This window comes from Peromyscus maniculatus, chromosome 3, assembly GCF_049852395.1.
Source record: "Peromyscus maniculatus bairdii isolate BWxNUB_F1_BW_parent chromosome 3, HU_Pman_BW_mat_3.1, whole genome shotgun sequence".
NCBI lineage: Eukaryota > Metazoa > Chordata > Mammalia > Rodentia > Cricetidae > Peromyscus > Peromyscus maniculatus.
In genome coordinates this window covers 132,581,203-132,653,291 of record NC_134854.1, presented here as the reverse complement: position 1 = coordinate 132,653,291, position 72,089 = coordinate 132,581,203, and the positions used below count along the sequence as shown (strand labels likewise).

General features: G+C 37.8%; 1 long non-coding RNA gene across 1 annotated transcript; it reads left to right on the top strand.

The window, feature by feature from the left end:
• The first annotated feature begins 31,658 nt into the window (after positions 1 to 31,658).
• LOC143272462 (uncharacterized) lies at positions 31,659 to 60,172 on the top strand. Its single transcript, XR_013050058.1, has 3 exons — positions 31,659 to 31,995; positions 58,062 to 58,250; positions 58,814 to 60,172. It is a non-coding gene; the product is annotated as an uncharacterized LOC143272462 (long non-coding RNA).
• The last annotated feature ends 11,917 nt before the right edge of the window (positions 60,173 to 72,089 follow it).

Here is a 72,089-nt window from a genome sequence, read left to right as displayed (position 1 = left end):
GAAAATCCACTTTTTTTGTTCTCTCATGAAATTTGTTTAAACCTCTTTTGCCTAGTTTATCCACATAATGCTTATTGTAAACAATGCATTGAACATACGGAGTACTTAAAAATCACCATGTGAATAACTGATAAGAGAAAGATAGGAGAGGTATTTTAAGATCAGCCTCAAAATCTGTAGTCAAATTATCAACAAATAAAACTGCCCCAAAATATCAGGAAAATGGTAAATAGGCTTTCACTCTTTAAATGTGAGCATGCCAAAACACAACCCAATATGTCAGGCATGGTGGTTCATGTTTGCCATCCCAGTACTCAAGAGTATAAGGCAGGAAGGTTATTGTGGGTTTGCGGCAAGACTGAACTTCAAAACAATTTCCAAGTTGGTCTTGGCTACAGATGAGACCTTGTCTCATTCACACCCCCAAAAAGGAAATAATAATTAGAATCTATTTACATAAAGCACAGTTGTAACAAGTTGTTGAAGATAATACAGGAAAGGAGAAAGTAGCTGTAACGGCAACTCACATAGGAGTTTCTAATACTTTCACATACACTGCAACTAGGCTTAAAAGTTCCACAGCCAGGGTTTTGTAGAAACATAAGTGGGTAATCACAAAGTCTAAAAAAAGTCTATGAAATTATTTAATAAAAGTGTTATCGAACCATTTTAAGGAAATTGTTTATATTAATTATATATTCACAAATGAAAACATCTTAAGGCTGATCTCCAAAATATATAAAGAACTTAAGAACTAGAAATCAAAATAAGGAACAATTCAATATAGATAGATATAGATATAAAACTTATTTTTATAATTGAAAAATTGTTATGCTACTACTCACTATTCAGAGATTAATTTGAATCCAATGAGTTATATATGTGTTTGTTTTTTCCTTATGATATTGATATTGTACATTCATATGTACAAAGGCACCATTAATTCAATGTTTTTGTTTTGTTTTTTGAGACAGGGTTTATTATATAGCTCAGGCTGGGCTTGAACTTGTGGAGATTTTGTTTCTACCTTCTGAGTGCTTGGATTACAGGCATGCACCACAATGCCTGGTTGCTAACTCACTTTTTATTTATAAAAATAAATTCTTTCTGAAAGAATTTAGTAAATACTCAGCTTTTATTTTATCTTTTGCAATTGGGTTGAGTCAAATGTCATTTTGAAAGCTTTTTGACACAGATTCTTTGGAGCAAATGTGCTGTTTAGATGATGCCTTGGCATGGTTCATGTGAAGAAGTACCATTGGGTGTACCAGTTTTGAGTTGATGTTTTTCTTGTAGTGAATTCTAGTAAACTGAAGCATGTTTTCAGAGATATTTTTACTTTTTTCATCCTTTCTTATGACATTGTTATTCATAACTTTATGATTGATAGATAATAAATAAAATACCTGATAATTGTCCTTCTTTAAAAAAAATGGGCCATAGAGCTAAACAGAGAATTCTCAAAGGAAAAATTTCAAATGGCCAAAAGACATTTAAGGAATTGCTCTGCATCCTTAGTCATCAGGGAGGTGCAAATCAAAATAACTCTGAGATACCATCTTACACCTGTTAGAATGACTAAGATCAAAAGCACTGCAGACAGCTTATATTGGAGAGGATGTGGAGCAAGGGGAACATTCCTCCACTGTTGGTGGGAGTGTAAACTGGTACAGTCACTTTGGAAATCAGTATGGCAGTTTCTCAGAAAACTGGGAATCAATCTACCTTGAGATTCAGCTATACCACTCTTGGGCATATACCCAAGAAATTCTCAATCATATCACAAGGACACATGCACAACTTTGTTCATAACAGCATTATTTGTAATAGCCAGAACCTGGAAACAACCTAGATGCCCTTCAACTGAAGAATGGATTAAGAAAATGTGGTACATATACACAATGGAGTACTAGTCAGCAGAGAAAACAATGACATCATGAAATTTGCGGGTAAATGGATGGAACTAGAAAATAGCATCCTGAGTGAGAAAACCCAGACTCAGAAGGACATAGTATGTATCCACTCATAAGTGGATACTAGATGTAAACCAAAGGGTAATCAGACAACAACCCACAGCTCCAGAGAAACTAGCAAACAAGGAAGACCCAAAGAGGGACATATGGATCGCCCTGGGAAGCGGAAATAGATGATCTCCGTGACTAAACTGGGAATGAGGGGTGGACAATGGAAGGTAGGGGATAGGGAGTGAGAACAGAAGGCAATGGGATGGTTGAGCTGGAACAGGGAGGGAGAGGGAATGCAATGAAAAAGATACCATGATAGAGAGAGACATCATGGGGATAGAGAGGAATCCATTGCTAGGGAAGTTGCCAGGAATCCCTAAAGATAACCCCAGTTTGGACTACTAGAAATAGTGGAGAGGGCACCTGAACTGAACTTGCTTATCCCAGTGATCAGACCAGTGAATACCCTGTCATCACAGAGCTTCTCTCCAATAACTGATGGAAGCAGATGCAGAAATCCACAGCCAAATACTAGGCAGAGCTCCAGAAGTCCAGTCAAAGAGAGAGAAGAGGGATTCTATGAGCAAGTGCATATGATGGGGAAACCTGCAGAGATGATCAAACCAAACTAGCGGAAACTCACAAAAATTGGATCAATGGCTGTGGAGCCTGCATGGGACTGGATGAGGCCCTCTGCATGGCAAGACAGTTGTGTAGCTTGAACTGCTTGGGGGGGTGGGGACTAGCAGTAGAATCAGAATCCATCCCTAGTGCAACAGAAGGACCTACCTTAAGTGTTCAGTTCCAAGGGCTGCAGGCTAAAAGGGAACCTCCTAGGGTTGATAATATCAGTAAGAGCCTAAGCAATGCTGAGAAAGTCAGAGTGTAATGCCTAGCTCTGGTTACACTCATATAAAGATGTTACTGTAACCCCCAAATGCCAGCAGAGCTAGGAAGCCTAGGACGGAAGGTGTGCGCAGACATGACCCTAGAGGCCACAGTAAGGGAGAGAGTGAAGAAGGAAGAGTGAGCTTCCCCCATGCTTCTACCCAGACAGAATCTGTAGTAGAACAGGTGCAATACAGTTGTCTTTGAGAGAGGGTTGAGAATTAAATTTGAATAATTAAACATTTTTACAAAGTTCTGGATTAGATACTAGTTTTTGCTTTGGGGGTTAATTTTATTATTATGCAGAAAGAGTTGCGGAATACGAATAGCTACAGACAATATATCAAATTGATTTTTTTTTGTTTATATCTAAGATGATTGAGAATTCTAAGACATTCCACAATCTGCATCTGTCTGATTCCCATAGCAAACAAACCACCACACAGAACAGTTCTGTTTTAGAAACAGCTGGAAAATTTATATTTTACCAATGAGTCTGGGACTTCATATAGCAAGAGGTGTAAGAAAGAAAGAAATGAATGAGGTTATTTTTAAGAAACCTAAAATGACAAAATGACTGAGCTCTCGTCTTCCTGCACATGGTCATAGATCACAAAACTACAGAAGTTTCATGGACATTGGGCAGACATTAAGACAACCAATCAAGATGAAAATGAAGGCCTCAGACAGAAAAGAGACAATCAGACAGGTATTCTAAAGTCCTTATATCCATCCATCAATTTTCTATGTGAAAACTATAGTTCCAAATCAGATGAGTGAGTAACAACTGCAAGATAGTATGCACTCCCCACAGTAAAGTGAGCCAAGTTCTTACCTTGCACACCTCTTCTCACACACATATATTCACCTACACTCATATATCAAGAAGAACATCATGATCAGGAGACAGAAAATACAATGTAAAATTTTTCATGAAAATGCTATTATATAGAGGACGTGTACCAGTTTAGGTATGAAGTAAAATTCAGAAATAATAGAGGAAATACAGGCCAGACAGATGGTGAGTAAGTAAATGTGCTCTTTGCTGAGGCTAACAGTCTGGGTTCAATCACTCAGACCCACATATGGAAGAAGAGAACTGACCCCTGCAAGATAGCCTTTGACTTCCATGTCTGTGCCTTAGCAAGGATAATCCCTATCTCACAATAAGTAAATGAATGTAATTATAACAATTGAAATATAAATGAGAGCAGAAAACATTTAATAAAATTGCAAAAATGTTTTCATATTTATAAAATAATCAATGTAAAGACAAAATAGATAATTCCTTATAAATTATACATCTATGTATAAATCACACACACACACACACACACACACACACACACACACACACATATATATATATAATCTCCAGTAATGTAAGCTTTATTTAGATTGTAAGCTTGATTAATAGTTCCTCTACACTCTTCAATAGTAACTATCTATAGCCATCAAGAATGCAGAAGCTATTCTGGACCTACATATATCAACACTGTTTTGAAATTGAAATAGAGATATTGCGGAGGGATTATTCATAAGAAACTGGGTATTCATATTTGGAGAGGATGGTGGAATTTTCTAAAAGGATTGGGTTATGTTTGGATTCAGACATTTGCCAATAATCATTTAGTACATTTTCAAGGTTTTAGTCTATTGGAATAAAATCTCTATCCACTTCTTCAGATGTACAAAGTCATGAATCAAAATATTGACAGATCAAGAGGAAGAAGAGCACTGGACTCTTTCCGATAAAAATGGAGGCAGATCTCCTTGTCCCAAAGTGGAGAAAGGTTAGAATCAGCATGTATCTACATCAAAGGAAGGTAGCTGCAAAAACATATGGACAATATAAACAAAATTCATGAAAATCAGGACATAAAGATGCATTATATATGTACATATTTATGAATGTTGATGCATTATATATGTACATATTTAAGGATGTTGGCATATGCATGCATGTATATACAATCTAAAATGATCTATGCCAAGTTTTGACAGTACTTATATGGGAAGGGTGAAAGTGGAATCGGGCGAATCACACTTTAATGGTAGCCTGTTCTTTCCTCATATTGTGCTCTCTCTTTCTACAGAGTAATTTCAAATGCACAAGGAATTATTAATTGCTTAAAAGACATTACAAAAGGAGCCATGCTTGTACAACAAAGCAAACAGATCTGTTTGCAGGTTAGAATCTATTAGGAAAATGTAGCATCTACACCAAAGGTTTAGTCTTCAGTTGGGATAGGAGTGCTTTGAGGGAGAATTTACAAGGCAGCTTTAGAAAATCTATTTCATGTGTGCATTCATTAAACCTGGGTTTCACTTTTATTACACAGCAAAATGTCATTTGAATGATGAAGATATGAAACAGCTGGACATTTGTCAAAATCTTAGTACCTATTGCTTTGGCAATAATGAACTGGTAGTCAGGCAGTCTTTAATAAGCAGGAAGGATGCTGCTTGCCTCGGTTCTATCTACTGGAAGACCAAGATTGAGCATGCATGTGTAAGCTATCAGAGACATATATAAGAAAGCAGCTGAGGAAAATGTGGGTGAGAGGAGCCAAGAGGGTAGATTTCAGGTCATTTTTGTCAGAGTTTAACTTCTCTATACCTGCAGGGAATGTGAGAACATAAGATAATTTCAGAGTTCTCCAACTCTTGGCAAGTAACCTGGGCTTTTTATTTGCTCACTGAGCCTCTGTGGAAGAAGGGGCTGGACATCTTAGGATAGTAATCACTTCTGAACTCTATGGTTGTGGGATAAAAAGATTTCAAGTGCCTGAGGAAAGTCAGTCTTCCACAGAGAAATAAGGTCTTGTACAATGTGGCAGCCACAGCCAACAGCAGAAAGAGGAGGGAGGCATCCAGGCACAAAAAGGTGTGGTGAGATCAATGCAAGCCACAGACAACATTTGCTTCAGGCTGTGTTTGACTGGCCATGGTTTACAAACTTCTCCATTTCTTTTAATATTGAGTTGCACAAATAACCTTTTCTTGTTTGGTCATAAGAATAGACACGTTTCAAAAATCACGCATAAACAAAGCTGCAGAAGCAGCAACGTAGGCACAGCAAAGTCTCTAAGAATCTCAAGAAAAGCACCACCAGATGAACAGCTCAAAACTGAGTCAGACCCAAGTTGAAAGTTCTTAATATTTTATAGAGATTGTCTTTGGTAATATCAGAGTAGTTATTCATCTCCTCTTTCTATTTTTCTTCAATATAAACTTCTTTTCTCAAACTTTGCTGTATTTTAGGAGACTCAGTACATGAGAATAAAACTTTTTTTTCTTGTTTAAAAAAAAAACTTTCTGTTTCACGATCTAATCCCAGTTAACTTCTAAATTATTTTAGTGGATGCCTTGATTTTAGATTAATAACACTGCTCTGGTACAGATTGTTTTTTTTTTTAAAGAAAAACACTGAAGCAAATTGAGTGTGTTAGCAAAATATTGACAAAGGCATGGGTGCCAGTAGAGATGAACAAATGGTCTTGAGTCTCTCCTTTTCACTTCACAAGAGCTATAATAATTGACTTTTAATAACAAGCAAAGTTTCCCAGAGTCCCCTACATCTCTCAGAAGACAACAGAACACTGGTCAAGTGATGTGTCAGCAAGAAAAGTCTTGGTTTCTTGTGGCAATGAATGTCTAACTCATACATCAGGTCTCAGAGTGATGAATATGATGCTGATATCACCTGATGAAATAGGACTAACAGTTGACAACCAAGCAAACTTGTTTTCTTAATGCTTAATGAGTGAAAAATATTATAAGACATTTGCTATTTCAGGGGAGCAATTTATCATTTGTGTGAAAAATTTTATTTCTAGAGTTGGATTTTGGTCTTAGTAATATGAGGTTTAGTTAAAACATATCCGTGTTATCATGTAGAGATGTGTTGGTCTCACAGTTATCCTGGGACTCGCAGCCTACAGGCCCAACACTGGACATACCTGAGTCCTGTACACCCTGACATAATTGGAGGGAAACAGTTATTTCCCTCTTCTTTCTTCAGGAGCACAAAGTTTTGGGTACAGTTCTTTAGCCATAAGAAATCAACATACTGATAACTTTATGGATGTGAAAATTATCAAGTCACTTGCTTATTAACCTCACAGCATGAGAGAAGTGATGAATGTCAGGAAGTAAACCAGGAACATTTAGCATTTTGGTGATTCCCAAGCATTTACTTTTGCTGACTAGAGTTTATTTAAGGCTGAGAATGAGCAAGAAGTGAATTATGAGACAAATTAGTGAACCTTGCCCATGGGATGACACCAGAATAGAATAATTGATTTCATACCTCTCTGTGGTTGAAATATATCTAATTCTATCCTCCATTGTGATGCATTGCAGACTACTAAACTTTTTAGTGACAGCAAAATTATCTTCTGAATATACCTTAGAACTTCAAATAAATAATTTTAGACAGTTATGGATGCTCTTGATGATCAGAAAATACACACAGCCAGTCAAAACAATAGCATCTGACTGTGATCTCTAATGTATCTCCGTACATCTAGTAAATTTATTTCATTAAACATACCATGAATAGTATGAGAATATTGTACCATTGTGACACAAAAAGTACATTTTAGATTGATGTTTTCTCTTAATGTAGAGGTTTTAAATGAACTAGCTATAATACATGCTTCTTTTGACTAGACAATTTATACTATAATCAATTTAATTCATTTTTATGTTCAAATATCCAGAACATGGCAATAGCTAGCAATCATTCTCTCCAAGGAACAGATTCACCAAGAAAACGATTGGAACACCAAACAGAAAGAGTCATGGCATCCGTGGATACATCATTCTTGCTGTGGCCTCAAAGATTTTTTAATGGTTTATTCTGCTCCTACATCTCAGCTCAGGGGTGGGGTGATTTTATATTTCAGATGCACTCATTCTTTGTCTCAACTCTATAATTGAAGTGGACAGTTAACAAATGAGCTCTCTACAGGCCAGTGGCTGGGTGGAGGGAGAGGAAGGAATGAACAAGGAGAGGGAGAGAGAAAGAAAGGGAGAGGGAGAGAGAAAGAAAGGGAGAGAGGAAACGGGGGAGATTGACTGATTTGATCATCACTTCAAGAATTTGAACAAAGAAAATACAAGGAATTCAGAATGATTAATAATAAGGAAAGATCAAAAGGGAAGTAGAAAGAAAATATTCCTTATTTTAAAAGGCAAAAAGGAAGGAAGGTAGGTCTGGAACATTTATGTGAGGGACTAGGAGCCTGGCCACATCCCTGACAGGCAGGGGCATATGGACAGAGGACACAGATAAATAGAATGATGGAAAACTTCTGGTTTCTTCCTATCCTCTTGATGTGAGACAAAGGCCCGGCACGTCGGGTTTTCATTGATATCTAAGCTGACCAATCCAAAACGATGGGAGGGTTACCCATCCCAGAGTTCCCAAAACACATAAAGCTCCCACTCTTCCAGAAAGAAAAGATTCTACATCCCCTCTGAGGAGCATCTTTTTCATTGTATATTGCCCCTTTCTGCCTCGCCCTCCACCATGTGTGTTTGTTTCTTCATTTTTAATAAAGATTATTACCTGTTGCTGTCTACTGTGTCTGAAATATTTTCTGCCTTTTAATTCTTTAATTGAAGGAGTAAATAAACTTAATCAGGACATTAGATGGTAACACTTCTGCCTAGATGTAAATTCACTACCAGCACACTCAGTACCCTAGCTGAAATATTCCTCTGCCAACACCTTGGGATGTTTTCACCTGTAACTCAGAGCTGACAGAATTCTGCCAATCAAGCCACACTTTCTTTTGTCTTTGTTCATTAGTATAAAATAAATGTGGGTCATAAGTTTCAAAAGAAGTACTGTGCTTCAAACTCATTGGCTTCAATCCAAGTAATACTTCAATTGTGGAAACAGCCTTGGCTAACCTCTAGATAGTTCCAAGTATGAAGCAGCCTCTTCAATTTGTCCTTGCAACAACTCTGTGTGTTTGCATTACTCTTAGGCCCACTGGATAGATGAAGAAACTGACAGCTCTAATAACTGTTGCAAGCTCATGAAAGAAGTGCATGGTGAGAAGGTTAATTATTGAGATGCTCTTTTAATGATAGTGCTTCACTATGCTATCATTCGATTCAGCCTTCTACAGCTTCAGAGTGTTTTGGCAAATACACATGGAAAATAAATATGGGGAACTTGTATCTTTGATGAACATACAAAGGAAAGACATTCGCAGGCTATACATAAATAATGTGTCATTTGTGTAGGGGTTTGGCATCTGTAGTGGGTGTTCTAAGCAATTACCTGTAATCACAGCACAGGTTGTAGTTGTAGCTTGGTCTTTGAAATATCTGAGAGCAACCCAATAGGAGAGAAGAATTCCAAGAACAGGCAAAAGAGTCAGAGAGACACAACTGCTCCCACTGTTAGGAGTCTGCCCAAAACACCAAACTAACAGCCATAAAACATGCAGAGGACTTGGTGCAGACCCTTGCAGGCCCTCAGTTTGACTCCTCAGTCTCTATGAGCCCATAAGAGCCCTGCCTATCTAGCCTCTGTGTAGAGGCTTTTGTGTTGTCTTACTGTATCTTGTTTTGTCATGTTTGGTTGTTGTTTCTTAGAGGCCAACTCTTTTCTGTGGGAAATTGGAGGGGGAGGGAGTAGATCTTGGGGAGAGGGAAGATGGGAGGAACTAGGAGGAATGGAGGGAGAAGAAACTGTGGCCAGCTTGTATTGCATGAGAGAACAATCTATTTTCAATTAAAGAAAAAATATCTGAGAGCTGAGGGAATTCTGGTCAGCCATCACCCAGGACTTTGAAGGAAGGCTTCTTGCCATTGAAACAGTCTCCTCAGATCAGAAATCAATGTTCACAGCCAAGTGCACAGAAAGTCCACCTCAGTGTCCTTGCTTGTAGGCTGTAGCTTGTTGTTTCTGGAACCTAATGTCAAGACAGGATGTGACAACATGATTTAGCTCCCCTACACAACCTAGACTGAGAGTTCTTAATTCATCTTAGAGCATTTTAAACATGAGTCTGTAAAGTACAGTAAGAAACATGGAACCCAAGGGAATGGCCCTGTCCGGGACAGGGGAAAGGCACTGTCAGGGACAGGGGAAAGGCACTGTCTTCGGGGACAGCCCCATATGCACAAACTGCATTGTTTGGCTCCACCACACTACACTGCATATCTCATTGTGTCATTTATATGGTTTTATGAATTAATGCATAGATTCTCCAAGAGTTAAGATCAACATTTTCAGATGATAAGTGTAGTAAACCACACAATTGTCCAGTATTGAGAACATAAAATTAATTTACTCAGATAAACAGATACTGATGGGCCTATGTGTAATATTATGTTTACAGCTTATTAAGCAGAAGGTCAGGGTTTTATTTTCCATACATTTCACCATTCCACAGTTAATGAACACATTTTTTTTTTTTTTTTTTTTGGTTTTTCGAGACAGGGTTTCTCTGTGTAGCTTTGCGCCTTTCCTGGAGCTCACTCGGTAGCCCAGGCTGGCCTCGAACTCACAGAGATCCGCCTGGCTCTGCCTCCCGAGTGCTGGGATTAAAGGCGTGCGCCACCGACGCCCGGCTTAATGAACACATTTTACTAGACAAGTATCAGACAGATGCCTACAACCTATGCAAAATTCTATTAAGGGATCAGAAAAAAAATGTATTGATCAATGCCAAGCCTAGATAAAATTGACCACATACAACCCATTGTTGTTACCACTCAGACTGACATGACAGTACCATAATTTGAGCTTGTGAATTTATTTATTCTTTGACCATCTAATTGGGGCTCTACACTATAGTGCACGTAACCCTACGTATCAAAGCCTAGAAGGAGACAGAGACAAATTAGTTAAAGCGATTCAAAGTCTAGAATAAAATTTCTGCTTTCCTAGGTTGCAAAAAATATGAGTATGTGCAAATACAGAAGGCTTTAATAGTCATTTTAATTCATTTAAAATTAAATAAAGAAAATTAAAGTCTTTATTATTGTGAGAATTTTGTATCTAAGTACTGTAGTTACATCATTTTCATCTCTCCCTCTTCTCTCTCCAACTCCTTCCTTTCATCCTCCATTCCACCTCACTCAAACTCATGACTTATGCTTCTATAAGTAATATTTATATACATATATTGTATTATATATAATGTATGTGTCATATACATACATATGCATATATATAGTTTGTATGTATAATATAACACATATATCTGTATACACACAGATATTATTTAATGAGTTAATTTGGTGTTGATCACATGTATATTTGATTGGGATTAACCACTTGGGAATGATTAACCTTTTAGGGCTCTTGATCCTAGAGAAAACTGGTTCTCTCAGTAATCATGGACTGCCTGTAGCACTCCAGCTTTTCATGGGGTTTGTGAAATTTCCTCCATCCACACTGGCATGTTGACTGATGATGTCACAATGCAGGTTTCGTTTAAATAGCTATGTTATTATAATTTCCTAGGTATAGCACCATCTAGCAGCAGACATCTTGGGCCTGTGGCTCTTGAAGTACTTCTCGCCCCTCTTTGTTTTATTACTTGAGCTGTACCTATAAGAATTGTACTGTAATGTGGGATGAAAGTTGCACTGATCTGGACTCATCTGGCTGGATGGGTGAGCCAATAGCGACCTTTTTAGAAGTAAGGGGTTTCTGCATTTCATGAAAGTATCTTGACCCACTATTAAAGGTATTTTTACTATGGTGTAGATATTCTAATCTTGTTATCTTTGGAATAAGTGTTCTCCCAATGAGTTAAAATATAAGGTAGTCAGATTTCTGCCACTGTCATAAAATACACAATCAACTTATAAAAGGAAAAAGAGTTCTCTTTATTGATAGTTTTGGAGGTTTTGATGCATATAACTTGGTGTATGATGAGGCAGCACACTATGGCAAGCAGCATGTGACAATGGAGAGAAAGAGGAAGAGACAAGGCCATGTGCTCCATTGACCCTTTAAAAACTTGATAATAAACCATATCTTTGATGTTCCACCTCCTTCCAAGATGTCACCCTGGAGACCAATACAGAACCCAAATATAGCATTATACCAAGGCCCATAAGGATTGGAGATGGTAGTACAAACAATTACTAGCATCTGTCACTGGTCAAGGCTCAAATGCCAATAATGTGGCACGAGTCAGAGGTGACATCACACTGATAATCTGCAATGACTATATTTAGCTTACAGAGTTCATTTGTTCATATCATGTTTGTTCCAAAATATTGTTCTAATTCTTTGTGTGAACATGAGCATTCTCCCTTAGTTTTGTTCATCATTGCAATTTTTACTCTAGTTATATGTACACTGTTCCAATCAAGTATGCCTCCCTCTTATCTCATAAATATTCAGCAATGCTTGAACACAACTTTTGCATACATTTTTTTTCTTCTTGAAAAGATTGTGGTTTTTGACATTTAATTTTCTCTCCATTGTTTTTGCTCAAATTTCACCCACCCATGACATCTCAGGTTATACTAACTTTTGTCAGTCTTATATACTCTGAACTATTACTCCATTCTTGTATAAAGAATTTTGGACTTTATATATCTAAAGCCTCTTGTATCCCCCATTGCCTAATATTTATATCTTTATTCCATAAATAACTAAAGTACAAGTTATGAGAGGCCATGAAATCAATCATATAATATTCTGTACTTTTTTGTACTTAAAATTATGCTCTGAACACTGGAAATGGGGCAAATAGGTCCTTGATGCTAGGGCACAAATTCTTTACTACCTAGAGGACACTGAAAAATTGTTCCATCATTTAATAATTATCCTTTTTGGATCAAAATTTAAAAATCTAAAAAAAATATGCCTAGATATTTGTTGTTCTTTTTTTCTTGACTAAATTTGTTGGCACTATTACTAATTAATAGAAAATAGATCCAGAGTCTTATGAAACTATTTTAAGGGAAAGTCTCTGAGCAATGGAGTATGCTTTCTGAATAGCAATAATAAAAGTGCCTGAGGAAGAATGAGAAGAGACTTTCTCGTGCATAATTTTTGCAAGATTAAATCTATATAATTTTTGCCTGGAGATAAATATTCTTGTCTAGTTTAACTTTAGAAAGAACTCATTAGATTACACAGGTAAAGCAGTAGACAAGGAAAGGGCATAGATATTACAGCCAAGATCGACATTTCCTCTCTACAGGATCTCACTAGAATTGCTCCTCACATTTACAAAGTGACACATATGTGATACATCATTTTTGTGACTCTTTTCTGGAACTTTATGTTGAAATACTTCCAATTGTTATATGCGAAATATCTATATTAAAATATGAGAAAATCATTGAAAGCCAAAAGAGTTCAAATAAATCAGGTTTCTTTACTGTGGTTAGAAAATCTAGTGTGAAATCCACTCCTCTATGTGAATGGTTAAGTGGACACAAAATTATAGGGAAAATGTTCCATGGCAGACTTTTACAGCTTGTTTATGTTCCACAGTCAAGCTCTATATCTACTGATGAATAACTTTCCATCTGCCTCTAGTGCCCAGCAACATAGCACATTATCATTTCTGTAAGTTGTAGTTTAGGTGCTTCATATCGATGGAAGTATGCATTTGACTTTTTGTGCCTGACTTATATCACATAACATAGAGTCTAGCAAATGCATCCATGTAATTAAATGTAGCAGGTTATCTCTACATTTCTTAAGGCCAAATTCTGTTCTGTTCTGTCCTGTTCTGTCCTGTCCTGTCCTGTCCTGTCCTTTCCTGTCCTGTCCTGTCCTGTCCTGTTCTGTCCTGTCCTGTTCTGTCCTGTCCTGTTCTGTTCTATTCTGTTCTGTTCTGTCCTGGTATGCTATGTTCTATTATATGAACTATACTTTTTAATCAATTCATCTATTAATGGACTTTTAGGTTGTTTCTCTATTTTGGTTATTGTGACTAATGTAGTGAATATGGGGAGTTAAGAAATATCTTCCAGATACTTATTTTATCTTTTTAAATGGATAAATAATTAGGATTGAAGGACATCATGGTATGATTATTAATTTGTTTAGTCACCACAGTTTGCACTTTTCCATAGCTGCTGCACCATTTTTGCATCCCTGAGGATGATACACTGTTGTGGGATAATGCTCTTGTACACAGGTTTAATAAAATGCTGATTTGCCAGTAGCCAGGAAGGAAGTATAGGTGGGGCCAGCAGAAGAAGAGAATGCTGGGAAGAGGAAGAGCAGAGCCAGGAGTCACCAGCCAGACACAGAGGAAGCAAGATATGAAGGAAGAACTGAGAAAAGGTAACAAGCCATGTGGCTAAACATAGATAAGAATTATGGGTTAAGCTAAGTGTAAGAGCTAGTCAGTAATAAGCCTCAGCTAATAACTAAGCAGTTATAATTAATATAAGCTTCTGAGCGGTTATTTTATAAGCAGCTGTGGGACTGCAGGTGAGAGAGATTTGTCCTGACCACAGGCCAGGCAGGACATGGAAAAACTTCCAGCTATAGTACACAGACATTAAATTTCTCCACTCTTTATTGGTACATTTTATCTTTTATTTTATAAGAATACCTGATTAATAAAATACATAAATGATATTTATAAACTTGGAGGAAATAATTAATATTATTTGTTGTCTTTTAGATGAAATCCTGTCATTAAAATACAGTTTTTAATGAATGAAAGTTAGTTAATTGACATAGCTATCTCAAATGCTTCTTCCAGTAATAATATTCATAGTTTCTTCTGTATTTTGGAGTCTAGAGCTATGCCTGTAAAACTTATTTGAAATTTTGGAACCAATTTGATAGAAAGGGCCTTATAGAATTGTAGCTTGGCAAGTAGGCAAATACTAATTTGTAATCATAAGAGATGATTAGCAGATTCTTCTTTTAGTGACCAGGATTTACCATCTATATTATTTTTGTTGCTATGACAAGATAATTGATGGAAACAACATTAAGGGGGTGTAATAGTCAGGGATCTTAAAGAAACAGGACTGATAAAGTAAAAATAAATAAGTTGGGTCTGTTCCCACTGAAGGAATGCTTCAGAAGCTATATGGAATAACTGGCCAGTGAGAATGCAGACAAGCAGCTAAAAAGCAAAAGCTTCCTTCTTTCATGTCCTCTTAGGAGCACCAATCCCAGAAGTTGTGAGTTGTGGACCTGACTTAGGGCAGCTTTTTATTTATTTATTCATTTATTCATTTGTTTATTTATTTATTTATTTATTTATTTTAAATCTGAAATGATCCAATAAAGAAAATCTTTCCCAGGTGTTTCCAGAAGTAGTCACATTGACAACCAAAATTAGTATACAAAGAAGGATTTACTCTGGCTCACAGCTTCAGGGAATGCACTCCATCATGTTGTGAACATGAAATTTGACTCGGGTCCTTGGTTGGCAGCACTTGATACTTCTTCTTATTATGTTTTGACCAACCCAGTAGTATAGACAGGACAAGAAGCAAGGCTGAGCTGTGACACTCAAAGCCTTCCCTACAGTGTTTTCTATCTTCATGCTTGGTCATACATTCCAAAAAGATTTCACAACCTTCCCAAGCAGAGCTATCAGCTTCAAGCATTCAAATGCAGAATCTAGAAATAGCTATTTCACAATGGAAATCATGATGCCATCTAACATAAAATGTAAGTATCATACCACCCATGTTTCAGCTAGTGCAATTGTAGTGGTTAGCTGCTGATACACAGTAAACTTCGTTCGCTGTTAGTAGCTAAAGTAAGCATCATTTATCAAGCATGCATTTCTGTAGAATGGCAATTCCTTTCAGTCTTCATGATGCCTACATGTATGTGTGTGAATCAGCTTATAGATAAGGTAAAGTTTGATTATGTGCCTTCATCAATTCCAACTACCATTGTTCCAACTGGTCCTCCATCACTCCAGTAAGATCTTCTGGCATTGTTTACCTGGCATTAGACTTGATTCCAAGAAAACAGGAAAGAGCACACACAGGCTTAGGTATTCTGATATTTCAGTTGAAATAGACCTATGGTCACCCAGTCAAGTGATGAGCCACAGCACGAATCACATGTAATAGGGAACTACATCCCACTTAGCAATGGGAGAAATGAAAGACCCATATGACAGACATCATGGGTCCAGGGAAACAAATACAGCTATGTTTGTATTTTATAATTGGTCTTCCACACAACATTTATTTTATTTCATGCCTAAAATTCCATTTTGATATTGTATCATAGAATCTTTTACCTCAAGTTCCCACAGCTCTATCCAATACAACTTACATTATAAGTTTTTGTTCATGATAATTTTCCATTGTGATCTGTCCTGTATTACATATTTTAATCTGATTCTTAAGTCTGAAAACCTAAGTAAAATTATTCTCTGGTGTTACATAATGTTTTCTGTTGTCCTTATTACCATTGTCTAAGTCTATATATTGTCACTTCTAAAATCATATAGACAATAAATAATTGAAAATTGTACCTTGTGACTAAAGCTGAGATATAGAACATAAAGAACTTAAGAAAAAATTAATGATGCCATAATGAAAAAAAAACAAGAACAAAATAAAATGTAGTAAGAACTGCATTACTAAGTCTCTATGAGGAGCATAAATCAGGAGACAGCTGGGCTGATGTCACTGACAACCAGAATTTCCACAATGAAATGCAAGAGGGAGATGAAGGCTTGTGCTTTGAGTTCATTAGTAACTCTCAAACCAAGGGTGAGATGAGTGAATGATGCATTCTCACTTGGAAGAAATAGTCAATTTAATCTCTGTGAACTTCATCCAAGCAAGAATGAAATTTAATGGAGTCTACTTCTTTTTTTGTCCAAACCCTAAAGAATAAAAGTTATCAGATATTGAGTATTAGGCATGCATATTATACAGCAGCTGTCAATTCTGATACAGAAAGGTGGAGTACAGGGAGCTGTGAGAAGCAGCTATTCTATATTTATGGATGATTTGGGAGTCTGAACAATTCTCGTCTAATTATATTTTCATCATGGACTCACTTCATCAGAAATGTGTGCCCTGAGATACGCCTGCTTAATGGATTTATAGTGGTGAACCAGAAAGCTGTTTTCAGATGGACCAGAGAACTACTGAGGCAAGCTTCAGGAATACAGGTGAATATAAGGACATTTATTACTTGGTTATAATTTATGGCCAATTTAGATATGAGGTTTTCTACATGAGAATATTTCGGTACTTTTAAAAACAGTGATGACTGGAGGACTTGATGCCAAGGTCAGAACAGTGAAAATAGAAGGTGGAGCTTTACTCACGAATCAAAGTGGTTAGAATAATATTGCCAGGCTGGAGTCAGATAAATTGAAGTCAAGAGATTGAAAGGAAGGGAAATCAAGTTAAAGGAGAGACAAAGAAAAGCTGTGAAGTGTATTTCTTAGGTCCACTGTGTGGAACACAGAATTTTCTTAATCCTAAAGATTTCATGAAGGTCACTAAGGGTCAGAACAGTCATCTAGCCTACCAAAACTCTTGAAATTTAGTAAAGACATATACAATGCTTTTCAAATTACAGATCATAATTATGATTCATATTACCCACAACAAATAATACTGTTAAATGTACCATGATATAGTTAAATCAGGAGCAAATAAAATTTATTTGGTAGATAACAGATCATACTTCTAAAATTATTTAGATTATTTTTTTTTACTATTTGGCAAATTTGATATACTCATAGGTAGAAAGTTCTCCTAAGTTATGAATAGTTTTTCAAACAATTCCATTCATTTTTCACTTATAATAACTAGTTACAAAATGCTCAGGATTTGAATAGAAATTCTTCTTTTTTCACCCCTGTTACCACAACTTTGTTTACTCAAGACTAGGACAACAGTACTCACTTTCTATTCCTATTGTATACATGCCTTAGAATTTTCAGTTCAGATCCTATTAGTCTAACACACTTAACATTTCAAGAACTTTGGACACAATAACTTAAGTCAAACCTATTTTCAAATTCAATGAAGACAAGTATTAGCATAAATAAATAAGACATAAATAAAATAATACTATTGAAAGCAAGAGCAAACTACTCACTCAGCAGGCCACAGAAATATACTATTAATACCAGCCTTGACATAATTTAAATTTTCTGCATTCAAATCTCTATGTATAAATGTATTAACAGATTATAATCACTTTTCAGAATTGTAATTTACTGCACTGTTTGGTTAAGCAGTATGTGAAGCTGATAACCTTAAAAGAAAATGATTTTCTGGCCTTTTATGAAATAACAGGTGTCAGTATCTGACTGAAATATGTATAAGGAGGGAGAAAATGTCTGTGAGAGAAGGTTCTGAACAGGCTTTGATCTAAAACCTTTATTATTACCACCTGTAAATTTATACACACTTTTCTTTTCCTTTGGATAAAGCTGACTAATAAAACCTACTGCAAAGGAACACCTTTGTTTCCTTGTTGACTAAGTACTGGGGTTGTGTTCGAGAAAAACCTGTTATTTTCAGTTTCATAAGATCCTGGCTAAAGTTTTTCAGTTCATGGTGAGAAAACACTGTGTTCTCTGCCTTTTGAAATGTGAGTTCTTTGATCAAACTTATGTAATTGTGTGTTCATGTCTATAAATTAAAGGAAGATGCACAAACTAGAAAACACAGTATCCTGGAGGTTGAGGCAGGAGGATCATGATGACTTCAAGGCCAGCATGTGCTATAGAGCAAGATCCTGTCTTAATACAAAACAAAAAATCCAAAAAATACCTTTAAAAAATGTAATCAGTAAAAATTCTTTTATTTTGTCTAATTTTTTAGCTAATTAATTAGATAAGAAAAATACACTGTCATATTACTGAATATATCAAAATAATGATTATTTAGAGTATTGTCTCAAAACAATTAATCATGTAGTCAAATGAAATGAGACATTTGGTTTTATATTTCAAAAAATGTATGATTCATATGTAATAAGAATGAATGTAGGCTTAGGCACTGCATGTATGATTCTGTCCCAGCTAACAGTGAGATGTCTCTAGCAATTCCCCATCTCAGCAATGAACACTGATCCAGAGCCAAAAGATTTCCTTCCCCTAGAGCCCCATTGTAAAGGCAAAGGCTTACATTTCTTGCTTGTCTATTAAATCTCACACTCCATAAAGTGTCTTCTCTAGTTTTCTGATGCATAGTAGATTAGAAGTAGGAAATGAGATGAGGAATGGTGTAAAATGCAAGATATTTAATTGCAGACATTGACAAACAGGTATAAATATGACTAATCTGTATATGAATTCACTATCCTGAAACATCAACAACAATCATTTTTGATATTCATAGAGTTTATTTTAGGCTGGATATCAGCAGCTAAGTGATTTGCATGGAATAGTTTTTCTCTCATTTTCTCAACTAACTTCTAAGATGTATGTGTGTGTGTATCTGTGTGTGTTTGTGTGTGTGTGTGTTAAAATTATTTTCCTTTTATAGATGAGAATGTCAAGGCTCAGAAATATGAAATACTTTACCCAATGTTACAGTCTTTGAAAGCTACAGAGGTAGACTAGGAACCCCAACAGTGGGTCAAGGAAGGCTTTCAGTAACATATGGATGGTTGTTTGCACTAGTGATTATAATCATAGCTATAATTTTCTATGCAGGGGAAGATGCACACATCCCTAGAAAGTTAGTTGTATTAAAAAACAGAAATAGTCCAGAGCCAGAGAGATTCCCATCAGCAGGAAGGGCACATTATGCTCTTTTAGAGGACCAATGTTAAGTTCCCAGCACCCACATGTGGCATCTCTCAACCATGTGTGACTCTATCTCCAGAGGTTCTGAAGCCTTCTTCTGGCCCCACAGAAACTGCATGTGTGTGGTGTGTATATACATGTAAGCAGGCAAAATGCTTATACACAATATAAAATAAAATAAAATAAAGTTGTCCATAAGGTTACAAGATTCAGTTATCTGGAAGTGAGTGTGTGTGTGTGTGTGTGTGTGTGTGTGTGTGTGTGTGTGTGTGTGTGTGTACTAATTTCCTAATTAGTGAAGTGCAACTTTTGCTCTTCAATCTCCTCCTAATTTTTACTTTTTATTCAAATTCTGCTTATGTTGATTAACATCTAGTACATTTTTCAACAAAATGTACTTATAATGCCCAGTGGTTTCTCTTTCCCCCCTAGGAGTTAAAAATTCTTTAAATTTTGTTTTTCAGGAGCATGACTACATCTCTCTGGATTTTTAATAAATTCTGAATTGATGCTCTGGTGTTAGCCTATAAAATGCTGAGTCAATGACTAAGGGTAATTGACACTTGGGAAATTTTAAAAGATTATACAGCTAAGACATCTCTGCTGCATCCTATATGCTAGTTCCAACTTACTGCTGGCTTTTAAAGGAAAATATACAGCACTTTTATCTTCTCTATTATACTCAAGGACTGGTTATATTAAGGCATGGCTATGTTTATGTGTTCATTCCCTCCATCACTAAATCTTTCTGAAGCAAGCCTCACCTAACTGGTAAAAACATGTATGTTGGGATACTTGATCCAAGTGACTGCCGTAGAGACACTTGAATGTAAAGACATGACACATCTTGTCGGAGCTGATGGCCTTCATAATGTTGAACAGGTAATTTTTAACATGAATCTGTTGCAAAATCAGAATAAACCTTCCACACAGAAACAAAACAAAATTTACGACACATAACTTGGACAAGAAAATAGGCATATATTTTTGTTCCAACTGCAACCTGTGAAACATTATACTTTTGGAGATTTTTTAAAAGGCATTCAGGCTCTCATTCTCTAAATATTTCATTATCAGTGGAAATGTGTTTGTAAATAAATTACTTTTTACAGGAAAGAATACAAGTCTCTGTCTAGAAAAAGGAAATATTTAGAAGCTCTGTAAAAGTTAAATCATGTAAAGAAATTGTCTTGTCCAGTAGTCTTCAATCCATGTCAAATATGTCTGAGAATCATCTAAAATCTACTATAAAAACATATGTCTAACCCCAATTTATATCCAAGTTCCCAGAAGCAGATGTTTTCTTTCCTGTACCTGTTTTTGTATGTATTTTCATTTTAAGACACCTGTATCCCCACTGTTCCCTATTATTAGCAAGTCATAATTTGTTACAATGGAGGACTTAACTAATAAACTAGGTAAAGTCTGTTGTTCATTTCGATTGTTTTTTTTTTTCTTCTTTTTCTTTTCTAGTATGCCATCCTATATGTCACGTTCTACTCGGTGGACATGTTTCTATAGACTCTCCTTGGCTAAGATGGCTTCTCCAACATCTATTTTTTTTTTGATGGCTTAGCAAGTTTGGAGAGCACTAGTCAGTTGCTACATAGATTACCCCTTTTATTTGGATTTGTCTGATTTTTTTCTCGTAAATAGATTGAGGTTAGAAATTCAGGATGATTACTACACAGACAAGTATTGTTCTAGTCAGTAACTCCCTGAAACTGACTGGAACCACCAAGCTCCTCCTTTCCAAAGCATGTATAGGCAGTAAGGACTGCTGAAAGATACTGTTAGATGAGCTGAACTGTTTAGAGTGGTTGTTCTCAACATTCCTAATGCTGCAACCCTTTAATATAGTTCTTCATGTTGTGGTGACCCCCAACCATAAAATTATTTTATTGCTACTTCATAACTGTAATTTTGCTAATGTTAGGATTCATAATATAAATATCTAATATGCAGGTTATGTAATAATATGTCCCCAAAGAGCTTGTGACCAATAGGTTAAGAACTGCTGGTTTAGAAGCAGCTCAGACCATCTCAGTTGTCTCGAAGAAGCAGAGATCAGCCCAGCTGCCTGGAAGAGGGTCAAACCAACTGCAGTACCTGGAAAGGACACTCTCCAACCTGTTGAGCCATCTGCAGGCTGTGCCATGCACTCCAGGTTCCCAGAGGTTTTGTACTGTCACCCATGGTGTGATGGGCTTTGGTGATGCAGCAGTCTTGGAGTCATTTCTGCTCCTGTCAGTAACGCTCACCCATATTTCTGTCTATCTTGGTGGACTCTGGCAGTATCTGTACATTGGTCTCTCATTGAGTAGATGTTTGACCACATCTCCCCAGGCATAGAATCTATCACACAACAATGTCCTTGAAGACAATTCAGAATAATTCTAATTTGAAGCCCTGTTCATTCTTCACATTTATTTAATCTTCTATTTATAATTATGCAGATTCCTGCATCTTGCCAAATACTTCTGGGTACTCTCTAACACTATGATGTTTGTTTTACTTCTTAAATAGTTCCAGCTTTGATAATTGAAGATTTTTTAGTTGGATCCTGTATCTCAATTTTATAAACCTATAATATTTTTGATTATCAGGCTCATTGTGTATATTCTCTATTCTGGTCTTAAATTTAAGTATAGCTACTTCTCCAAGCTGCTCTGGTTCTTTTCATTGTAGAGCAGTATTAGAAATAGCACCAAGGCACTATATATGCTATTTTGACACTACCAACTAACAGATTATCAGGTGGCTCATTCTAGCTCTCCTCTGATTGCTTATCTAAAAACTGCCTACTGCAATAGAGAAAAACACTGCTCCCTTCCTTCACTTACCATCTACTTACTCCATCCCAGGATATGTACGCAATGGATTCAGAATGGCTAACCTATTTTCCTATGGAAGAAAATTTGCCTGGTAGAGAACAGCATTCACAAATACTTCCTACTGTTTTTAGCCTCCTCCTGTTCACATCAATTCCTTTGTTGATTTTATGAATACCTTTGAAATGTGGCTAAGTTTCTTGGTTGCAGACTGCATTCTATCCTAAAACACTCCTAAATTGGAGTTAGTGAAAATTTATATATGCTAATAATCATTATTTGAGCAATAAGTTTATGATGTTTTTCTGACAAATACTCGCCATTAAAATAGAAACCGCTTCTTGTATTTGTTTTAAGAACGAGCCTGGGTAATGTTTTTTAAAGGTTGCAATGAGAGTCTCATGTCACACAGGACTAGGAAGCACTAGACATTTCTATCAACGCCATGTTCTGCTTGTCTAACTTCAGGTTTCTGAGATTCAAGTGTAAGAGAGTAAGGGAAACAACTTGTGAAGCTCTTTGTGCAGACTAAGCGTCTTCATATCAGGCAGCAAATATCTGCTCTAGAAATGTTAGATGAGAGCCGGGCGGTGGTGGCACACGCCTTTAATCCCAGCACTCGGGAGGCAGAGCCAGGCGGATCTCTGTGAGTTCGAGGCCAGCCTGGGCTACCAAGTGAATTCCAGGAAAGGCGCCAAGCTACACAAAGAAACCCTGTCTTGAAAAACCAAAAAAAAAAAAAAAAGAAGAAATGTTAGATGAATTAAATGGACTATCAAAGGTAAAGACAATTCAGATATTTTGAGGCAGACAAGCATAGGGAACAGTTCAGTAACCTAGGACTCTACTTGGCTTGGCTTATGTATGCCTTTTTCTAATAATGTCTTTAGCAGTCTAGCTCCTTTAGCCTCACATGTTATGCAATATACCTCTCTACTAACAATCCTTTTTGCCACCCCAGACCCCCCACTCTCCACTGGGATAAACTTATATACCTCTATGAAGAATGGGATAAATTACCATCTCCTTACTGATCACTAAACACAGTCAAACATATTCTAAATATATTCTGGTTCAAGTATAGCAGGGTCAGTCCATTCTAAACTGGTTTGGAAATCATTTAAGGCAAAGATAAGTACCCAAATAAATGTTTAGGGTGAATTCCCTGCTCACCATCTTATGCCTGTGTGTATTTGGATGTATATATGATTAAAGCCAGATGCATTTTGGAAAGAAACTTACACAGTGAGAAAAGGCTTACCTGATTCAATTGCAAAACAAAGAACCATTATAATAATTATGCCCATGAAACCAAACTCCTTTTTCTTGAACCTCACCAAAGGAAGCCCCAAACAATAGTCAGGGCCCTTGACTGCCTTTACTTGTGTGGCCACCTGCTCCTTTGTGTATATTTTGATCTTTTCTATTGCTTTGCTTTAGATAATATTTCCTTAGCATTGGATATGGTTTGGGGGCTAAGAGTACTTGCTGCTCTTATAGGTAATCCAGGTTCACAAGTATGTGTCCCCAGCATACATACTTGCAAGCAAAACACCCATACATACAAGAAATACAAAAGTAAATTTTCTTGCTACCTTGTAATGTGACTCTAATTGCTTGAACAAGAGACCAAGTACCTGGGAACACTGGATCTAGACATAAGGATTGGTAACAATTAGAGTAAATAGGTAGTTAACCAATGCTACCCATTAGCCTAGAATTTGCTACATATTATCCCTTATTAGACAGACTCACAAAGAAACAGAAGAGGAGGAAGGGCAAGAAATCAGAATAAGAGAAAGAAGAGAGAAAGCAAGCAAGCTGCCTCTTTGTTCTGCTTTGTGACTTTTATGATTCCTAGCTTAGCCATGAACTAGGTTGCTTCCCCACAGAATCATTTGCGGTTGTATAACAGTCATGCTGTCGTCTGCACTGAGAGCCATGAAATGAGGACCTCTGATGGTAGTTGTAGGACAGAGGAAATAGCTTTACTAGCATATTAACCATCATCCCAACACCCCCAGCCATCAAGAGATTTCTACATTGTCACAGCAAATTCATGCTGCTCTACCAAATACATCGTGGATTAGTGGCTTAATTAATGCAGGTCTTACTGGCTTGGTCAGCAGTGGAAAGTCAAGAATCTTGGAGCCATCATTCCAGAGTCTATTTGGTACACCATTTCATTCTTTTCATCTCTTGATATCTATTTCTTTATATCTGTCTGTCTATCTGTTTGTCTGTCTATAAATCAATGAAAGAGGGAAGGAGTAAAAGAGAAAAATAGACAGAGACACAGAGAGACAGATATAGAAATAGGGATAGAGAGACATAGAAACAGAGTGACAAACAGAATGACAGATCATGCTTTTTTGATGGGAGTGCTAATCTCAAAGTGTCATCACACTGGGGGCTGGATTTCAACAGATGCATTTTAAGAGAACACAACCATCCAGCTCACAGAAGATCTGCAATCAAGTGTGAGAATCACTAATCAGACCACCCAAACATCTCTACCCTAAACTCCCCCAGATTTCTCTGACTCAGGAGTTTGAGGAAGACTCCGGAATTATGACTAGAGAGAATGGCGTGGCTTAATGTCCGCGTGAGTCACCAATGATACTGCAGCTGTGATGAGTAATTTTCTGGGCATTTCCCAACCCAATTCTCCACACTGTTTCACTTGATTAACTCCACACAGTCAAGGTGAGGGCAAATTTAAGTGCCTGTCTCCCTCAAGGCCCCCAGATAATGTCTGACTCTCTTCCTTGTCAACACTTCCTACTCCAGATGGTGGCTGCCCCTGATCCTTAAGGTATGTGTTTATGACTCACTAATTATTGTTACATAATTGCATTTGATTCTGACTATTTCAACCTCCTGGAGGGAGACATTTTTAAACGTATTTTCCTTCTTTCTTTTTTTTTTCTTCCCTTCAGCATCTTCAAGTAAAGAATTTTTCATTGCTATTGTCATGTGACAAGGTCTTACTATTCAGCATTAGCTGGCCTTGACCTCTATGGATGAGCTGGCCTCTAACTATTAGAGATTTACCTGCCTCTGCCTTTATAGTGCTATGATTAAGGGTGAGAACAACTATGCACAATCGAGTAACATTTTAATATGAGATGGTATAAAAGGTATTTTGGAAGATGACTACAGAGTTTCTAGAAAAGAGCTGACTTTCTCTTCAACATATGTAACATATATACCTGCTAGAGATAATGCAACAACCTTTGAAATTATACATTGATTTAAATTGTCTACATGAATTTTATGAGAAAAATTTTCTGGGTGAGATATGAGATGATTAGATGTATTTTATTAAATGCTCTAGTTTTGTTCCACTGCAGGAAATAAGTCATAATTTAATAAACCCATAGAAAATATATTCTTCTTCCTCCTTAGACAATGCAGTTGAAAGCTACATGAAGCTCATTATACAATTAAGGCCCCATTAAAATCTACTTCATGATGTCTATAATCACTTACAATTTGGCTAACACATATTCAAAACCGCATTCTCTATAACTTTTCCATATATCAGCCATGTCCAACCTGCAGGCTGTGAACTGCATGTATCCCGTGATAGCTATGAATGCAACCAACAGATGACAAAGTCATATTGCAACATCAGAAGTTTGGATAACCTTAATCTACATCATCTATTCCTACATTATTCTTACAATAATTATGAGGAAAACAGTACTCAGACAAATGAAAATATTTGCTTGCATCATAGTTCACTATCCTGAGACTATTGTGGTTTTAGCTCATTTTATTAGTTCTTTGAGTATAATAGTAATGCAATTTTATCTTACTCACCCCTTCCTCCTCCTTCCAGATCTACCCCCTTCCATATTTTATATTTACCCAATTTTTGTCTCCTCTTCCTCCTCCTTCTTCCTAACACTATTAAGCTAAATTTGTGCTATTCATACATTACTAGGTGTGTGTCCCTCTGCTAGAGCGTAGCCTCCCAGCCAAGGACTACAACCTTAAAGAAAACTGACTTCTCATCTCCCAGCTTCTATAAGTTGCCAAAAGCTCCTCAGCTATGGATGGAACTGTGTGTTCATCTGTTCCCTCCATGCTAAGAGTTTGTCTTGGGAACTTGTACAGGTTTTGCTTGCTATAAACACCCCTGTGAGTTCATATGTGCATTTCTTTGCTATGTCTGGAAAACAATTTCCTTGTAATCATTCACAACCTCTGATTCTTACAAATCATTCCATGTCCTCTTCCACAGTGATCCCTAATCCTTTGGAGGAATGGTGAGATATAAGACCAAGACCAAGACACATGTCTTCTCTCATTTGTGGATGTTAGCTTTAAATCTCGGACACCATTAATATTTTATAAAATCAAGGACTCTGTTGTCAGGGTGTTCTATGCACTGGCATTTCCAGCAGCTTCCCTGGCCCTTGTCTACCTCCCAAGACCCTCTCAAGTTAGAAGAACTAAAGTACCTCTATTTGTAGCCATCAGCTAAAACCATTCATCTAAGCCCAGTAAACCAACTCCCAAAGTTTATGTTTGCAGAGTTCGTTCTAGTCCCTGTTTCCAAAGGAAAATAGTCCTATGACTCAAGCAACACTATATCATGTGATTTTGCTAAAGAGCCCTTATCCTTACCATGAGATGTAGATGAATTTCTAAATGGTCTTATTAAATAAAAATTGTGGAGCCAGATATAGGGGTGAAAACCTGAGAAATCTGGGAAATAAGGAAAGCCACAGCTAACCTTTCCTCACCAAGTCCACAGCCTCCGAAAGAGTGAGTTTCTTCCAGTCTACCCATGCCTGTATGCCTTGCTGTTCTGCCATCTGATTTGCTCTCTCTGTCCAGCTACATCACTTTCTCTTCCTGCCCAGATATGTCACTTCCTGTCTGTTTGTACAGACCTCCAGACCTCCATGGTTACCTGGTGTTGTAATTTAAGACGTGTGCCACCACACCTGGCTCTGTTCCTAGTGTGGCCTTGAACTCACAGAGATCCAGACAGATCCCTGTCTCCCAAGTGATAGGATTAAAGGTATGTGCTACCATTGCCTGACTTCTGTGTTTACCAATAATGGTTGACTTTTTCCTCTGATTTCCAGGCAAGCTTTATTTATTAAAACACAAATAAAATATCACCACAATGGATACGTTATTTATTTCTGCTAAGTCTAACTCTAACTGGGCTTGGACCATGGGAACAGAAAGAGTTTGTGTGACACTCATGTAAACTGCAATATCCCAATGAATCCCCACTGCTGCTAAAACCAGATGGAAGACTTGTATGAACATACATCTCCAGGCATATGTTATATTGTTATTGCTGGAGACTGACAGTTGAATAACTTCTCCGTCCATGCACCATTTCCCAAACTGTCCTCTGGTCTCAGTTTCATGGCTAAATTCCTTCTACACAGTGATGATGGTTTGATTTTTCTTTGCTCCTCTGGCATTTGTTACCTTCTAAATGGCAGCCAGGTTTTGGTTTTACAAAGTTTTCTATCAATTGTGAAATTTCTCTCAGTTCTGTCATCTCATGGAAGATCAGTCTTTCTAGAATTTCACTCATTGCAGTATCTATATGTATTTCTTTAATGTCTTGCCTCATGGACTTAAGAGATGGCACAGCGGGTAGAGGTGCTTGCCACCTCTTGATGACCTGAATTTAACACTCCAGACTTACATTGTAGAATTAAGCAACTGACTCCTGAAAGTTTCCCTCTAGCTTCTACATATGTAGAATGTAGAATGTACATTCTAGGCACATGCCTCTCTCCTCAGTGCAAATAAATAAATACAAGTTATCTTAACAACCCTTAAAATATTGCATCTTTTTGTGTCCTTTGGAGTCTGATGCTCAATTCGGGCACATATTCCCATTCTTATCTTTGAACTAAGAATCCTAAGACTCATTTTATTTCAACTTCTAGGTACTTATTCCATCAGAGGGTTATCTCTTCCCCTGCTTCTGAAGAGTCTGAATGGCAGTCCTTTACTTCCCTCACCAATAAATAGCCTATTTCACATCTGTGTGAATAGGAAGATAGAAAGAAATAGGGAGGGAGGAAGGGGGAAGGAAGGTGAAGAAGAAAGGTATGTAGATAGGCAGAGAAGTCTCTTAAACAGAAATGGGGCTGAGGAGAGGGTTCAATTGTTAAAGTGACAGCCACCCAAGCATGGAGACCAGAATGTGCTCCCCAGTATCCACATAAGAGAACAGGGTATGGTGATGCATAATTCCAATCCCAGCACTGGGGAAAGAGAGATAATGGGAATCCTGGGGCTCACTGGCCAGTTAGCCTTGTTGAATTAGTAAGTTTCAGGCTAAGGAAAGACTCTTTCTCAAAAAAGAAAAAAAAATTATGAACAGCTACTGAGCTAGATGTTTATGATTGACTCTGTTCCCCATAACTACATACATGATAGACACACACACACACACACACAGGCACACACACACACACACACACATAGGCACACACACACACACACACACACACACACACACACACACACACACTGGGCTGTTATTTCCTCCCAGGCAGTTTTACTTGATGAACTAAGTTTGAGAGATGGTTCAGTGGGTCAGATTTCTTATGAGCCTGACAACCGTAGTTCAATTCCCAGAACTCAACGAGTGTTGTGCCCTGGGCACGAGACCCCCAAAGAGACCACCAGAGACACGAACTCACCGAAATGCAAAAGCAAAGTTAATTTCAATTTAAGCTGCAGCACAGACCTTGGTCCAGCACCCTGACACAGCAGAGGCTAGAGTAGGTGCCCACCCCTCTGCAAGATCAGTTTTTAAAGGCAAAAACCACAAGGTTACTGTTGTGCCCAGATCGTAACCCCCAGAGAGACCACCAAGGACGAGCATACCAGAATGCAAAAGCAAGGTTTACTTCTGCTGCAAGTCATGACAGGGAACTCATCTCAAGCCATCTCAAGTGAGGCAGGGAAGAGTTACTCTTTCTTGGGGAAGTTAGTTTTTATAGGCAAAACCCATAAAATTTCTTAGAGGGGAGAAGGTTAGTACAAGTCCATCCTTGATTGGTCCAGTTTTTCCCAGGCCAGGACTTTATCTTATTTTAGCTTATCTGTTTGCCCTGTCAGGAGTTTTACAACTCATCTCTGGGGTCTGGTCATGTTATCTCCGGAGAGGGGCATCTCATGGTTAATTGGTTACCATCAGACATCCTGACTTTGTTCTTTTGAGTTCCTGGGGCTGGCGCCATCATTTCTGGGGACTTGAAACTGGCCTGGGTCTATCTATATTGAGATATCTTTGTCTAAGGCGCCCTTTTTGAGACAATAGAGTGAGGGTCTTGTTGTGCCTAGATCACTTCCCCAAAGCCACCACTGGAGACTTTAGGTACAGAATACAAAAGTAAGGTGTATTCTAAGTTTACAAGCCTCCAGGGAGGCTCTTCCAAATCTCTCACTCACAGCAGGGAGGTTGGAATTAGCACTCCCCTTTCTTTGTGAGGCTAGTTCTTAAAGGCACAGACCATATAATTTATTTTAACCCGCCTCCCTTTTTTTAGTCTTTTGGTTGAATATCCTGACTCTGTGTTTTCCAAAGTCCCTGTAGCAGATACAGCCACCTGGGGAAAGGGGTCTAAGTTCTTATCTACACTTATGAATCCTGGTTTAAGCTTCTCTTTGTCTGTAGGGGATAGAGTCGGGGGGATTATTGAGGTATCACAGTTATGTCATTCAGGGGTGCTAGTACAGGTACAATTCTGATTGGTTCAAGTTTTAGGGGCTTTTCAGAGTTTCTGTGTTATCTTACTTTGTAGTTATAACTGGTTGTTTGTCAAACTTTATAGATTACCTCTGGCATTGGGGCATTCTGTGGTTAAACAATTGTTACCAGATAGTCCTTCAAACATCCTGACTTTGTACTTTGACCATCTCTGGCATTGGGGCAGTCTATGGTTAATCATTTGCTACCAGATGGCTCCTCAAACATCCTGATTTTGTTCTGGGACTTATGTCAGAAGCTCTGAGAATTTTGAAACTCAGGCCCGTTTCAAGCTTGCTTGAAATGGGGGTGCTTTGGTTCTTCAGGGGAAGGGAAGAAATGACTTTTCTTTGACCTTTACTCGGACATTGCAGCACAGTGTGTAGGTATTCACACAAATACATCACACTCACATGGAATAATCCTAAATAGAGTCAAGGAAAATAAAATAAGCTTGCGACTGAGAAGGAAACATCTTGCTGAGATTATTTTCACGCTGAATTTTCCAGAAGAAACCACAGTTAAGTGCAAAACCTCTGAGCTGACTATGATGTGTTTGCCCCAAGGCTGAGCTGTGGCAAGGCCAGGAAATGAAAGGCAGAGCCAATTCCTTTCAGTTGTGGTCACAGTAGCTTTCCAGGAGGGCTAGCAGGATTCTGCAGCCCTGGGGCCAAATTGCCTCAGGATGAAAGAGTCCTGCTTGGCCTACAGGGGAGGTCAGCTGTTTTCAACCTCTTTGCAGAATTTCATGGAGACTGTCGATTCTTTTCACTTAATCTAAAGGCAAAAGAAGCTCTGGTAGTTGAAAAGCATTCATATTAGCTCCCCATAAACCCCAGAGTGATATTTTACTAAATCTTTCTTGAGAAGTTTTGAAAATCCACTGTCTTACCTCTCCTGACTCAGTTCCCCTGCTTAAACCTCCTGCTAGCTCCCTGTGCTTCCCTTCTTAAACAGGGATTCTTTGTTTCTAATACCTGCTCACTCTAAAATAAAATCACAGAGAAATGAAATATATCTCACTGGGACCATCTTCACACATGGATTAGTATGTATTTTAGAGTTGTGTTTTCAAAAACTCAATTTTAAAAAATGCAGTACTTTTGGAAAAAAAAAAAGCAAAGGAAAAGAAAGAATTCCCTAAACTGCTCAAATGATAGTTCCCCATTTTCCATGCTACATATCACTGCCATAAGATTAGGAAGACCTGTCTCTCCATTACCATGAGACTCTGTATTGAGAGAAAAAGAGAAAGAAAGAAAGAAAGAAAGAAAGAAAGAAAGAAAGAAAGAAAGAAAGAAAGAAAGAAAGAAAGAAAGAAAGAGAAGGGACAAAGAGAGAGGGAGAAGGGGGAAGGAAGGAAAGAAGAGATCAATCTTTTTTGTTTATTACATAATATTTTTATTGATTATTTGTGAATGTCACTTCATGTCCTCAGATCACACTCACTTCCCAGTCCTCGGAGGCTCGCTGCCTGACCCTTGCACTCCCTGCCCCCCAAATGTGTGTCCATATAATTAATCTTTGGGACATGATCCAACTCCTGGTGGCCAGCACCTTAAAGAAAACCAAGTCCTTCCCCACAAGCTTTTCAGACCTCAAAATGAGAAATGTGGAAGGATGTCTCAGCTTTGTAAGATCCCAGGCCTGGAAACAAAACCTCAGACCGAGGACTGCAGGGCCAGACTGTGGGGCCCAAAGGGACTTGTCAGCAATGCTCGTCACAGCATTTGTCCACTCTGTGCTGGAGTATCCCTGTGCTCCAGCTGACCATCTGTGGACCACAGGAACAGTCAAACTATCAATATGACCACCAGCAGCAGAAGCATGTGTCACCTTCTCAGATTAATAGGGTAAGAGCTTTGAACATTACCTTATTTTATGTCATTTTTTTCACGTTTATTTTTCTCATTTTATAGAGTCATTACACTGGAGCTCAAATAATTTCAATCATCTAACAATAGTTATTGTTGCATCAACATCATGCATGAAATCTATACATTTGCAGAGGAGCAGGGTCACATGTTGCCTAGGATTACTCTGAATTTACAGTTGTTGCAGGTCAACCTTGGACTATCGAGGCTCCTACCTTTACTGTCCCAGTGCTAGGGTTGCAGTCATACAACATTATAGTTCTCCTATTCTCTCTGCTTTAAGTAATTATTTATTGAATGCCTATGTGTCAGAAAGTGTTGTAGGTATTTAGGAAATATAAGAAAACTGAGAAGTCATTGCTCTATTATATAATTTTAAGTTTATATGAAGAGATATAGAATATATGTTTATAAAATATATACTATATGCTGCATGAGGAAAGGAGAAATAAACACTGTAGAATGACAGAGGAGCAGGGAGGAGATGGGAAGTTTGTGAGCAGATACCACCATCACAAATAAACTGTCCAGCACAGTCCTCATGAGACAAACAGTGGGAGGAAGCTGTTCAAGCACTTTCCTAAGCAAGGAATTCTAGTTTGCTTTTTGCTGCAATAAACACTGCCAAAAACAAACTTAGATAGGAAAGGATACATTTGGCTCACAGGTATTATAATCCATCATAAATGGAAGCCAACGTAGGGACTCAAAGCCAGAACCTGGAGTCAGGAACTGAAGCAGAGACCAAGGAGGAATGCTGTTTACTGGCTTGCTTTCTTTGGCTTACTCAGCTGCTTATACCACCAAGGCATACCTGCTCCAGAGTAGCACTGCCCATCATATGATGGACCCTACCAAATTAATCAGTAATCAAGAAAATGACCCATGAACATGCTGCAGACGAATCTGATAGAGGCAATTCTTCATCCAAGGTTCCTGCTTGGATGGAACCTGCTTCTAGACTGTGTCAAGTTGACAAAGGCAGGAATCCAGGTAACCTAGAGTCTTCCACTTCAGGCCTCATTTCATTGTCCTAGAATTATAGTCATACAACTGGACCATATAGTAATCTGAAACCCTACTTTCGCCAGCATCTTAGCTGAGTTTGAAAGCCAGGTCTTTCTTCTCTCCTAAACCCTAGCTGCTTCCACTGTCTTATAGGACTCACTCCACTTGTAAACCATGTACTCACTTCATTTCCATTTATATTTTCTTTCTGTAACATTTGAAAATACCTGGAGTAGGCAGGAGTTGCAGCCCATGTTATTTAAGCATATCTCTAGGACTCACATTTTCTGACATACAGTATACGTTGAATAAGCACTGTTGAGTAAGTAATTCTCAGATAATAGGCTAGCCATATCAAATACTAGCCTTGTACACAGGTGAGCTCTCTGACTCAAAATACATATCATTTCATTAATGCCCCCTTTACAAAAGCCACCTAAAACTACATCAAGGAGTAGCCAAGAAGTGGCATGTACAAGCCAGTAAAAGTACAATCATAATCCTGTCCGCATAAGCCATTGTCTCTTATGTTATTGTATGTATTTTTCAGTCTCCATATGTAGAACAGAAGCCTCAGTCAAGCTTTAGAAAACTAAAAGCTATCAGAATTAAGAACCAAGGAGCATGTTCTAAGAGCCAGCTCTGTGAAGAACATTGTAACACAATGCCGGAGACTCTTAACAAACACTCAAAAAAGTTCAAGATAAGAAGAATCTCACCCCCACACATCCCATCACCAAACTTATTTTTTTAAAAAGAACATTTCTACACACATATACTCAGTTGTTTGTTTGTTTGACCCTGTCTTGAGAGTGGTTTTGTTGTTGTTCTTTTTCTATTATTTGTAATTTTACTTTCTTTCTTTGTATTTCTGTTTTGCACACATGTATGTCTGTGTGAGGGTGTCAGATCTTGGAGTTAGAGACAGTTGTTAGTTGCCATGCAGGTGCTGGGAGTTAAACCCAGGTCCTCTGGAAGAGCAGTCAGCATTCTTAACAGCTGAGCCATCTCTGCAGCCCTTGAGAGTGTTTTAAAGCCTCCTTTTCATATGCAATGCAATGAAGGTAGATCTAGGTGTATCATCTGCTTCTCCTTAGGTATTCATTTCTCCCAGTTCTTTCAACACTGTGGTTTTTCCATTTGTAGGGAGGACCTGTTTTCTGGGGAGCATTGGCTGCATTGCCAAATAAAAGAGTGGGCTCTGATCTGTTAGAGCAAATTTCTTTTTTTTTAATTATTTTATTTTATAATATAGTTTAATTCTACATATCAGCCACAGATTCCCTTGTTCTCCCCCCTCCCGCCCCCCCTCCCCTTCCCTCCAGCCCACCCCCCATTCCCATCTCCTTCAGGGCAAAGCCTCCCCCTAGGACTGAGATCAACCTGGTAGACTCAGTCCAGGCAGGGCCAGTCCCCTCCTCCCAGGCCAAGCCAAGCGACCAGCATAAGCCCCAGGTTTCAAACAGCCAAATCATGCACTGAGCACAGGACCCAGTCCCACTGCCTGGATGCCTCCCAAACAGATCAAGCCAATCAACTGTCTCATCTATTCAGAGGGCCTGATCCAGTTGGGGGGCCCTCAGCCATTGGTTAATAGTTCATGTGTTTCCATTTGTTTGACTATTTGTCCCTGTGCTTTATCCAACCTTGGTCTCAACAATTCTCGCTCATATAAACCCTCCTCTTTCTTGCTAATTGGACTCCCAGAGCTCCACCCAGGGCCTGGCCATGGATCTCTGCATCCAGTTCCCTCAGTCATTGGATGGAGTTTCTAGCAGGACAGTTTAGGGTGTTTGGCCATCCTATCACCATGGCTCAGTTGTTAAAGGCTAGGCTCACAACCAAAAATATTAGAGCAAATTTCTAATCACCATCTCCTTTACAGGAGACTACCAAGAACCTGAGAATGAGCAGACATTAAAAAAAAAAAAAAGTAGAACAGAAAGTGATGCCATCTAAAATGGAGTTTAAAATCACTACATCAAACAGCATCTGCTTTGGAAGATTAATTTACAGAGACCATTCACTTCAGGGAGTTTTATTTTATTTTTTCCCTGATGCCTTCAAGGAGAAAGAATCCTGACAGAGATGATACAACGGGTATGCCCTCTGAGTCCTTTCTATCCTGAAAGCTCTGGGCCTGTATTTACATCTTCTGATTGAGGATTATTCAGAATTAAAACCAAAATAAATTCAGAAGGGCTGGCAAAGACAGGGCCAGAGTTCTACAGAGAGATGCGGCTGAGGTGAGGCAACCTTGGCAGAATGCCTCTCTCAGGGCCTATTCATCTGAGGAGAACTGATTTATGTGAGGCTCATGTCTGCCATATTTTACAACTGTAATGGCCAGTAAATAAAAAGAAATTGTTTCTGTCAGCTTACCTCCTCTCTTATCATGAGTGGAAGAAGTCCAAGAGCCCAATCTTCTAAAAATTCTATAAAGGTCAAAAGGGACTGAGTTCTGCCTTCTCTGCAGAAGAAAGTGATTTTGCATTTTCAGACTAGAAATCCTTATAGACTCAGCACATAGGTTTTAATAAATTTGAAAAACTACTTCAACTGAACTTCACTGTGTAGTTTTCATTTTAAATACAAAGATACTAAAACATTTGATTGAATCACTCCCTGTAACTGGAGGGTAGTAGCAATCAGTTTTCCTATGTGTTTCAGTTTTAATGACACCACAGTATAGCCTTCACAAAGTGTTATCAAAGACAACTTTTATATTAGCAAATATGTGTAGTAGAAATAGCTCTCTTTTTCGTTTTAGATGCAGACACTTTAAGTATTTATAGAATCGATCTCTCTCTGAAGTTGAATGCTAGCTAACTGCTTGCATCCAATTTCTACTTTTTGAACAAAGTATCACTGGACTCGTTACGGAATTATTCCTTTTCACTTACAAAGATAGGCCTGAGAATTAGAAAAGAAGAAGATGAAGATGGTAAATTATATGACTGCTAAAAGCAGTGCTTACTAATAAATAATGTCCAATCCAACTGATAATTTCCATTTTATTACTTACTATGTAACCAAAGAAAATCCATTTCTCTTCTCCTAGTATAATTTCCTTGATTTCTAAAGGAGAGATGTTAATGGTAGTCACACAAAGGGCCATTGCTGTGCAAGTACCCTTACAGGTTGGAGTGTTGAGATCAGTAGTTGCAATAACTCTCTTGGCTCCCATACTGCCATTTCTATTCTATGTAAGTTTTTATGTGTTTTACTTCAGTTATATATAATAAAATTGAGAGAAAAATGTTAAATAGAGACACATACATATACCAAGCTCTATGTTTGTCCAAACGGTAAATAACAGAAAGAGTAAAAGGGTGCAGAGTTTGAAGAGTATGTTTAAAAATAATATGGATCTAATATATGGTATAGATCGTGATTCTGGAAAAGGCAACAGAACCCAAGTATGGTCCCATGTATAAAAAAGAAAAAAGAAAGAAAGAAACAGTCATTCAAACCTTAGAAAATTACAAAGACTCTTTTGAACACCTTAGGGGGGTTGAAACACATTAAAGAAAAAAAAAAGCATAACTCTCCCAAGTGAGAAATACATATGCATCTCAGCCCCCTCACATGGTGACTATAGAGACTAAATCCTGCAACAGCTATTTGATGGGACAAGTCATTTTCTTCAATGAAAATGAAGAAACAGATTAAGAAAACTGTTTTGATCTAAAGCTTTAGTGTTTAGTGGTTCATTATCAGGAAAGACTGAGAAAGAGAAAGTAGGAAGCAATCAGATGTGGTGGAATGTTCCTAAGCCGTGTACAGAAAAGGTTTCTTCTTAGTAAGTTACCAGGGCTGGGGATGCATTTCAGCAAGCTGATTGCTTGGTTAGGATGGAGGAGATCCCAGATCTAATATCCATAATACTAAAGAAGATGAAAAGAAAAAAAAGAAAGGAAGAAGACAGAAAATGGAGAAGAGAAAGAGACTAGAATCTGATAACACTGAATTTTTGCAAGAACACACAATTTGAAGAAATCAGGAGCTCTTCAAGCAGAAGTGTCTCTTTAAGGGATGCTGAAGAATGGTAATGTTTCCTGTAAGAAGGATTATAGAAAAGGTAATGAGATTTTAACATCTGCAGTCCACAAAGCTGCTCAGGAGTTTGACATATCTGTCTTAGTTGAAAAGTACAACCCAGTTACCAAGGGCATATGAGAGTCTGGGTTAAATTTAAGAGCTATGTGGCTGGGAAAATGGCTTAAGAACATTCACTACTTTTGCAGAGGACCAGGATTCAATTCCCAGCCCCCATGTGGCAGCTCTTGGCCATCTGAAACTCCAGTTCCAGGGAATTAGATGTTCCCTTCTGGCTTCTAGGGGCACCAGGACCACACTTGGTGCATATACACACAGGAAAGGCACAGCCCTTATACACATAACAATAACATTAAAAAAAGTTTACAAAGGAGCAAATTGAAATTGAATTAAGCAGAGACATCATAAATGCCAAAACAAGTTTGGTAGTTATCAGCACAGAGTTTACAAGCAGAACTGTGAGATGAATAACCTAACCAAGCAAACAAGCAGAAGAGAAGACTCTAGATGCCAAACACAGAAAAGCCTATCAACACATCATGAATCTGTGCAGAAGGAAGCTACAAGTAAAGAGTTGGAAAATCCAAGGAAGCCTCCAGGAGGAAGAGTAGATGGGCACTCACCTGGTACACTGTAAGAAACAGAAAGGTTGTCCATAGAAATGTCAAATCCAGCCGGGCGGTGGTGGTAGTGCACGCCTTTAATCCCAGCACTCAGGAGGCAGAGGCAGGCGGATCTCTGTGAGTTTGAGGCCAGCCTGGGCTACCAAGTGAGCTTCAGGAAAGGCGCAAAGCTGTCTCGAAAAACCAAAAATAAATAAATAAATAAATAAATAAATAAATAAATAAATAAATAAAGTCAGAAATTAACAAATTTTACTCTTTAGACATGGTAGGTTTTAAGCATTGCTGAATATCTAAAAGACAAAAGGCATACTATTTACCATTTAGGTTCACAAAGATTAGAGAGAAAATTACTGTAGCAAAAATTATAGGACTAAAGAGAAAATAGCACACTTAGCATCTGTTTATTTTGTCAAGAGTATCATACAACAACAGCATTCCAAATAGATGCATTTCTTTCCAAGACAGAACAAGACTCTTTTTTTGAGAGTATTATCTTTCCCAGCAGATCAAAATTTTATGTGTCTATCCTGGTTATAAAATACTGAGCAGTTGTGTCTTAATATCTTTGAGGTGGAAGAAAGTAAAATCAAGTACAAATTTCTTCTTTCTTTCTTTCTTTTTTTTTTTGGTTTTTCGAGACCCGGTTTCTCTGTGTAGCTTTGTGCCTTTCCTGGATCTCGATCTTTAGACCAGACTGGCCTCGAACTCACAAAGATCTGCCTCCCGAGTGCTGGGATTAAAGGTATGTGCCACCACCGCCCTGCTAGGTACAAATTTCTTATGCATCATTTACTAGGTCTAATATTAGTAGACAGTATTTCCTCAATTATAGGAATTATACTTGTAATTTTAAGTCTGTTTTAATTCAATAGACACCTATCTTGGGGATTTTGCATCTAATACTGTGGAATGTTGGGAAAGAACATTCATTGTTTTCTACAAGTAGGACCCTAAGAGAGAAAACAGACAGAAATAAACAGTGCAATCTATAAAGCTTCTCAGACTCTTTAACACTTAATTCTTTTTAAATGCTTACTACATTTAACCATTAACTTATTGTGTGTGTTTTTACATGCATGTGTGTGGAGGTCAGAGAACAACTTGCATGGTTTGATTCTCTCTTTCCTCTGTGGGTGCTCCAGGTATTGAATTCAAGTGCTCAGGTTTGGCAGCAAACACATTTACCCACTGAGTCATCTCTATGCGTCCTACTCATAAACTGTTAAGTACAGATAACTGGGACACTAACACTGAGAAAAGCATTTAAATTCAAAACTAGAGATTTCCTCTGTTGTTGATGTTTTATATAGTAACATAAAACTTCATTGTTCAGCCATTAAACTAACAGACACTTTACTGACTAAAGTTAATTTTAAATATTCCCTAATAAAATAAATAAAATATTATTACAATTACCACAAATCATCAGGTTAAACAAAGAGTCATCTCTTTAATCCTTAAAACTGAGGCTGGAGAGATGGCTCAATGCTTGAGTGTATGTACTGTTCTTGCCAAGGACCCATGTTCAGTTCTCAGCACCCACATTAGCAATAGCCTGTAACTGCAGCTGTTTAAGTTATTTCAGCTCCAGGATATACAACATAGGCACCAGCACCCAGGAACACAACTCCCACATAAACAGATGCCCCGAACTTTAAAATAATCCTTAAAGCACAATGGTTTACTTCTTGTTTATATTAAAGGATTTTTTAATACATTAAAATAGCCACGCAAAATTGTCAGCATTCAAAAGTGTGTAAATGAAGTATAATATAGAGGTTTATTTATTTATTTATTTATTTATTTTTTTGAGGGGAGAGGATACTGACTTCAATATAAATAAAAAGGTGCTTTTTTTCTGTGTTGAATGAGTATAGAAGACTAATAAAATCTCTGTAAGTGGGATATTCACCGAGGTGCTGATGCCGGCAAGAAATTGCAAATTATTGAGGACATGGGCTGGCAATTAGTCTATCAAGTGGAAGAAAAGAGCTATAAGTTGGATGCGAACAAACAGAGCAGTCACTTTTACCTTTGTAAGTAGCTAAGATGACACCAGAGAGAATAGTCTTGGTGTAATTATGAGCTAATTATTTCAATGAGTTCTGCCTTCCTACTCTCCATCACAAAAGTTCATGAGCATATAGTACGTGGATTAAAATATACACATCAGGAAGACATTGGGCATAACTGAATAAAATTGCAATAAGAAGTTTGGAAGTCTAATGCTGAGGATTCATCGACTCATAGAGTGTCTACTTACTTGTGACTTGCTTAGATGTTAATTCTGCTGAATCCTATACACTAGTTCCCAGTAGTGAGTTGAAGTAGGAGAGCAGTACTAAGCACAACATTCAGGATCCTCCATAATGGCCTCAACAGAAAGAACAGGTCACATGACCTTTGGTATAATTAGTGTTGTGGGGATAAACGTTGGTATGTGTGCGAATTTCTTCAGTGATGAGTACTTATCACATGGAAGGCAATATACAAAAAGATCAATTCAAATGTGTATTAATGTAGCAAAGTAAGGTCCCAGATCATTATTATACTATGTGGAAAAGAATTTCATTAGGTAAGACATGTGTGATACTTAATACTGTCAACTTGATAGCATCTAGAATCACCCCAGGGACAATCTCACTCTGGGCAAGTCTGTGAGGGAGTCTCTAGATTGGATTAACTGAGTGTTACAGTTGCTTTTCTCTTACTGTGATGAAACTCCATGACCACAAATGGCTTATGCAAGAAAGAGCTTATTGTGATTCATGGCTCCAAAGGGTGAAACCATAATGGCAGAGAGGCATAACAGAAAGAATAGGAAGCTGAGATTTCACATCTTTAGCCACAAACAAGAAACAGAGAGGACAAACTAAAAGTAGGACAAGACTGTAACAACTCAAAGCCTACGCACAGTGACTTAATTCCTCCAACAAGGCTGCACCACTTCCCCAAACAACAGCATCAGCTGCAGAGCAAGTATCCAAATACTTGAGCCTATGGGAGGCATTTTTCATTTAAATCATTAAATGATGTAGTAATTTAATTAGTGGGGAAGATATGTCACAAATGTGAGTAGCACCATCCTATGGAGTGGGGTCCTGACTGAATGCAAAGAAAAGATGAGAAAAGAATCACCATCCATCCCTCTCTAGTTCCCATCTATGGATGTAATGTGATCAGATGCATCAAGCTCCTCCCAACCTGATTCTATACACCACTGTGAGTATATCCTCAACCTGTGAGCCAAATGAACATTTCCTTCCTGAAGTTGCTTTCCTCAGGTAATTTATTGCAACAATAAGAAATGTATCTAATTTAAGAAAACCAATAGTAAATTTTGTTATTAATCATTAAAATTCACTTGTTCCTGAATCCATAGCCTTGTTCACTATGATTGATCTTGACTTCATCCTTGACTATCAATCTGCTTTATCCAGAGGTTTATGGAGAGGAACAATAGTTTGTGAGTTCTGATAGTATAATTTCATGTTTCTGTTTACCATTAGTGCATGAGGACACAATATTAAACCACTAATCTTAGAGGAAGAGAAGAAGAGCTCTACCAACTGAAATGAGACAAATTGTGTCTAGCCCAACTGAAGCCCAGCTGATCTGTAGACACAAAAGATATAGTATATTGTTTTCAACAGCTGGTTTTAGGGGAGATTAATTACTCAAATTATTTCTACCAAGATCTAAGCAATCAAAAGAGTAAGAAAAGAACCCAAAAACATAAACTGCAGTCATTTCTGTCTATGGAGGTGGTTGTAGATGGCTTTGAAGTTTACTTACTTGCTTGAGAGTGTTTAACATGGGAGTTTTATGTTTGGAAAAGAGTGTAAGAAGTCAATGTACACAGAAAAGAAGATCTTTGTCATTTTTGAACAGGATAAAATCTGGAAGGAACATACATCAGCACAGAGTCTGGACTAAAGATGTTGTGACAACTTACTTGTTCAATTTTAAGAAATGGAGCTAAATGTAGCAGCTAATTGAAAATGATATGGGACACATTATTTCTTTCTCCTCTCATGACTATCAAGGGTGGTGGAGATTTTGTTCACTTTTATTTTGAAGGAACATATACTATACAATATCTCTCCAGAAGGAGAAATGAATACTTTTATTACCAATGTGTGTATCTAAGACTGTATGAAAGAAAGCCTGATATTCATAATGTATTAGTAAGATGCTACTGTATTGATACAGTGGAAAAATACTGTCTAAAGTATTTTGTAGAGCCCATAAAGTTGAATATGATTATTTGGTCAATTTTTCTGAATAGATCAATATATTTTAATTACCTTAAAATACACATTACCAAGAAGACTACACAAGTTTCTCTAAACAAATTCATATATAATGATGAAATAAGGCAAATATGATGAAAATTATAATAATAAACTAGGAAAAAATATTAACAATTCTTGAAAAATCATTTTCAATGAACATATATTGTATCTGGTTTAATTTTCATTAGCTTGATTTTACAGACAAAAATATCTACATAAATTTAAAATGCTTTAATTTTGAGGTGTAATTGTACCATCAATACTCTATTTTTATTTGTGTGATAAAACACCTGTCATGAAAATGTTGATTAAACAAGACTCAAATATTCCTGTGTGGAGAGTAGGCATTGCAGGTAAACCAGACAATTTAGATAATTTTCTTCACCTGTTTATGCTGCTGCCAGGGTTGAAAGTTGGAGGGAATAGTGTTCTGTATGACAAGGAATAAATAAAATTGGTAGACAATTTCAAATATTTTAGCTTCACCTTTCTTCTGGTTGCTCTAGGTAGTCAGTAAATAGTTCATACAATAACATAAACACTTCACTCTCCCAAACACAAACAGCAAATGTGAAGAAGTGGGTTCCACATTATATTCTTCTGGTGCATTTATGAAGTTGTCTTCAAGTGTAATCTGCTTCACCCAGGGGCATATCACCAGAACACAGCAAGCTGGCTCTGAGCCTAAGCCATAAAAGATCTTTATGGAAGTCTTTTAGTACTAAATATACTTAGCAATTGGCTGATTTCTATTTCATGTTTACACCTATTCTCTTGAAAATTTAAAAAAAATTACTAAGAAAAAGCCTATTTTCTGTTAATTGTTCTTTGAGCCACAACACTTGAGGATGTTTTTCTATGGCAAAAGGCCATATACATGCAGGATTTAAATGGTCTGTTGATTTAAGTGTTATCCTGCTCCTGCTATTGCTAATTTCTAAAAACTTAATTAATAATTAGGTGTATAGGTATTTTACCTCCATATATGTTTGTGAGATGCAATCATGCCATGCCTGGAAAGGCAGCTAATCCTCTGGTACTGGGGGTATAGATGGTTGAATGCCACCATGTAGGTGCTGGGGATGGAATCTGGTCCTCTTGAAAGGCAACTCTTAAACTCTTGAGACATCTCTTCTGTGGTGATATTTTATTTGTGCAACCCAATACAGTTTATCTGAAGATCAGAGGAAAAAGCCAGCCACTATATTAAACATAGAAGTCAGGCAATAGTAGCACACACCTTTAATCCTATCATTCTGGAGGCAGGGATCTGTCTTGATCTCTGTGAGTTCAAGGCCACACTGGGAACAGAGCCAAGTGTGGTAGCATATACATTAAATTCCAAAACTAGTTAACCATAAAAGTCTGGAGGTCTGTAAAAATAGACAGGAAGTGACAGAGCTGGATGGGATGAGGAAGTGATGTAGCTGGACCAAGAGAGCAAATGAGATAGCAGAACAGAAAGGCATATAGGTGTGGATATACAGGAAGTATGTCTCTTTGGAAGCTGAGGGTTAGTAAGGTGAGGTTGGCTTGTAGCTTTTCTTATTTCTCTGATCTCTCAGGTAACCCTGATATCTGGCTCCAGGTTTTTTATTTAATAAGACCATTTAGCGATTTGTCTATACTCTTCCTCTTTCTGTTATTAATTTCTAGTATGATTCCACTGTGATAAAATAGTAGACTCAGCTCAGTATTTCCAAATTCAGTGAGGTTTATTTTATTGTCTATGATATGCTGTATATGGTTGACCATTGCATAGGCATTTGAAAAAATACATTCCACTGTGGTTTTAGCTTCAGTTTTTACAGTGTCTGTCCTGGAGAGAAGAGAGGAATCTCAGGAACTGAAGGAAGGAAAGATATTCTAGGGTAGGGTATTGCGTCCCATTCCTCTTATTAGTTGTAAAAGTAGGAGGTTTCTAGTCTACAAGGATTATCCCTGTCAAGAGCTTCCTAGGGAAGCTTGTCTTGTCTAAAGAAAAGTAGAAAGTGTTCATGGGAATCAATGAGTGGTAATAGTGATTTCTTTATACTTGGGTTGCTTCCTGGTATTACTAGTAGAGAAACTCTTTCTTAAGAATTTCCACACAAAAGAGATTCTCAAACAAGACTACCGTGTGTGTGTGTGTGTGTGTGTGTGTGTGTGTGTGTGTGTGTGTGTGTGTGTTTTGAATAAGAATGGCTTTCATAGGTTCATGTGTTTGAGTGCTTAGTAATCGAGGAATGGCACTATTTGGGATGGATTAGGAGATATGGCTGTTTTGGGAGTAAGTATGGCCTTGTTAGAGGAAATTTGACACTGGGGAGTGGGGTGGTTGGTGGTCATTGAGGTTTCTAAAGCTTAATCCAGGCCCAGTGGCTCTTTCTCTCTTTCTGCTGGGTGTGGATCTGAATGTTGAATTAACTACTTCTCTTGCACCATGGTTACCTCTATGCTTTCTGCCATTCTGATAATGAGCTAAACCTCTGAAACTGAAGCCCCAATTAAACACTTTCCTTAGTAAAAGAGTTTCCATGGTCAAGACATTACTACATAGCAACATAACACTAAGACAGTGCATGTGTGCATGTGTGTGTGTGTGTGCGTGTGTATGTGTGTGTACAGATATATGTGTGTGTGTGTTCATAAACAGAGACTTAAGTTGATTAATGGACAATTCCAAGGTAGTCTATGCATCTGTTCATTTTAACTGATTCTTTCTGCTGCCTTCATGCTAAAAGCAAAACATAAAGTCCTTTGCAGACTTCAGTGACATTTTCAATAATACAAGAAAATGGTGATCAGAAGTAGATTTTCATAGCCACTAGAGAGACTAAGATGCTAGAAGCTTCAAGAAAAACCCTACACAAACATGTGTCCTACAAACAAGCATATATGCAAGTCAAAACTTTAACATTTCATAGGATGCATCAGTCAGTGCCAGGCTGATTTTAGGTCCACCAATATGCCTGTGGCAGCTTCAATGAGACTGGTCTCCATAGGCTCATCTGTTTGAATATTTGGTCCCCAGTGGCAGAATTTTTTGAGAAGGCTTAGGAAGTGTGTCCTTGTTGTAGTAAGCATGTCACTAGAAGCATGTCTTGAGCTATCAAAAGCCTAATCACTCCCAGTTAGCTGTCACTGAATCATGCCTGTGGATCACATGTAAGCCTCTGCCATTCAGCTCACCATGATGATCAAGAACTTACCATCTGAAACCACAAGCAAGCCCCACTAAACTTTGTCTTTTTAAGTTGCCTTAATCGTAGTATCTATTCACAACAATAGAAAAGGAACTAAGGCCGGTTGGTGGTAGTACACATGTTTAATCCCAGCACTGGGGAGGCAGAGGTAGATGGCTCTCTTTGAGTTTGATGCCAGTCCAATACTGGGGAGGCAGAGTTAGACAGATGTCTGTGAGTTCAAAGCCAACCTAGTCTACACAGAGAATTCCAGGACATCCAAGATTACAGAGAGAAACCAAGTCTCAAAAACAATTAAACAAAAAGGATAACAAAAGAAAAAGAACAGTAACTAAGTTGTTTCCAGGCTCTGGCTATTATGAATAATGGTGTTCTCAACATAGGTGAGCAAGTGTCCTGGTGATATGATTGAGCATTCCTTGGCTATATGCCCAAGAGTGGTATCATTGGGTCTTAAGGTAGACTGATTCCCAATTTTCTAAAAAAAACTATCATACTGATTTCCAAAGTTGCTGTACAAATTTGCACTCCCACCAACAGTGAAGGAGTGTTCGCCTTTCTCCACATCCATTCCAACATAAGCTATCATCAGTGTTTTTGATCTTAGCCATTCTGACAGGTGTAAGATGCAGGAGGGAATGAAGGGAGTAGGTTGGCGGGGGAAGGCTGGGAGGGAATGGAAGGAGGGAAGAGAGGGGGATCTGTGGTTGGTATGTAAAATGAATAAAAAATTACTTAGTAAAGAAAAAATAAAAGAAAGAAACTAAAACAATTGTCATGTCCAAATCTCCAAGACTGTCTCCTTATGTGACACTATTGATATTATATGTGCAGTTAAGATAATGACTTTAAGCTGAGGTTATCCTAAGTTATTTGGATGCATCCAATGACATTACAGGGTCCTTATGAAGAGGGACACAGGTGAGCCAAAGGTAGAGGCAGAGGATGGTGAGATGATAAAGAAGTTGCCTAAAGCTAAGGATGCACAAGGCCTCTAGGATTTGGAAAGCCAAGCAAAAATATCTCACCCAGTCTCTGCAGAGGCAAAGCATTCAGGCTGATACCTTGATCTGAGAACCTCTCAATTCCAGAGCTATCAACCTATAGATTATCTCTTATTTCAAGTTGCTGCATTTGATTGGTCATTACCTTCTGGCTACAGCAACAGTTAGGAACCAAATATACTTCTGAGTTAGTCTGCGTTGAATTATGCCCCACTGTAGTGTTTCATTAAATCTTCCTTTCTACCCACCTTTCTATAACTCTGCTATTCTTTTTTCTACCTGACAAATGAAAAACAAATAACTTTGGAGTTAGTTTTAGAAATTCCTTGTGCTAAGTAAGACTCATACTCCAAAACTCCTCTGTAAGATCTAAAAGCAAAACTTCATATAAATTAAATTTAGCCAAGTTTAACAGAGCCAAGCACGATTTGCAATTTGGGAAGCTCTTGGAATCAGAAAATATCCAGAGAAACTTCAATCTGCCATGGAGTTGGCAAATATTTATAGACAGAAAATGGAAATGACGTAGAAAGGCATTCCCATTGCTTACAACTTGATGTTTGCCTTATTTGAACACAGTTTATACATTTGGCTATCTTTGTTTGACCAAAGCTCAGTTGCTGTGACTGGCTGAAATTGAGCTACTGTTGCAAAGATATACTCCTGAATTAGGCTTTCATCTAGTTTACTTCTAAACTAGGTTGTAGTTCTTTATGTCTTTATGTAAGGACTTATATACCTCTATATGATAGCCTTCATAGATCAAATTTAGTTTAATTCCACAAAGAATGTTTACATGTGGAAAGGATCTGTACACTAAAAACTGAAAAAATTCTTACACAATCTGATCATGCACACACACACACACACACATACACACACACACACACACACACCACATATACACAAATGCAACTTTTGTTTAAAATTATACTTAAAAGGACTAATTAGATATTAATGATGTTTTATTAATATGAGCTGTGTACACATTGAGCTTTTTATTTTCTATTTATTATTAGAGTTTTAGCATCCCAAATAGTAAGATTGTTGAATAAAAGATTAACATGGTAGAAATGCAATTTTCTACTTTCTTTTTTTTTCTTTCTCTCTCTTTTTTTTAATTTGGTAATTCTTTTTTTTTTTAATTTATTTTACAACACAATTCAGTTCTACATATCAGCCCGGGATTCCCTTGTTCTCTGGCCTCCCGCCCCCCTCCCCTTTCCCCCAGCCCACTCCCCATTCCCACCTCCTCCAGGGCAAAGCCTCCCCCTAGGACTGATATCAAACTGGTAGAATCAGTCCAGGCAGGTCCAGTCTCCTCCTCCCGGGCCAAGCCAAGCTACCCTGCATAAGGCCCAGGTTTCAAACAGCCAACTCATGCACTGAGCACAGGACCCAGTCCCACTGCCTGGATGCCTCCCAAACAGATCAAGCCAATTGACTGTCTCACCCATTCAGAGGGCCTGATCCAGTTGGGGGCCCCTCAGCCATTGGTTCATAGTTGATGTGTTTGCATTCGTTTGACTATTTGTCCCTGTGCTCTATCCAACCTTGGTCTCAACAATTCTTGCTCATATAAACCCTCCTCTTACTCGCTAATTGGACTCCCTAAGCTCCACCCAGGGCCTAGAGTTGGATCTCTGCATCCAGATCCCTCAGTCATTGGACGGGTTTTCTTGCATGACATTTAGGGTGTTTGGCCAACCCATCACCAGAGTAGGTCAGTTCGGGCTGTCTCTTGACCATTGCCAGCAGTCTATTGTGGGGGTATCTTTGTGGATTTCTGTGGGCCTCTCTAGCACTTTGCTTCTTCCTATTCTCATGTGGTCTTCATTTACCATGGTCTCCTATTCCTTGTTCTCCCTCTATGTTCTTGATCCAGCTGGGATCTCCCACTCCCACAAGCTCTCTTTCCCTCGACCCTCACCCTTCATTACCCCCAATCATGTCCAGGCTGTTCATGTAGATCTCAGCCATTTCTCCGTCATTGGGAGATCCCCATGTCTTTCTTGGGGTCCTGTTTTCCAGTTAGCCTCCCTGGTGATGTGAGTAGCAGTCTAGTCACCCTTGTTCCACATCTAGTATCCTCCTTTGAGTGAGAACATACCATGTTTTCTTTCTGAGTCTGGGTTACCTCATTCAGGATGATTTTTTCTAGATCCATCCATTTGCCTGCAAACCTCATGATGTCCTTGTTTTTCTCTGCTGAGTAGTATTCCATTGTGTGTATGTACCACAATTTCTTTATCCATTCTTCAGTTGAGGGACATCTAGGTTGTTTCCAGGTTCTGGCTATCACAAATAATGCTGATATGAACATAGATGAGCAAATGCTCTTGTGGTATGATTGAACATTCCTTGGGTATATGCCCAAGAGTGATATAGCTGGATCTTGGGGGAGAGTGATTCCCAATTTTCTAAGAAAGCGCCATATTGATTTCCAAAGTGGTTGTACAAGCTTGCATTCCCACCAGCAGTGGAGGAGAGTTCCCCTAGTTCCACATCCTCTCCAGCATAAAATGTCTTCAGTGTTTTTGATCTTAGCCATTCTGACTGGCGTAAGGTGGTATCTCAGAGTTGTTTTGATTTGCATTTCCCTGATGATTAGGGATGTTGAGCAATTGCTTAAATGTCTTTCAGGTATTTGAGTTTCCTCTGTTGAGAATTCTCTGTTTAGTTCTATAGCTCATTTCTTAATTGGACTGTTGGGCATTTTGATGTCTAATTTCTTGAGTTCCTTATATATTCTGAATATCAGTCCTCTGTCACATGTGGGGTTGGTGAAGACCTTTTCTCATTATGTAGGTGTCACTTTGCCTTGTTGACCGTATCCTTTGCTCTACTAAAGCTTCTCAGTTTCAAGAGGTCCTGTTGATTGATTGTTTCTCTCAGTGTCTGTGCTACTGGTGTTATATTTAGGAAGTAATCTCCTATGCCAATGCATTCAAGACTACTTCCTACTTCTCTTCTAGCAGGTTCAGAGTAGCTGGATTTATGTTAAGGTCCTTGATCCACTTGGACTTAAGTTTTGTGCACAGTGATAGATATGGATCTATTTGCAGCCTTCTACATGTTGATATCCAGTTATGCCAGCATCATTTGTTGAAGATGCTTTCTTTTTTCCATTATACACTTTTGTAAAAAATTATATGTTCATAGGTGTGCAGATTAATGTCGGGGTCTTCAATTCGATTCCATTGGTCCACATGTCGGTTTTTATGCCAGTACCAGGCTGTTTTTATTACTGTAGCCTCTAGTAGAGCTTGAAGTCAGGGATTGTAATGCCTCCAGAGGTTGTTTTATTGTACAGGATTCTTTTGGCTATCCTGGGTTTTTTGTTTTTCCATATGAAGTTGAGTATTATTCTTTCCAGGTCTGCGAAGAATTGTGTTGGTATTTTGATGGGGATCGCATTGAATCTGTAGATTGCCTTTGATAAAATTGCCATTTTTACTATGTTAGTCCTGCCTATCCATGAGCATGGGAAATCTTTCCATTTTCTGACATCTTCTTCAATTTCTTTTTTCAGGGACTTAAAGTTTTTGTCATATAGGTCCTTCGCTTGCTTGGTTAGTGTTACCCCAAGGTATTTTATGTCATTTGTGGCTATTGTAAAAGGTGATGTATCTCTGATTTCCTTCTCAGCCTTTTTGTCAATTGTATATAGGAGGGATACTGATTTTTTTGAGCTGACCTTGTATCCTGCTATGTTGCTGAAGGTGTTTATAAGCTGTATCAGTTCCTTGGTTGAATCTTTGGGGTCACTCAAGTATACTATCATGTCATCTACAAATAGGGAAAGCTTGATTTCTCCCTTTCCAATTTGTATCCCCTTAATCTCCTTATGTTGTCTTATTGGTCTGGCTAAAATTTCAAGTACTATATTGAATAAGTATGGGGAGAGTGGACAGCCTTGCCTCATTCCTGATTTTAGTGGAATTGCTTTGAGTTTCTCTCCATTTAATTTGATGTTGGCTGTTGGCTTGCTGTAAATTGCCTTTATTATGTTTAGGTATGTTCCCTGTATTCCTGATCGCTCCAAGACCTTTATCATGAAGGGGTGTTGGATTGTGTAAAATGCCTTTTCTGCATCTAGTGAGATGATCATGGGGTTTTTTTCTTTGAGTTTGTTTATATGGTGTATTACATTGATGGACTTTCATATGTTGAACAACCCTTCCATCCTTGGGATGATCAAGCCTACTTGATCACGGTGGATAATTGTTTTGATGTGTTCTTGGAGTCTATTTGCCAGTATTTTATTGAGTATTTTTGCATCAATGTTCATGAGGGAGATCGGTCTGTAGATCTCTTTCTTTGTTGTATCCTTGTTTGGTTTAGGAATCAAGGTAATTGTAGCCTCAAAGAAGGAGTTTGGTAATGTTCTTTCTGTTTCTATTGTGAGGAACAATTTAGAGAGTATTGGTATTAACTCTTCTTTGAAGATCTGGTAGAATTCTGTGCTGAAACCATCTGGTCCTAGGCTTTTTTTAGTTGGGAGAGTTTTAATGACTGTTTCTATTTCCTTAGGGGTTATTGGACTATTTAAATAGTTTATCTGGTCTTTATTTAATTTAGGTGTGTGGTACCTATCCAGAAAATTATCCATTTCTTTTAGATTTTCCAGTTTTGTGGATTACAGGTTTTTGAAGTATGACCTGATGATTCTCTGGATTTCCTGAATGTCTGTTGTTATGTCCCTTTTCATTTCTGTTTTTATTGATTTAGATGCTCTCTCTCTGTCCTTTGGTTAGTTTGGATAAGGGCTTGTCTATCTTGTTGATTTTCTCAAAGAACCAACTCTTTGTTTCATTAATTTTTTTCTATTGTTCTCTTTGTTTCTATTTTATTGATTTCAGCTCTCACTTTGATAATTTCCTGGCATCTATTCTTCCTGGGAGACTTTTCTTCTTCTTGTTCTAGAGCTTTCAGGTGTGCTGTTAAGTCACTAGTGTGAGATTTCTCCAACTTCTTTATGTGGGCATTTAATGCTATGAACTTCCATCTTGGCACTGCTTTCATAGTGTCCCATAAGTTTGGGTATGTGGTGTCTTCATTTTTGTTGATCTCTAAGAAGTCATTAATTTCTTTCTTTATTTCTTCCTTAACCCATTGGTGAATCAGTTGAGCATTACTCAGTTTTCAATGGATTGTAGGTTTTCTGTAGATTTTGTTGTTGTTGAAATCTAACTTTAAACCATAGTGGTCTGATAGAACACAGGAGGTTATTCCAATTGTTTTGTATCTGTTGAGATCTGCTTTGTGGCCAAGTATGTTGTCGATTTTAGAGAAGGTTCCATGGGGTGCTGAGTAAAAAGTATATTCTTTTTTGTTAGGATGGAATGTTCTGTAGATATCTATTAGGTCCAATTGGGTCATGAGCTCAGTTAAGTCCTTTATTTCTCTGTTAAGTTTCGATTTGGGAGATCTGTCCAGTGGTGAAAGTGGGGTGTTGAGGTCTCCCACTATTAATGTGTGTGGTTTTATATGTGGTTTAAGCTTTAGTAATGTTTCTTTTACATATGTGGGTACCCTTGTGTTTGGGGCATAAATGTTTAGAATTGAAACTACATCTTGGTGGATCTTTCCTGTGATGAGCATGTATGCCCTTCTTGATCTTTTTTGATTGATTTTAGTTTGAAGTCTATTTTGCTGGATATCAAGATGGCTATACTGGTTTGTTTCTTAAGAAAGTTTGATTGGAACGTCTTTTCCCAGCCTTTTATTCTTAGGTAATGTTTATCATTGAATTTGAGATGTGTTTCTTGTATGCAGCAGAAAGATGGGTGCTGCTTTTGTATCCATTCTGTAAGCCTATGTCTTTTTATAGGTGAATTAAGTCCATTGATATTAAGGGATATTAATGACCAGTGATTGGCCATTCCTGTTATTTTTTGGTGGTAGTCTGTGTGTACTTCTCTTCTTTTGGGTTTACTGCTATGGCTTTATCTATTGCCTGTGTTTTTGAGGGTGTATCTGACTTCCTTAGGTTGGAATTTTCCTTCTAGTGTTTTCTGTAGGGCTGGGTTTGTGGATAAGTATTGTTTAAATCTGGCTTTGTCTTGGAATGTGTTGTTCACTCTGTCTATGATGATTGTAAGTTTTGCTGGGTATATTAGTCTAGACTGGCATCCATGGTCTCTTAGTGTCTGCATTACATCTGTCCAGGTCCTTCTGGCTTTCAAAGTCTCCATTGAGAAATCAGGTGTTATTCTGATGGGTTTGCCTTTATAGATCACTTGGCCTTTTTCCTTAGCTGTCCTTAATATTCTTTCTTTATTCTGTACATTTAGTTGTTTAATTATTATGTGGCAAGGGGACTTTTTTTGGTGGTCTAGTCTGTTTGGTGTTCTATAGGCTTCTTGTATCTTCATAGGCATTTCCTCCTTTAAGTTGGGAAAGTTTTCTTCTATGATCTTGTTGAACACATTTTCTGTGCCTTTGAGTTGATATTCTTCTCTTTTTTGTCTTTCTTTTATATTTATTACTTCTTCTATGTTTTTGAGATTATAATACAATGACATCATTTCCCCTTCCCTTTCCTCCCTCCAAACTCTACTCAATATCCCTTCTTGCTCGTCTTCAAATTCATGGTCTCTTTTTTTCATCAACTGTTATTACACGAATATTTGCATATGTATACACACAAATATCCTTATTACAACCTGCTCAGGCTGTATGTTACTTGTATGTATGTCTTCAGGGCTGATCATTTGGTACTAGAAATCTAATTGATATGCTTTTTCTTCTCTTTTAGAAATCTTAATGTGAGATTAGAACTAACTTTTCCTTAATATCTATAAAAACTATATTTTTCATTTTACTTTCAGATTTCTAGAGTATATACAATCCTTTAATATTTGCCTTACCTAATCAAACTATACCACTTTTGGGCATATACGCAAGAAATGCTCAATCATATCACAAGAGCACTTGCTCAGCTATGTTCATATCAGCATTGTTTGTAATAGCCAAAACCTGGAAACAACCTAGATGCCCCTCAACTGAAAAATGGATAAATTGTGGCACATATACACAATGGAGTACTACTCAGCAGAGAAAAATAATGACATCAAGAGGGTTACAGGTAAATGGATGGATCTAGAAAAAATCATCCTGAATGAGGTAACCCAGATTCAGAAAGACAAATATGGTATGCACTCACTCATAGGAGGATACTAGATATGGAACAAGGATGACTGGACTGCTACTCACTTCACCAGGGAGGCTAACTGGAAAACAGGACCCCAAGAAAGACACGGGGATCACCCAATGATGGAGAAATGGCTGAGATCTACATGAACAGCCTGGACATGAGTGGGAGCAATGAAGGGCGAGGGTCCAAGGAAAGAGAGCTTGTGGGAATGGGAGATCCCAGCTGGATCAAGAACGGAGAGGGAGGACAAGGAATAGGAGACCATGGTAAATGAAGACCACATGAGAAAAGGAAGAAACAAAGTGCTAGAGAAGCCCACAGAAATCCACAAAGATACCCCCACAATAGTCTCCTCCTTCTATCCCTATTATTCGTAGGTTTGCTCTTTTCATGGTGTCCCAAATTTCTTGGACATTTTGGTTCATGACTTTGTTGGCTTTAGTGTTTTCTTTGACTGATGAATCTATTTCTTCTACCATATCTTCAATGCCAGAGATCCTCTCTTCCATCTCTTGCATTCTGTTGGTTATACTTGCATCTGAATTTCCCATTCATTTACTCAGATTTCCTATTTCCAGTATTCCCTCTGTTTGTGTCTTCTTCATTTTTTCTATTTTCCTTTTCAGGTCTTGAACTGTTTCCTTCATTTGTTTCATTGCTTTTTCATGATTTTCTTTCAGTGCTTTATTGTTTTCTTCCAGGACTTTACTGTTTTCTTCTACTTTATTTGTCCTTTCCTCTAGTTTTTTATAGCGTTCTTCCCATTTTTTTTTTGTCTTTTACTCTATATAAGCCTCTACCTTCTTCATGATGTTACTCATAAGGCTGTTTTCTTCTGCTTCTTCCAAATTTTGATGTTCAGGTCTAGATGTTGGAGGAGGGCTAGATTCTGGTGATGCTGTATTGCTCTTCATTTTGTTGTATGTCCATCTCCTTGTGGTTCATTCTTGGTCTTATCAGCACACTTGGTCCAGACAGAGCTGACAGATTCAGGAAGTCTCTCTCTCTTGTCCAGATAGGAGCTCTCTTGTCCAAATGGGAACTCAGGGACAGGATGGGAGCTCTTATCCAGACAGGAAGTCCTCTTGTCCAGAAGGGATGTCCGGGGGCAGGATGGGAGCTGGGGGCTGGTCTCTAAGTCTCAGGAAGTGGCTGGGGTCTCGGGCAGATGGGCATGGGGGCAGGGTGTGGAGATTGCAGGGTCTGCCGGGGATCTTGGAGAAGGGGAGCCTTCCCGGTAGGGCTAAAACGGAACCTGCTCAGTGGCCAAAACCTGGGGCCAAGTTGGGCAGGTTTCCCTGGAGTGGCTGGTGCCCAGGGATGGGGTCTAGGCTGATCCCAGGGACTCACCTCTGGTCCAGAAGGGAAGTCCCGGGCAGGACGGGCAATTTTCTACTTCCTATTTACTTGAATTATAAAATTTGGTTATTTTCTAGGATTGAACTTGTTAGCTAAATCTAATATTCCTGCTGCCCTGTGCTGTGGGATGTTCTGTATATCCTGTGGGAGCCCGTTCTTGGGTTCCTCATGGCTTTACCCAGCAGATCCACATAGAGGATGATTAGGACCAAGGTCCTGAGTGCAGGTGACTGAGATGATCTTCACTTGGCTGTGCTGGGGGATGGTCTGTATGTCAAGTTGCTCTGATTGGTAATTAATAAAACCTGATTGGCCGTGGCTAGGCAGGAAGTATAGGTGGGACTAACAGAGAGGAGAAATAAAAGAACAGGAAGGCAGGAGTCACTGCCTGCAGCACCTGCCAGGACAAGAAAGATGTAAAGTACCGGTAAGCCACGAACCACGTGGCAAGGTAGAGATTTGTAGAAATGGACTAATTTAAGATATAAGAACAGTTAGCAAGAAGCCTGCCACAGCCATACAGTTTGTAAACAAAATAAGTTTCTGTGTTTACTTGGTTGGGTCTGAGCGGCTATGGGACTGGCGGGTGAGAGAGATTTGTCCTGACTGTGGGCCAGGCAGGAAAACTCAAAGCTACAGCGCTATGTGTGTGTGTGTGTGTGTGTGTGTGTGTACAGGAGGTCAATATCAAATCACTTCCTCAATTATTTATACCTTAATTTGAGACAGTCTCTAACTAAACAGAGTTCACAGATTCATCTAGACCAGAGTACCCACCCTTCAAAATGTTGCAACCTATAACACGAATCTTGGAAAACCCAGAGCCAGATATCAGGGTGAAAGCTAAAAGGTCAGAGAAGCAGAACAAGCTACAGCCAACCTTACCTCTCCAAGTCCTCAGCCAATCCCGTTTCCATGAATCATCAGGCTGAAATCCTCTGAGTCCTCACCCAAAAGTGTCTCAGATGAACTGCTTTAGTTCCTGTCTCCTCATGCCTTATATACCTTTCTCTGGCCTGCCATCACTTTCTGGGATTAAAGGCATGTGTGCTTCCCAGTATTGGAATTAAAGGTGTGTGCCACCACTGCTTGGCTGTGTTTCCATTGTGGCCTTGATCTCACAGAGAGGCAGATGGATTTCTGCCCCCTAAGTGATAGGTTTAAGTTTGTGTGCCACCACTGTCTTACCTCTATGTCTAATCTAGTGGCTGGCTCTGTCATCTGATCCTCGGGCAGATATATTAGGGTATAAAATATATCACCACAGCAACCTTTTAATAGAGATCCTCATGCTGTGGTGACCACCAACCATAAAATTATTCCGTTGCTACTTATATCTGTAATTTTGTTAAGTTGCGGATCATAATGTAAATAACTGTGTTTTCCAATAGTCTAATTCTCTATATTCTAGACTGAAACCCAGCAGCCTCTAGGGCTCTTTGTCTCTGAATCTCTGGTGTTGGAATTATAAGCTCACAGTTGTCTGCCCAACCTTTTATGTGGGTTCTGGGAATCCAAGTAAGGTGGTCATGCTTAAGCAGCCAGCATTTTACCAATTAATCTATACCTCTGGCCCTCTTCTGTTTTCTACTACTGAAAAACCCTCAACTCAGAACTACTGTTTAATGCATATGGTTCTAGGGGAGTTATTTCTTTTATCTGTAAACTTATTGGTAACAACTTTAACTTAGTTGTGTTAATCAAGGCAGAGTATAAAGTCATATTAATGAACGTGAGATGAGTCATTTACTCCATAAATGTGTCAAAGCAGTGGCTCATAAGAATGCCAGCTAAGATAGAGAAAGTCCACAGTTTTCCATGGATGAAGAGTTTTAAAATTCCATATGGAACACATTATAAAAAATTGATATAGATCAGGACCATTATATCTGAACCTTTAGGGCATGTAGAATGTTTGCTGTGATGAAAATTTGTCTTAAAAACACAGCTGGAAACCTCATTCACAGATGGAAGATGCTAAACTAATATAGCATCCCCTGACAAATTAACATAAAGGATTGATTTTTAATGGCACAAAGAAAGGAGGGTTTTAACTGAAGTATTCATCTTTTTTATTATTTCTTTTCTTTTTTAAGATTATAATATAATTACATGATTTCTCCCTTCCATTTCCTTCCTCTGAACTCCCTCTAAACCTTCCTATATATCCCTCTTTGAACATTTTCAAATTCATAGTCTCTCTATTCATTGATTGTTGTTACACACTCATACATATATACATGCATACATATACACATTCAAAAATACGTAAGTACATCTACTTAGTCTTTATAATGTTACCTGTATGTGGGTTTCCATGGCTGACAATTTGTATCAGATAACCAATTTTCTCTTTTCCAGGGAAGATTGTTTCTCCTGCTCTCAGCATTCCTCAGTTTCCTACAGATCTTTGTGTAGCTTTAAGACCTTTTTGTCTTTCCCTATTTTCCCCCTTTTATCACAATGATCTCTGAGCCTTAGATACAGGAGTTGTATTGTAAAAATATCCTTTGGGGGTGGGTTCCATATTCTGAAGTTTGATGTTTGTGGTTTTCTGTAATGACCTCTATCAGCTGCAAAGAGGGGTTTTCTTGATAAGGGTGAGAGCTGTACTTATCTGAATATAAGGACAAATGTTTAGTTAGTGGTAGTTTTGGTTTAGTAAAGCAATGATTTTAGGCTCTCCAAGATCCTTGACTTCACTAGCTCTGAGTAGTTGTATATATTTCTGGTACTAGGCATAATTTCACTCTTGTTGAGTTTTTCCAGTGTAAGATTAGAGAGGTTTTGCTTATTACCAAAGTGTGCATGCCACTACTGCACTCACAATGTTATTGTGATATGCTAACCATTATGGTTCATAGGCAGAATGGCTGGGTAGAGATGCTGATTGCTTCCATCTCAGGAAGCTTCCATAGGGCTTTCTGGTGCCAGGAAAGATAGTCTTCAGGGAAGAGGTTTTTAGATCAATCCCAGTTCAAGGGCATCTAGGCCCTGTATTTGAAGTGCAGGGTGTCTTCAGTTTGCTTTCCACATCTAGGGAGTAACTAAGGGCTATACCAATAATGTTTTGGAAGTCTCTTGGACAACCCTAACCAAATCCAAATCAAAAGAGGTATTTTCATGCATCATATTGGCCTTTTTGTTAAGTTGACTTTGGCTTTTTTAGAGAATATTGTCAGCCTACATTGAACAATGTCATTTAGACAATACATGGATATTTAAATACCAACTTATAGGTATTCTAGGTAGATAGTCAACAGTATGATTATTTATGACTTCCCATATGTTCTTACTGTTATTTCTCCCCCTTCTTCTATTTTTTTATTTTTTCCTCCCTCCCTTATTAGCACTTCTGCTACTGTGTTTTCCACTCTTCACATTATATAAGTTATACCATTCTAAGAAGCTCAAATACAGGATGTAAAACCATGTAGGAGTAAGTTTTAACCTTGAGGAACCACAAGTAATAAATTCAACTTGAAGAAATGTCATAACTCTACACAAGGCTACATTTTTAAACAAGCAACAGACAAAGGGTAAGTTCAAGAATGCTAATAACTACTTTACAGTTACACTTAAAGGATGAACTGAAAAAAAATATGTATTAATATAGAATGAGTATTACAAAATCTGATTAATTTTAGTTGTTATCATTACCATATTAACTACCCTTATTAGGTATTGGGCTAAAATATATATGTGCTTAGGGCTTTCAGCTACATCCTGTCCTGTGACATATAACAACAATGGTTATGAAACCAAGGTTCTTGCACATACTAAAATCATGCTCTACTACTGAGCTGTACCCCAATCTTACTAATAATCTTCAGTAATCAAAACCACCCAGAATTCAATTTTTCTTGTAGTAGGTAATAAGCAAAATAATAGTTAACTGAGATATTCCTGCTAATGCTCTTCCAAAATAGTGAGATCAGGATGATTTTGTAATGTGTCAGTACATAAGCTAATGTTCTGGTGCAGTCTATTCAAAGAAGAGAGAAAGACGTACCTAGGCTCTCAGCCCATTACTGCTCCAGGGCCAGAGAGCATCTACACAACACGTGCTTCCTAGCTCCTTATTGGCTACCTGTCTTTCCAGTTTCCTCTCAACCTGGCAGAAGTCAATGAAGCCTTGCAAAGAACAAAGGAATGGACAGAATAAGAATGTCAATGAAAAGACTGAGCATCTAGAGTCATCCTTCAGTCTGGAGAATAAAGGATAAGTCTCTCATTCCAGGACATGTCTGTATGCTGTACTCATTATTATGGAATTCCATGCAGGAATGAACATATGAAGCAAGGGTCTTACTTCTGACAAGGAGAATGAGAAAGGGAAATAGAATTGAAGATAGCATGAGCAGTCATTGCTAGATCTTAGGTTGATATTTTCACTCATATTTTGTCCAGACTTGTTCATGCTTATTACTGAAATCATAGTAAGTGATAAGTGGAGGAAGCCTACACAAAACATGTCAGCACAGTGGTTATGACTGCAAAGGACAATGATTTGCATTTTTTGCAAAAATAAAATTATCCCATTTACTTGAAAATAAACAGACAAGGAAAAGATATAGGTCAGAGGAGAACTGACTTAGTCTGACAAGCAACATCATATATAAAACAATCATGAATAGGATCAAAATACATTTTATACATCTGTGTGTATGTGTGTATATGAAAATGCCACACAAAACACAATGTTTAATACAATTAATGAACATTTTTGAAAGGGAAACTGTACAGGATTTGAACTTGGGGGTCCTGTTAAAATACCAATGCATCTATTGCTGGCAATAATGCACCAGGCCACTTGAGATAAATCCTCAGACTCCCAATGTTTCTATCTGTCATACATGGGGAGCTTTTAAAACATACCTCATAATTCTCAGAAGAAGATGTCTCATCAAAGGGAAAACAGCTGTCATTTCCCACATAAGGCATAACAACAATGTGCTATGAAGATATTAATAATTCACTTAGCTAAACCCCACAGATGCTTTTATGAGAAGCAATGGTTTTATCAACATCTAATACTGTTTGTAATACTCCCAACTCTTACTTGATTTGTAAATGCTGTAAGTTTTAATTAAGAGCTACCATTTCTCCCATTCATGTTCTTCATTATCCTCTCTTTGCATTTTCTAGGTAGATTTTATTAGAAATATATAAATCCTAAGCTTTTACAACTCCTGGAGTCACACTAAACCTGAATCCACACTACTCCTCATGCCCAAAGTGTGGGCTGTCAATGAATAATGTTGATGACTGCAAAGAGTTTCTAAGAATTATCAACTTTAGGGGTCAGTCCCAGAAATACTGCACTAGATTGTGTGGGAGCCCCAGGATATTCCTTTAACAAAACTGGTTTGTGGCACACTACTCTCCAGAGACAATTTAAATGCACTGCTTGATGGTCAATCATTGTTTTCTATATACACCATTGGCCATAGGAATAGAACTTCTTTTTTTTTTTTTTTTGGTTTTTCGAGACAGGGTTTCTCTGTGTAGCTTGCGCCTTTCCTGGAGCTCACTTGGTAGCCCAGGCTGGCCTCGAACTCACAGAGATCCGCCTGGCTCTGCCTCCCGAGTGCTGGGATTAAAGGCGTGCGCCACCACCGCCCGGCAGGAATAGAACTTCTTAACAGAGACCACCAAAGCTGAAATGGATGCTTTCATGTTCTAGACAAGACCCTGCACTTTAAACAGAGGGTAACTATCTCCAAATCACATTCTTACTGAGCCAGGAGCTGAACTCAGTCTGATGCTTTGAATACTGATTCTTTCCAATTATACCTAATATTAACAGAAACACACTTTAAATATATCCATTTTCTCTTCCTGAACAATAGAAAAGTTAATCACAAGATCCTTAAGTCACTATTTGTATTTAGATTCTGTGGCTTCTGTGTGTGTGTCCCTATTTATAGGAGAAAACAGCTATCAATGCATTGTTTAAAACTAAGGTCATTTGTGTTGCTGGAGTGATGACTTGCCTGGTTCTTGACCATTTGCCTCTAGCTTCATCATTATAGAAGGGGAGATGATTACTCTTCATAGAGAACTTAAATAGTGTCAGCTGAAAATCCTTTGAAAATTACAAAGCATTACGAGTCCCTACATCAGAAACCTATACCGTTCTGTACATACTCTGCACGTAGAACTAAAAATAAACTTAGCAGCTTCTCTGGTCTAGGCCCTGCTTCACTTAGTAGCTTAGTCCCCCAGGAAGAATCAAAATTACTTTGTAAGTTATGAACACTTGAGTTTGTGAATCTCTGTAGAAGCAACAATCAGGACAGAAAGAAATAGATTAAAGGTTATGAGTACTGGGTTTGAGCTCCAGTTTCTCCATTTGGTAGTTGTTTCTAAAGAAGCCACTATTCCAACTCTCTGGGCTTCTGATTCTTCCACTTAAATGGCCATCATACCACAAAAGCACAAAATTATACCTTAGCACACACTCTTGGTATCCAGACCTGGTGTTTTCTGTTGGCTATCAGTTGTAGTGTGTGATTAGCATACCTCTTTCACAATGGTCACTGTTTTCTTAGTCTCTTCTAATACCACAGTTTCTTAGTTAGTGACCTTATGGCTCAGTAAAAGGGAGTCTAGTATCTACTTCTCTAGTCAGTGTTCTGTCATCATGACAGCTGACCCTGTAGGTGAAATATATATGGATGTCTGAGCACAAAAGGCAGAGTCTCAGGCTGACCAACATAGGCACTAAAGTTCTCCCTATGCTATCTTCAGTTGTTTCTACAAGAGTCACCACCTGTAGGCTAAACTGATACACTCAAGTGACCAAGATGAATGGACTCGTGAACATGGTCCCTGATGCTCTGCTAAATGTGAAGATGAAGCCACACATGAATGTGCTTCTTCCCTATAGTTTTCAATGATCTTAACCAGTTTTCTTTTTATATAAGCTTCTTTGGTTTTTCCTATTCCATGAAGTTTATTTTTGTGAATTAATGTACATATTGTGTTCATAACAAATTCTTCCTTAGATAGCCAAGTTGTCATGTGATTTTCTTGAGATTATTTATAATTTGACCTAATAGTTCAAATTACCATTCTATTTTTAAGTTGCCTTCTTAGAATTCTGTTATAAAATGAGTAAATGTTTATAAAATGAGAAGTCCTAGCCAAATCTAAAATGTTATTTTTAGAAAGCAGTGAGTCAGGAAAGAAACTGACCTTTTATATTTTATTTGACATCAAGAAACTATTGGTCGCCGGGCGTGGTGGCGCACGCCTTTAATCCCAGCACTCGGGAGGCAGAGCCAGGCGGATCTTTGTGAGTTCGAGGCCAGCCTGGGCTACCAAGTGAGCTCCAGGAAAGGCACAAAGCTACACAGAGAAACCCTGTCTCGAAAAAACCAAAAAAAAAAAGAAACTATTGGTGTCCCCAGATCTCATTTTTCTGATGCTTAGTGAATACATACATTTAATTTCTCTTCATTTCAACTGCCTAGGACATTTTTACTCCTTCAAGATTCTCTTCTACTAATGCAGAGACTCACAACTGCACAATATGCTGAGAGTGGGAGATTTTTGGAGCACTTAGTGCTAAAGGGGATGTCTTCATTATTTCCTTCTCTCAGTGCTCAGAGAGCTATGTGGAAGAGAAGAGAGCAATGTGGAAGAGAAGAGAGCTATGTGGAAGAGAAGGAAGCTATGTGGAAGAGAAGGTTGAAATGTTGTAAGTGCCAGAGTGATTCCAAGGGAATATTTTCCTCCAGGCACAATAGGACTGATGGACATATGAATTCACAAACACTATGGAAGTAGTACAAGGACTATACAGTTTCAAGCCAGATTGAGTCTCAATGCTGAAAAGGGGAGGCCAATATAGGCCCACACCTCTAAGCAAGAAGAAGGACACTTGCAAAGGAAAAATTTTCTTCAATAGAATCCCAAAGAGTATATTGGTCACACTTCAGAGTAGGCCTCATGTCCAGCAGTAAGTGGCCAACATAAAATTAATAAAATGTACTTTTGTAGACTTGTTGTCTTAAACTGCTTTATTGGGCATTTCTTTGTCTTATTGGTCTTTTGTTTGTATTCTTTTGTTTTATTTTTGTGTTCTCTCTCTCTCTCTCTCTCTCTCTCTCTCTCTCTCTCTGTGTGTGTGTGTGTGTGTGTGTGTGTGTGTGTGTGTGTGTGTGTGTGTTTTAGGCTTTTTTTGTTATTGTTTCTTTTCCTTTTCATTTGTGTTTTTAAAGATAGAACAACAGGGCATGGAGATATGGAGATAGGTGGGTAGATGGGTAGAGAAGTGGGGAGGATCTGGGAGGAGGCAAGGGAAGGAAAAATCTTGACCGGAATATAGTGTGTTAATATTTTTTTTTCAAGAAAAAAGATTCACTTCTAGGGTTGGTTCTCATTTTTTGACATATAACTTGTCAAGTATGTTAAAAAAAAAACCTCTCATTGTGTTAGGCACAAATGAGTCATAAGAATTCTTCTACTAATTAGAAATCAATTAGAAAATCCTGTATTGAAGCTGTATTAGAATGCACCCAAAGCGCCATTATAATTAAAATTATCACTGGAGCCCTGCAGCTGTTGTCAACTGTCCCACAGTCTTTGTGAACTGTATTTATTTTTCTTTAAATATTTCTTAATACTAATAATAACAGCAGGACAAAACTTGGGGTCAAGTCAGATAATTTTTCTCTCATTAGTAATGATCTTTGTTTGGCTGTAAAAATCAATCACACTCATATAAATTCTAACAAGTGAATATAAAAATGTGATTTTATAGGAAAGGTAAGTTAACCTTTCATGGAATTCTAAAACATAAAAATGTAAAAGTTGACAGTGATTGAGCTTAAGACCTTGTTTGTAGGATCATTTTATGCCCTTTAGAAGGAATTCCAAAAACTACTACTGCCAATCAAACTCGGTGAAGAAAGGAAGCATAAACAAATGTGGAAAGAAATGCAGAAGGTTGTTCAGTCTGGTGGAGAGATATTTTCATTATCCCTCCATCTAATCTACAATAAATCTGTGTTATAAAAATCATCTGCCAAAAAAATTGCCACAAAAGATCAATAAGGAAATCATGATCGTACTTCATATATCTAGAGTCAGAAAAACCTACATTTAATTTTTCTTCCTTCTTGATATGTTGCATGAGATATTTACATAAGTGATATCTAAGTGCCATCTCTGCATTTACTCTTTCCATAAGATCAAATGTTCCATTCTCCCAATCTGCCTTTCTGCCCATGCTCCACTAGCCATATCAAAATGTGCTCACATTTTTTTCTTAAGTGCTTTCCTGATGTAGTCTTTCCTACTTAGACAAGTTTTTGCTTTGACTCATAGCTTTCTAGAAGATATTTTAGACCAGTATTAAACACTGTACCCTGGTTCCACTCTACTATTTCATGCTGACCTGAAAGTCCTTTAGTTCACATCCTCTTTAACATCCTACACAACCTTAAGATGGAAATGCTTCTCCATCCATGTATAGTGGACAAAAGGTCACTGCATATTCACAGTATCATAAGTTGAAAAGCTATTCAATACACTAGTATTGTGCACATCACAGACCAATATACTATAGAAGGCCAGCTATTTCTGCATACCTAGAGGATGGTGTTGAGTGAGAAGGAGTGATAACTTCTCCTCCTATTTGGAGAAGATATTACCAAGGAGACAAATCCCCTAAATCTTACAGAACATTTAATTTGGTTTCTGGATCTTTTTTTATTTCTTTCTGTAAAGTCAGTAACTTATGAAAATGATATTTTTCTCCAATGAGACTAGTAATTTTACTTAAATTATTATTTGTCAGTTCCACTATTATGCTCAACCAACAGGATTTATCCATACTCTATGACTGAGTCCTACCTCTGCTTGTATTTAAGAAGAGAAAGAGTGAATGCATAGTAAGAACTCAGGAGTGATTAAAGAGTGTCTAAAGACATATCTCAAAGTTCAGGCTTGTCCACTGCACTCAGAATTTTAGTTGTGATAAATCATACATAATGCAAGAGCAGGAGAGTTGAGAAAAGTTCAGCAAAAATCATTTAAACCTCCATTAAGAGAGTGTTAGAGTTCTCTCCACCATCACACCATTAAGCATCTCATTATCATTAGTTCTCTGTCAGTTTCAACAATTTTCTTTTCATCCAAATACCACTTCATTCTCTGACCCAACAAATGCAATTTGACCTCATTAGCCTCCTTAGTTTTAGCCTTGGAATAATAACAAGGTGAAGACAATCACCATCTACACATTAAGCTTGGCATTCACTTAAGTCAGTTAGTTGTGATTGCCATGGCCATAGGGTACATACTTGTAAGTCAGGCCAACCAGACCATGGTAGAGATCTAGGGTCTATGTAAATGCATAATAGTGAATAAATAAACATCGATTCCAGAGATTATTAATGGGAAATAAATCAGAAGTAAGTATTCTTTGATGTAATGAGAAGACACTTATAGATGGTATGTCCTTAAACAAGTGATTATGGGAATAAAGAAAATGGGGTACTTTTAAGACTGGTGATAAACATTTTTAAGTGAATCATGTTCTATGAATGACAGAAAATGGAACACAGAGGACCTAAGTTGTTCAAGCAAACAAGCAAAGCATATTTTATTATACATCCTATGTAATGTCCTAAAAATCTTATGTATGACTTTTCTTTTGTTCTTTATCAAATATTCAAGTTTAATTGAGTGTGTTGAATTTTATCTAGGTGTCCTTGTCCCAGGATATGCCTGGTTTTGGAACTTGATTAGCTACATGTCCACAGTTATCTTCACAGTTATCAGGCTAAGGACATAATAATCTCACTCTTAGGACCACTCAGGAAATATAATGTATTGCTATGTTCCCAGTATTCCAACAGCTGCCAGATATTTTGAGAAGGGGAAAAAGAACAAAAATCTAATTGTAAAATGGTATTTTTATTTCTCCAGTACTATAAGACATTCAGGGCTGTTTTCATCAAATAATATTCATGAAAAAACAGCTCCAGAGAATATTTCCCAAGAGGTGCAGTTAGTATAGAAAAGAACTGTGACATTTACTACTCAAAGGAAGCAAATCATAAACGTGTGTAACTCTCTCTTTCTCAGATGAAGAACTAAAGACCCAGTATAATTAGGAGATTTGCCAAAGATCACACAGTAAATGACATTGTTTCTGGGCTACTCACTCTGCTAAGAGAAACAGATGCATCTTATCATCAATCCTGGCCCAAACCTGAGGGTAGTGGTGGTACAACTTCATAGGTAAAAAGAGTCTCAGCAAACTTAACTAGTGGTCTTTGAGGTAACAGGATGAAAGAGAGTGGTAGTGAGAGTTGTCTGAGCCCAGGTCTGCCTTTGTCTTTTTCTTTCAATGCCATCTCTAAATCTCCGCTTATCTCTCTGTCTGTCTCTGTCTCTGTCTCTCTCTCCCTCTCTCAGTTGTTTCTGGTGCAGTGTGTCTGTGCATGGGCCAAAAAGAAAAAAATAGAAGTTTCTTAAACTGAAAAATAATGTAAAGAGAGATGGAGAGATGTAAGCAATAAGGAGTGGGCAATAAGTAACATCTCCACATAAATATTGCCAGAGGATAATACTTACGTTAGCTTTATCTTGCCTTCTTTCCTGAGATATGCCTATGCTTTTTCCAGTAATGCCTTCCACTTCATAAAACCAAGTTTTTGATAATTTGCTAAGAATTTCCACCATTTGTGTCTCTATAGACTTATTTTTTGTGTAGTTTTATGTTTGTAGGGTAACTGAACAGAAGCTTCAGAGAATTTGCACATAGCAACTGATGTAGATACAGCCTTCTGCACTATCCATGCATGCAACAGAAAGGTCCCTTGGTTATACTTACAATGATATACTAGTACCAGTTGAGTTCATAGTTCACATTAGAGTCCACTCCTGAGAATTCATATTCTGTGAACTTTTTACAAATGTATTATGAGAAATATTTGATAATACTTCCCATCTTCATTTAAAGTTAAATTTGGAGTTAACAATTGGAAGGTAATGGGATTTGCCACTGAAGATAGAGCATACTGACATGTTTTAAGAAATTATAAGCCATAATATAATTAGTGAAGTGTTTGAGAGGAATTAATGAAATCTTGTAAAAAACAATCAGTACTAGCTAACAGCTGTAGCTTTCACCATATCTTTTAGAATTATAAACATATGAAAATTCTATTTTAGAAACAAGCAAGACATCCCAATATTGATATATTCAAATATACATACCTGAATTTCCATGCAAGTTGAAAATGAGTCTAATTTGTTTCTGTTCTTACTGATAATGTGTGTTCTAGCAAATATTTTCATCCTATAGATTCATACATTTTTAAAATTGCAAAGGGAGAATGAACCTACTTCTATGTTTGTCGCAGATAGAAAGATGAGCTTCCTCTAATAGTTTTTCCACAATAATAAAATTGTTTAATTCAGAATGTTAATTTGTAGTCAAATGACCTTTTAAAAACCTAAAACACCATGTGCCAAAAACCTTAGGCAAAGTTCAGACTGGTCTACTTACTTGAATATACTCACACTTTCAGGAATGAGTTGTTAGTGCCAGAGGCTTAGATGAAAGAGGAAGAGGAGAGGAGAGAGAGAATGTGAACTAGATAAAAATTATTGTTAGAAAAAAGGCATATATTTTGATATATTTATTTTTTTACAACAGTGATTAGACTTATTCATAAGGTGTGTATGATCCTTATCACAATGAAATGACTTCAGGTTAAACTAATATGCTCATTACTCTGGTTTGGTCATTTACAGTTTGAAGTAAAACACAACACTTCACTCTATATTAACTCTATTGTTAACTGTCAATTATAAACAATTTAAATAAACATATTTCCCATATTACTCTGAATATGAGAAAATGATAAATTTTTAAGAATTTGATTTTCCATTGAAACAACTTTGAGTTTTTATTAAAACAGGGAGTTTTAATTTCTCAAGATCCAGTTTTTCTTTCACAAAAGTATGTAAATTAAGAACAAAGTTGTTGGAATATTGAACGCAGTCAAGAAACTTTTACTGAACATGTCAAATTTTAAAGTGCATGACTACTGCTGGCTCAAGATTTTTTGGATAAACGAAACCAATTATTAAAGCACTAATAGAATTAGCAGAGTTGATCCTATGAGTTCCATGAGTAATATATCTCCATATGAAAGATAAAAAAGACATAGGGAAGCCTTATTTCTTATATCACTAAGAATATCTGCTGTGGAATAATACGCTTGTACACTGTAAAGATTTGTCAATCAAATTGGTTTAATAAAGCACTGATTGGGCAGTAGCTAGGCAGGATGTATAGGTGGGATGGCCAAACTAAGAATGCTAAGAAAGAGAATGGCAGAATCAGGAGTCACCAGCCAGATGCAAAGGAAGCAAGATAAGAATGTTTTACTGATGCTGCCCCTGACCTTCCATCTAGACAAGAGGTGAGTGCCTGGGCTCAGCCGAGATCCCATCCCTGGGCACCAGCCATTCTGGGGAAGACCTGCCCAACTTGGCCCCAGGTTCTGGCCATCAGGAAGGATCACATCCACTCCCACTGGGAAGGCTCCCCTTCTCCAAGACCCCTGGCAGACCTTGCAATCTCCACACCCTGTCCCCATGCCCATCTGCCCGAGACCCCAGCGACTTTCTGAGAATGAGAGACAAGCGCCTAGTTCCCATCCTGCCCCAGATCTCCCATCTGGAAAAGAAGTGAGTGCCTGGGCTCAGCCCCATTCCGGGGAAGACCTGCTCAACTTGGCCCCAGGTTCTGGCCATCGGGCAGGATCCCTTCCACCCCCACCAGAAAGGCTCCCTTTCTCTAAGACCCCTGGCAAACCCTGCAATCTCCATGCCCTGCCCCCACGCCCATTGCCTGAGACCCCAGCCACAAACAGAGGGAATGCTGGAAATTGAAAACCTGAGTAAACTAAGAGGAAATTCAGATGCAAGTATAACTAACGGAATGCAAGAGGTGGAAGAAAGGATCTCTGGTATTGAAGATACAGTAGAAGAAATAGATTCATTAGTCAAAGAAAACACTAAAGCCAACAGTCATGACCCCAAATGTCTAAGAAAATTGGGGCACCATGAAAAGACCAAACCTATGAATAATAGGGATAGAAGAAGGAGAAGAATACCAACTCAAAGGCACAGAAAATATATTCAACAAGATCATAGAAGAAAACTTTCCCAACTTAAAGAAGGAAATGCCTATGAAGATACAAGAAGCCTATAGAACAACAAAAGGACAAAACCCCAAAAAAAGTCCCCTCACCACATAATAATTAAACTAAATGTACAGAATAAAGAAAGAATATTGAGAGCAGCAAAAATAAAAATAAAAAATAAAAAAATAAAAAGGGCCAAGTGACTTATAAAGGCAAACCCATCAGAATAACACCCGATTTCTCAACGGAGACATTGAAAGCCAGAAGGACATGGACATGTAATGCAGACACTAAGAGACCATGGATGCCAGCAAAACTTTCAATCATCATAGACGAAGTAAACAAGACATTCCAAGTCAAAACCAGATTTAAACAATACTTATCCACAAACTCAGCCCTATAGAAAGCACTAGAAGGAAAATTCCAACCTAAGGAAGTCAGACACACCCTCGAAAACACAGGCAATAGATAAAGCCACAGCAGTAAACCCCAAAGAAGAGAAGTACACACACACACTACCACCAAAAAAATAACAGGAATGAACAATCACTGGTCATTAATATCCCTTAATATCAATGGACTTAATTCACCTATAAAAAGACACAGGCTTACAGAATGGATATGAAAGCAGGACCCATCTTTCAGCTGAATACAAGAAACACACCTCAAATTCAAAGGTAGACACTACCTAAGAGTAAAAGACTGGGAAAAGCCTTTCTAATCAAATGGTCTTAAGAAGCAAGCAGGTGTAGCCATCCTAATATCCAGCAAAATAGACTTCAAACTAAAACCAATCAAAGAGATCAAGAAGGGCATTACATATGCATCACAGGAAAGATCCACCAAGTTGAAGTTTCAATTCTGAACATTTATGTCCCAAACACAAGGGTACCCACATATGTAAAAGAAACATTACTAAAGCTTAAACCACATATAAAACCCCACACATTAATAGTGGGAAACTTCAACACCCCAGTTTCACCAAATGGACTTAATCGATATCTACAGAACATTCCATGCTAACAAAAAAGAATATACCTTCTTCTCAGCGCCCCATGGAACCTTCTCTAAAATCAACCACATACTTGGCCACAAAGCAAATCTCAACAGATACAAAACAATTGGAATAACCCCCCTAAATTCCATCAGACCACCATGGTTTAAAGTTAGATTTCAACAACAACAAAAACTACAGAAAACCTACAATCTCATAGAAACTGAATAATGCTCAACTGAATCACCACTGGGTTAAGGAAGAAATAAAGAAAGAAATTAAAGACTTCCTAGAGATCAATGAAAATGAAGACACCACATACCCAAACTTATGGGACACTATGAAAGCAGCGCTAAGAGGGAAAATCATAGCACTAAATGCCCACATAAAGAAGTTGGAGAAATCTCACACTAGAGACTTAACAGCACACCTGAAAGCTCTAGAATAAGAAGAAGCAAAGTCTCCCAGGAAGAATAGATGCCAGGAAATTATCAAATTATCAATAAAATAGAAACAAAGAGAACAAGACAAAAAAAATGAAACAAAAAGTTGTTTCTCTGAGAAAATCAACAAGATAGACAAGCCCTTATCCAAACTAACCAAAAGACACACAGAGAGAATCCAAATTAACAAAATCAGAAATGAAAAGGGGGACATAACAACAGACATTGAGGAAATCCAGAGAATCATCAGGTCATACTTCAAAAATCTCTAGTCCACAAAACTGGAAAATCTAAAAGAAATGGATAATTTTCTGGATAGATACCACATACCTAAATTAAATCAAGACCAGATAAACTCTTTAAATAGTCAAATAACCCCTAAGGAAATAGAAACAGTCATTAAAAGTCTCCCAACCAAAAAAAGCCCAGGACCAGATGGTTTCAGCACAGAATTCTACCAGATCTTCAAAGATGAGTTAATACCAATACTCTTTAAATTGTTCCACACAAAAGAAACAGAAGGAACATTACCAAACTCTTTCTATGAGGCTACAATTACCTTGATTCCTAAACCAAACAAGGATACAACAAGGAAAGAGATCTACAGACTGATCTCCCTCATGAACATTGATGCAAAAATACTCAATAAAATACTGGCAAACAGACTCCAAGAACACATCAAAACAATTATCCACCGCAATCAAGTAGGCTTCATCCCAAGGATGCAAAGGTGGTTCAACATAGGAAAGTCCATCAATGTAATACACCATATAAACAAACTCAAAGAAAAAAAACCATGATAATTTCACTAGATGCAGAAAAGGCATTTGACAAAATCCAACACCCCTTCATGAAAAAGGTCTTGGAGCGATCAGGAATACAGGGAACATACCTAAACATAATAAAGGCAATTTACAGCAAGCCAACAGCCAACATCAAATTAAATGGAGAGAAACTCAAAGTGATTCCACTAAAATCAGGAACAAGGCAAGGCCGTCTGCTCTCCAAATACTTATTCAATATAGTACTTGAAGTTCTAGCCAGAGCAATAAGACAACATAAGGAGATTAAGGAGATACAAATTGCCTTCTACTTCATCACCCCACCTCCAAATTGATTGTGTTGGTATGTGTGTAAAATTGGTGCTGTGAATTTTCCAAAGTACATTTATGGGGAAAGTGTCCACTAACCTGGCTGTCCAATATCCTTAGAATAGAAAATTAAAAATTTATTCTCTCCCGAAAGCCCTTGGGATGATAAGAGTTACTGTTTATCAGTTAATGGTTAATACACTGTAACTAGCTCCTTAGTGATTAACTCAACCCTCACCTGTCTTCTTCTTGCCAATGCACTCATCAAGACCTCAGTCACACTGTATACTGTCCCACCTGGCTGCTTTTCTGTTATTTTCTGGTTAATTCCTTTCACCTTTCCTGTGTCACCCCAAATGTCTCCTTCCCAGGGAATCTTCTTCTGACTCCCCTAAAGGGAACATTTGGCAACCATTGTATGAGCACCAGAGGACTTGGAAGTTTTTCTTCACAGCATTTAACATAACCTAGTAGAACAATTATTGTTGTATTTGCATAAAGAACATTTTTCTCTATTAAGTTGCTTGAACCTACATTTGACTTATTCATCTTTAGATGTCCACGTTGGCTGAAGAGTTCAATAAGTAAGGAATACTGGAGACAGCTCCATTCCCTGGGCATGTTATAAATCAGCTGGACCAGAAACCCTGGGCTGACTGAAGGTTGGCACTTT